The sequence below is a fragment of the Papio anubis genome, chromosome 13 (assembly GCF_008728515.1).
Source record: "Papio anubis isolate 15944 chromosome 13, Panubis1.0, whole genome shotgun sequence".
Lineage (NCBI taxonomy): Eukaryota > Metazoa > Chordata > Mammalia > Primates > Cercopithecidae > Papio > Papio anubis.
Window position 1 is genome coordinate 48,627,164 of NC_044988.1, and position 72,089 is coordinate 48,699,252.

A 72,089-nucleotide genomic window follows, 5' to 3' on the forward strand; every position below is an offset into this window, starting at 1 on the left:
GCATCCTTTCATCATTATCTTACTCATTTGTAATTAATCTTCACAGTAGCCCTGTGTACCAGGAAACTGAGGTAAAGATAGACCAAGTAGATTGCAGAAGTTCACATAGCTGGCAGGTGGCAGAGCTAGGATTAGAATGGTGATCTGCCTGGCTCCAGGTGAGCTGCTATTTCCACTGCAACAGGCTGCTGCACCTGCTTCTAGCGGAAAAGAACACATTAAAGGGAGTGACCACAATCTCCTTCATCAGGGAAAGATACTGCAATGTCTCATTATCTCAGCAGTCCTCCGCTGCCAATTGCTAAATTTTAAGGCAATAACAAACTGTGACCATTGGCAAAAAACTATGGAAAGACAGCCTTAGCATGAATAACCAGGGTAATTACCCATGCACACAATAAATTCTGTGGGCAAGAGCCTTGACCAAGCTCTCACCCTACATTCTGAGTCATACAAATTCCCGAGTAGAACATGGCCAATTGGTTTATGTCCCAGGGTGTTGGGCACCTGTGGGTCTAGCAGCTGCAAGGTTTTTCATGTTGGTTCATTCACAGTAGTTTAACAAGTCATGCCCAAGAGGAATTGAGGACCAGGCCCTTGATTCTATTGAAGCCTCACCACTCTCATATTGAGAGGCAGGAGTTGGCATGCTATGAGGGATATGAGGGAATGTCCAAGATAGCAAGCAGAGTGGCTTCCCAAGGACCTCTGCATATGTGAGGATGGGACATGGGCTGCCATCTACTTCCCTGAAGATAGTGTGGCTTCATGCACCGGGCCTCAACAACTCTCTACAGCACCCTGAGCCCCTTCCTTTAGTCTGCCCTGGAACTAGTTTATGTTGTTGAAGCCTTTGCACAATCTGCAGAGACATACTTCACTGAGAAGTCCCTTCCAATATACCAGTATACAGAGTGAGGGGGTGGGATTTGAGAAGTCTGTTTTCCAGAGAATGGAGATATCACTAATTAAAAATGACTGAAACAACACCCTTTACCTTAAAATATCATGGACATTGAATTTCAGTAGAAGGAAATGCCATGGTGATTTAATTTGTTGGATGGTGAGGGGATTTAACCCCTGGGATAGTTAATATTTCAGGCCTTTTTTTTTTTCTCCATAGAAGGATAATTATTTCCCTTAAGTAGGACTATTAGAGGGATTGAGGATTGAAAACTGGTACGTAAACGTGCAACAAATATTGGCTCCTTTCTTCCTCTTTCTTCTTTTATGCATATCTTTTAGACTTAAAAATCTATCTCAATTTAAAAATTAAAATACTAATCAATTCAACATTAAACTTTTCCCTCATGACTTCTGTTTTAGAAATATGTTCATCTTTCAGTCTCTTTTTTAACAGACATGCCACAGAGGTAAAGAGAGTGTGGAGGTTATGCGTGGGTGCCTCAGAATGTCCTGGCTCTGGGTAAGGAAAGAAAAACAGAAAGAGCTGAATTTTATTCCCAGAGTACACTCATCCTATAAGCCACAGGACTCAGGCTGCGATGGGGCCGTGTGAGAATGCCTGGGGACCAGGATCTTTTTCATAAGGACACTAGATATTTTGAGCCAACTCCCTCCTACTAGCAAGGAGAGGTTAAGAATGATCATAACTAATGTTCATTTAGGTACCAGACATTCTTTGAAGCATTTAACACATTTAAACTCCTTGATCTTCTTTACAGAATTATTATTCTGCTATAATCTTTATTGTAGATGTGAGGAATTTGAGGCACAGAGCAGTTAGCTAGTTAGTTCAAGATCAATCTAGTTGACAAGTGAGGGAGCCCATATGCAAATCTAGGCAGTGTACCCCAGCATCTAGCCCTCAATCACTCACCATTTCCTGATGTTCAACAGATGGGGTAGGCACCATGTGCTTAGTCAAGGCAGCCTGGCCTAGGCCCCTCTCCTCTTTAGAGATGAACAAGCACACACACTGCTGAACTAACTTCTTAGAGGCTATCTGGGGAGAAAGGTAGACTGGATTCTTTGGGTGAAGTAAAGGGAAGGTTGGAAGAGAACCACTACTTTCAATCTTTTTAAGAAGATGCATGCTTCAAGACACGTGTTTCAGAGACACAGAGCTAGAAGAGTAAAATTAGCAAAGATGCTTGTAACTGTGCATGAACTATGCAAGTAGCATGGGGTGTTGGATAGGGTAAAGTTGGGAAAGAAATATGGTGCTGTGAAGAAAAGGCTGGCTTCAGATTTGAGAGAATTTTCTTTGCATCAAAGGGTTCGATTTTACTGTTCAGGGCAATGCTTCACCAACTTTTCTATTCTGCAGTTTTAGGAGAGTGATTGCATATTTTCATAAGTCCTGGGGCATGGTCAGAAGCCAGTGACTCCTGTGAACTGCCTCTGAAATCCCATACTTAGTCTCTAATATTTGAATCGATTATGTGTTCCACTCCATAACATATTTATATTTGTTAATATATGAATACATTACATTCATCACTCTTGGCATTATAGAAGATCCATCATGGCCAGGTGTGGTGGCTCATGCCTGTAATCCCAACACTTTGGGAGGCTGAGGTGGGTGGATCACCTGAGGTCAGGAGTTCAAGACCAGCCTGGCCAACATGGAAAAATCCAGTCTCTACTAAAAAAATACAAAACTTAGCCGGGCGTGCTGGCAGGCTCCTGGAATCCCAGCTACTCAGGAGGTTGAGGCAGGAGAATTGCTTGTACCTAGGAGGTGGAGATTGCAGTGAGCTGAGATAGCACCACTGCACTCCAGCCTGGGTGACAAGAGTGAGACTCTGTCTCAAAAAAAACAAAAACAAAAACAAAAAAAAAAAACAAAACAAAACAAAACAAAAAAAAAGAGATCCATCATGATTATCCTATGCCTTCACACCCTCCATGACGAGTAACACCTGACCCCAAGTGGTACCTTTCCCTGGTTTAAGAACTGTAGCTCTAGTTATGAGGAGTCATTGGAAGGTATTAAACTCAGTAGCGACATTATTGGATTTGAATTTTAGAAAGCTCTCAGTAGTAACAGCATGGAGAATGAAGTAAAGGAGAGCAAGGCAAGAGAGACGGAGACAACCAGTTGGGAGACTGTCCATTATTGCAGGCAAAAGATGGTGAAAAAGAAAGGCAAAAAAAAAGCAAACAATTTGCTGAGCTCTTCAGCTAGGCATGCTTCTTGAGAATAATTATGAGAGAGAGCACAGGGCATTTTCCTCAAGACAAGAAGAGAGATTTAGAACTTAGTCATCTCAATTTTACGTTTCTTCTTAATAATTTTTGGAATCTGATCTTGGTGCTAGATATGCAATAGTCAGACTAGGTATGAGTTTAGGGAACCAGCAAAGCAGCGGCACAGAAAGAAAGAGAAAGAGCAAGAGAGAAATTAGAATAAAGATAATTCCAGTACCCATTTAAGCTTTATGTCACCTCGAAAGGTAAGTTTACTTTACAGTTTGATACAACTTTGATTTTGACTTTCATATGGAAGTTGACATACCATATTAGTTTAGGTCATGATACCTTTTAAATTCTTAAGCTATTCCTTGGAGTGAGGAACTGAGGTCCTCATTTGTGAGCCTGAGAAGATCAGAGAAGGTGGTCAGGATCATTCAGCATACTCACACCAAGCATCAGACTCACCCAACAACAGAAAGGGAAACCCCAGTCACAGATCCACTATTACAGATGGGGAGAGGCAAAGAGAGAGAATTTACTGAGTGGCTAGAAATGATTCCACTTAAGAAAAAACAGGCATACAACAGCAGCTAGGAGTGAGCAAGACAAACTCCAGTCTTCAGAATTACACACAGATTCAGCTCTGTTTAGATCCTACTTGATGACATGGTTGGACTCAGGTAACACATTTTATTTGCCAATGAAACACTATTCGGATAAACAGTTAATTTGCCTGTGTCCCTCACTGCAAGAGAGCAGCTCTTATTTTCCTTCTCAGTTTGAATCAGATTTGAATCTGAATTTTATCAACAGAAGATTCAGCATTAATTTTCTCTGACTCTTTTCAATAGGTCCTCCTAGTTACTATCCCTTAGTTCATATCTGGCATCCTTATATTTTTGGGAAAAAAGTCAATAATATTAAGGATAATCCATACAATAAAAAATATATTAATAATAATGCATCTCTCACTATTTAGCACTTACTCTGTAAGTGATTTACATTCATTGTCTCAATTGGTCTTCACAATGAAACAACAAAATCTGTAATTATCATTTTCTCTATTTTAGAGATGGGGAGATTGAGATTTAGAGATGGCAGGGTTGGGATTCAAACCCTGGCAGATTAACTCTGAGTCTGCCCCTCTTCAGAAATGGGTGTTCCATTCAGACCCATTCAGGGATTAACTCAGCCTGAACTCACCTACACATACCCTGTTTTGAGCTCAACTTCCTCCTGGCAGCAGTACTTCCTGAAGACTGTCAATGATTCACTTCCGGGTCACCTCTACCCTCTGTGAGCCTTGTGAGACATTTTAAATGCCAGAGCCACATTCATTCATTGTAGCTCCAGCATTTCTTTTCCTAGGAACATGCTATTTTCATTAGGATTAAAACAGCCCTCAGCAATAAATATTAAAAACCTGCCCAGTGAAAAGAGCAGCTTCCTCAGAAGCTTATGAGGATTTGAATTTTTAAGCAGGCCCTGCTTCCTATGACCACCCCTCTTCTCCATCCCTTTGTGTGCTCCCACATGGGTGTGCTTTCAGCATCAATCAGATTTGCTGTTTTGCTCAAATCCGTTCGTACTAATTGTCTGCCCATATTGCTGTGTGCTCTGGACAGAATGGTCTGGGAGAAATAGAAACTCACTCCTTCTCCCACCCCTGGGGGGATTCAGATTTTGTGTGCTTGATCTTTGTTGGTGGCAAGATAAAAATGCTTGCTATACATAGCAGCTTTCCTCCTTCATGTTCAACGGCAGCCCTGATGATGGGGGACCTCAGCCATCCTATTTGTTCTGAAGCCACCCACAGAAGAATCAGAGCAGCAGAAGCCAGAAATAAGCTAGCTGGGGCTGCAAGTCTCTTTGTGTGTGGTGATATAGCAGAGAGACTTGGGAAAGTCAATTATTTTCAGTATGAATTTTGGTTCCACTGCTTCATGGTGTAAGATGGGGATCCCCAATTTGTTCATCTGTAAAATGAAGATGCTAATTCCTACCCACTGGGGCTATTGGGAGAATTAAAGACCTATATAAAGCATTTAGTGCAAGACTTGGAACAGGGAGACACTCTGCTTTGCCTGTCACTCCCTCCCCTCTCTGGCTGGAAGCCTGAGTAGTAGGTGAGGCATTTATTATCCATGTTCATAAACATCCCCAAAGACTTGTGGTTCCTGTATTAAAAACCACATTGAGTGTCCCCAGTTATTGGGTGTCCTTGGGCCTGAGTTTCTCTACACAAATATATGAGCTTTGGATTTTTAAAAAGTATATAGTAATTATATTCTTGGACAAATGGTACATTTTCTAGAAAAGCACAGAGAATTCTTTCAGCACTCGGGGCCAGGTAGGAATTGCTTGATGTATGGGTAGCAACTCATAGTAACTAATGATTTACAATAAATACTTCAACAAAGAAAAGTCTTGGCAAACTCTATATTTCACCCTCATGGCAATGAGCTACAAAGGGTTTGCATTTTAAATCAACTGGTGGTCATACCCCAGAAGGATGTGGTCGAAATAGATTTGTGTGACAGGGTAATTACTCATCATGGAAAGGATCCCAGCTGTCATCATGGCTTCTCACTAAGCAGTCAGCAAGTGAGCAGTTATGGAATTACAGGGCTGACCTCCTGTATACTGCCTCACAATGATCCTGAGCCGGAGTCACAGAGTTTCATCAGGCGGACCCAGGAGGCACAAAGCAGTCAACACCCCGTGGCTGAGAATCAAACTCTGGAAGGGGCCTGTTTTCAACCTCTTCATTCTGGTCACTGGTGGCAATTTTGCCAAGTGACAAAAGAGCTACACTAGGAGTTCCCAGTTCAGGATCTTAATGGCCTGAATATTCAAGACAGTGTGGAGAGGTCCAGAGACTGCAGTCCTTGGGGTTACACAGATCTGTGCTGGAGTCTCAGCCCTGCTGCTCACTGTGTGATTGATCTGGAACTTAAAAAAAAAAACATTTCTCTGATTTCCTAGCTGTATTTTCCTAGCTGATTTCCCAGTTGATTTTTCTAGCTGTAAAATGGTGGCAATAATTCCTACTTTAAAGGCTTTTAAACTAGTATGTATGAAAATGGTTGGCACTTAATGAACATTATTATTTCACCTTTTGAAGTACCATTAGGTGCCAGGAACTGTGCTAAGCATATTACATGGACTTTGCTCATAACAGCTTCCTATTTTATGGATAAGAAGTTGGAGGAATCCTGCCCAAGTAGCTAGTATGCAGCTAGTTAGTAGCAGAGACAGAATTTGATCTAGGCAGGTTGGATCCAGACTGCCCTATAATCATCAGAGTGAGAAAACATACCTTCAACTGGAGCTTTAGAGACTTTCGTGCCAGTTCTCAATAAACATTGTATAGGGTCTCTATCTTCAAAGAGTTTATCCAGTCTTATTGGAGGACAAGGGAGAAATATCAGAACACAAACAGCCCTGAGAACAGACCACCTGGCAACTAACAATAATTGCTGTGGGAGCTCAGTGAAGATCAGGAACTGACTCCAGGACACATGGATCCCTTCTCCTGTAGTCTCCACATCTGCCACCTTTTTTTGCACTGGGGTTTCTTATGTGTCAGTGTTACACAATTTTAAGGCTCTGATTTTAAACTAAAGAATGGACCCCAGCTTTGGCTTAAGCATAAAGGCAGGAAATATACATGCCCTAGAGACTAAGTTAACAGTAAAATGTTACTCTTCCTCCTCTATACGCAGAGAAATCTTTCATGGAAAAAACAGGATCACTGTTGAGACAGGAAAGTTATGTATGAGAGGGTGTGGAGGATAGAAAGAGGCAGGAAGCATAACTTGGAATTATTGCTTCTTAAGTTTAGAAGGGTCACCTGACCCCAGTGGATAATAAGATGAGTATTATCTTGGTATCCAAGAACAAAGATCACGTTTTGAGGCCCTTTTTCTCCCTATCTATTGCTCTAATGGGCCTACCCTCACTTTAAAAATAAACAATCAAATGCAAAGGTGGCAGTTGCATTTTGTGGGCCACAAAGGAGAGTCAAAGGCTGGAGTATCAGCACTTTGTTTCTGATGGCAGAGCCTGCATTGTCCCTAGTGCACTAGACATCCTGTCCTCTTAGATCGCAGCAATGAGTTGGCTGAGGATAGGAGGGAGTGTGCATCCACCTTCCTGCAAAGCTGCAGGTTTACCTGTGGAGAGTGCTCTGCATGCCTCACAATGCACCCTCTCACCCTCCTGGCACTCTATATTGGCTGAGATCTGCATGGGGAGAGGGGAACTGTCCTGCAGAAGAAATCTGGAAGGGGGTTAAGCCTAGCAGGAAGGGGAAGAAGCCAAAGCAGCCAATTAATTTTCCTCTGCTGCTTAAATCATTCTCGCCCAATCTGCTGAGCTGAGAATAAGCATAACTGTCCCCAAGGTGTCAAGGCCCTGCCTTTTTTTGGTAAATCACATGGGAATCAAAAATAGATCCACTGTGAAAAAAGGCATCTCAGTCCACCCTCCACTGGCAATGGCTGAGTTTGGTGGATATTCATCTCTATTCCATGTCACCTGCCAACTTTGAGGCCTGCTTGCCACATCACTAAAGAGGTTGCTAAGCATCTTTCTACTGAGTCTTTAAGATTTATTACCTGGATTTGGGCATTATACAGACATGTCTTTTGTTCATGATGCCTCTGGTTAAAGCTTGCCCCTCCCAAAGAAATAAAGCTTCACAAAGCAACATCTACTTTGATCCAGCGCTTAAATATTTAGTAGAGTGGTATCTCCCAAAATGTGTTTCTTGAAACATTGCTTCTGTGATATATTCCCAGAAAAATGTACTTCGTGGAAAATATGAAAGTCCCTTCTTAGATACTTACAATATACATCAGAATACTAAAGGTAAAGATACCGTTTATATGAGCTTAATACAGCATTTCTAAAATTTATTTGTTCATAGAATTCTTTTGATTTTCAAAAGTTTGAGGCAGTCCTCAGCCCTGCTTTAGTGGAACATACTTAGGTAAATGCTGATGAATCTACAAGGATTGTTTTAGTACCACCATCTCTGGTACAGAGGCAAGCATTCTGCTTTTCACCACAAGATTTCAACATTGGAAGAGTAATAGTAATATCAACGGCACTACCATTTCACCCCAACTCTCTGTCTATGCAGGCTGTTGAGCCAGCACTGATGCACCAGTAGTTGAAAGGTGTCTCTGAGCAATGTACAAGGCTGCCATGTTAGAAAAACGATCAGCATTTTATTCTACCAAAAGGCTTATCACAAGCTACCAACCTTTTTTTTTTTTTTTTCACTAAAAATTATTAGTTTGGTACCCTTTAAAGAGATAATAGCATAACACCAGGAAAATCTACTCAGGGTATATTCAGGCATAAGCACAAAAGGATTGTCGCTGCACTTACTGTTAAAATAAACTCTATGAGTCAGGTACCCTTATTAGACCCATTTTGCAGATGAGTAAACTAACGGTAACGTACCTCAATGTCCCACTGCTGGCACATCATAGAGTTAGGACTTGAACTCAGGCAGTCAGAATTGAGAGCTCACTCTCTTAACCACAGATGGGACAGGTAAATGATGGAAACTCCAGACTGGTGCACTCACAGTGACTGTCACCAAGGAAGTCACAGAAGTTTCTGGCCCATCTTCTTCCATAGGTAGAACAGGCGAACACTTCTGGATTTTTCCTCCTTCCTTGCCCACTGCCCATGTCTGGTGGTTTCAGGAGGGGACAACAGCAGCGCTGGCTGTATTCCACATAACAGGGCTTTTCTTAGCTGTGGCCTTCACACACATCCTCCACCTACCTGTAGGGCTGACTCTATGGATGTACAACCAATACATTCACAAAAGGCTCCACGTTTAGTTGGCTCTGTGCTTGGTTTAATGGTCTGTTGTCAGCATCCTGAAATTTTTAATAACTTTTGAAAAGGGGAACTGTACTAGCCCCATAAATGACAAATCTGGTTCTGCTGGCCTATTTGGTATTCATTTTGTTTGTTGAATTAGATACTGTGGTAAGGGAAGGACTTTGTGTAGCAAATCTATATGAGAGGATTCCCTCAAAATGAAGAATGGTCACTGCAGATAATACATGGCAACTAACCAAACACTTCAACACATAACACACTTATCATAGAAAACTATGCCCATGACTACAGGCAAAATGATGCTTGTAAGACTCTAATCCAGCAATTAGCCACATATCCACATATCCACAGGTCAGCCAAAATCCATGCTTGTTTTCTCTGTCAATATGGTGAGCATGCTGTTGTCAGAGAGAAATGCACCACTGTAGGATAAACTACTTTGTTTTACGAGATTTTATTTAGAAATTTCAAGCTATCAAAATGTTCATACACTTTGGTACAGTAGTCCTACTTTGGGGAATTTAGACTCAGGAAATCCTCTTTTTAAAGTATGAACCCTCATATTCCTTGAGGTATTAGTAAGAAGACAAGAGAAAACCACTCACATGTTCAAAAAAGCTGGTAGGTTAAATAAATTATAGATTCCACTTGATAGAATGAATGTCAGGGGTTGGCATGTAAAGGGCCAGGCAGTAAATATTTTATGCTTGTGGGTCATAGGGTTTTCTGTCACAACTACTAGCTCTGCTGTTATAGCATGAAAGCAGCCATGGGCAATGCAACAATGAATGGATGTAGCTGTGTTCCAATAAAACTTTATTTATAAAAACAGGTAGTGGACCAGATTTGACTGGCAAGAAGTAGCTTGCCAATGCCTAGTACTATCATTTAAATGATGATTATGAAAACTGCCTGAATGTGTGATGTTTAATGGAAAAAAAAAAAAAACAGGTCAAAAACTTGCATGACCATAATGATTACAATGGCATATATGTATATGTCTATGTGTTGTGTATAGAAAAATCTGGGGTAAAAAAACTTACATATATGCAATTAGTTGGGCTAGAGTGCTAGGATTCTCAGTGATTTTCTTTTCTTTGCCCTGAGAGAGATTTTCTCAGCCTTGATATTCTTTCACATACAGAATACTGAATATGTATAAAACAGATATAGATACAGACCCCTTCTAACCAGTACTAGCTAACAAGCAGCTAATAGATGATAAGGGAGCACGCGCTGCACTCATGCAATTGCCATTTGCTTCATAACCACTGCTTCCCAAATACTTAGCCCCCTACCTTTGGAGGTTTCCTTCCATTGGCCTAGCACCAGACATGGGCAGGACATTTTTGTTGACCAGTGTTCAGCTGGGCCTATGACCACTCTGTTGGTCAGACTTTTCCAGGGAAGCTGGGCATACAACTGAGCAGCTGAGAACCTGCAGAGGGAAGAGTGGGGAAACAGAAGTGACATTGTAACGTTCTTTAAGAGGAAAAAGTATAGTCCTAACTCTATCTTATCATGAATCCATCCAGTTAAGAACACAATACAGGCTACCATAAATTTGTGTATGAGACTATCTGCCTAAAAGACTCTCATTTTGTTTTACTGAGCTATGGGATGATCTCCATTAGTGGATTTCACCATATACAGATGTAGTAAAAGCCATTAATATTTAAATTTGTTGAGCTGGAGCTTTGCAAGGGATTTTTTTCCTTGAGGAAATTGATTTGGTTTTGTATATGTGTTCATGGCAATATGGTATATCTTGTCTCATTAAATTCAAAGAATGAAGGATTATAACAAAACAAGTAGGTACTGCTTTTATGAAGCATGCCCAACAATGTGCTGTGAAGATCATGAGGTTTTTTTTTTCTTCCTTTGGGATTTCATGACTGAACCTGAATTGATGTAAAGAGGAGATTTCTGAAGGAGACAAACTTGAAAACAGTATCACTTTTTTTGAAAGAAAAAGAAGCATCTTTTTTCTTTCCCCTTGAAGTATCTGATACTAAATAAGAGATTTTCTCTTTATTGTTCCAGTCTGTTGGTTATCACCATGAAATAATTTCTTAAACCATAGCTTTGTTACTAGTTGTCAGGGAAATAGTTATGCTCTGCCGAAATATGGGCATTAAAACTTTACAATAAAATCCATAGAAAAGAGGGTGTCTAGAGAAAAGTGTCTTTAATTGTAATCTACATGCACCTGATAATCACCTCAAAAATTAATAATTACCATTCACTTTATCCATAATTAATCACAAAGTCAAGCAAATTGGAAAGTCCTCTTTCATTTGAACAAATTTTTGGACTTGGGAAATTATCCCATAGCAAGAACTGGGGCAAAGATGATTAACCTCCTGGACATCCTAAAAGTATTTAAGAAATCAAAATAATTAAAAAAACAAATATTGAGGCTTACTCTGTGTCTAATATTGTGCTGAGGACTTTACATATGTTAGCTTGTTTAATCTTCACAGTGGCCTAAGGAATAGATGCGGATATGGTACCCATTTTACAGATGAAGAAATACATAATAAGATTAAGTATCTTGCTTAAGATCACAAAGTTATTACATTGCTGAGCAAAGACTTGAACTCAACTCTCTGAGACTCTAAAATTTCATTTTTACCTAGTTCATTATACTGCCAAATCAAAGGGAAGGTTCTAAAGGATGAGGTGGGGTGGGGCGGGAGAGGGTATTTCTTAAGCATATCAAGGGAGGGTTCTCCCAGGAAGTTCTATTAGATGTAAATGGAGAAAAATAATTTTACATTGTTTGTAGAATGTGAAATTATTCTGAAACCAAAGGCCAGTGATTTAACCAGGTGCTAAAGAGAGCATGGAAATGGGAAAATCATGAATAGTCAAAAATAATTAAGAACTCCAAGATCCCATTCCCTGCTCCATTAAAAAAAAAAAAAAACAGAAAAGAAACAAGTCTATTTGTTATATGAAAATAACCCAAAGTTGAGGGTAGGGCATAGGGTCAGCTGACAGTTAGCATTTCAATACCTCCTTTGAGGAAATTTGTATATATATTCTGTCATACCACATATATGTGCTTATGTACACAAACATAGTAACATATTAAAATACCCCATTTAGGGCGCACCCAAGATGGCTGAATACGAACAGCTCTAGCCTACAGCTCCCAGTGTGAGTGACACAGAAGACGGGTGATTTCTGCATTTTCAACTGAGGTACCGGGTTCATCTCACTGGGGCGTGTCAGACAGTTGTCACTGGTCTGCGGGTGTAGCCCGACCAGTGAGAGCTGAAGCAGGGCAAGGCATCACCTCACCTGGGAAGTGCAAGGGGAAAGGGAATTCCTTTTCCCAGCCAAAGGAAATTGAGACAAACAACACCTGGAAAATCGGGTAACTCCTACCCTAATACTACAATTTACCAAGGGTCTTAGCAAACGGCACACCAGGAGATTATATCCCACACCTGGCCCAGAGGGTCCCACACCCATGGAGCCTCCCTCATTGCTAGCACAGCAGTCTGAGATCTAACTGCAAGGTGGCAGCAAGGCTGGGGGTGGGGTGCCTACCATTGCTGAGGCTTAAGTAAGTAAACAAAGCCACTGGGAAGCTTGAATTGGGTGGAGCCCACCACAGCTCAAGGAGACCTGTCTGCCTCTGTAGACTCCTCCTCTGGGGACAGGGCATAGCTAAACAAAAAGCAGCAGAAACCTCGGCAGAGGTAAATGCCCCTGTCTGACAGCTTTGAAGAGAGCAGTGGATCTCCCAGCACGGAGGTTGAGATCTGAGAATGGAAAGACTGTCTGCTCAAGTGGGTCCCTGACCCCTGAGTAGCCTAACTGGGAGACATCTCCCATTAAGTGCACACCGACACCTCACACCTCACATGGCGGGGTACACCCCTGAGACGAAGCTTCCAGAGCAAGAATCAGACAGCAACTCTTGCTGTTCAGCAATATTCTATCTTCTGCAGCCTCCGCTGCTGATACCCAGGCAAACAGGGTCTGGAGTGGACCTCAAGCAAACTCCAACAGACCTGCAGCTGAGGGTCCTGACTGTTAGAAGGAAAACTGACAAATAGGAAGGACACCCACACCAAAACCCCACCAGTACGTCAGCATCATCAAAGACCAAAGGCAGATAAAACCAAAAAGATGAGGAAAAAGCAGTGCAGAAAAGCTGGAAATTCAAAAAATCAGAGTGCATCTCCCCCTCCAAAGGAACGCAGCTCATTACCAGCAGTGGAACAAAGTTGGATGGAGAATGACTTTGATGAGTCAGAAACATGAAGGGTAGTGGGTGAGGGGAGGGGGGATGGTTTAGTGGGCACAAAATATAACTGGATAGAATGAATAAGATCTACTATTTGAAAGCACAACAAGGTGACTACAGTCAACAATAATTTATTGTACATTTTTAAAGAACTAAGAGTATAATTGGATGTTTGTTACACAAAAAAGGATAAATGCTTGTGGGGATGAATAGCCATTTACCTGGCTGTGATTATTAAGCATTTCATGCCTGTATCAAAATATCTCATACACCCCATAAATATATATACCTACTATATACCCACAAAAATTGAAAAATTAAAATAAAAACATTCTGTTCTAAAATTCATGCCTTTAGACCTCATCAAGGCCTAGGGAATTCTCTGTTTCTCCATTACATGACACCAGACTACCATGCTCTTTGAAATCTAAAGCCTGAAATTTTCGGGTCAGTCTATATGGTGTCAAGAAAATAGTATATGCCTTGGTACTACAAATACCTGGAATTGATTCCCAACTGTGTGTTCCTGTGTAAGTTGCTTAAGTTCGGCAAGCCTACCTTTTTTTATTTATAAAATGAGTATACAGTGCTTGCCTTCCTAAGACCATTACTGTGAGGATAAAAGAAAACACTTATCAAGGACCTGTAACAAAAGTGAGTGCTCAGTTAAGTAGAAATTATTTTTACTACGTCACTGCTTGTGTCAACATCCTTGCTTTCTACTGTGGCTGTTGTTTTCTCTAGCAAAATCGCAACTCTTAATTAGCTGACTGTATCATGCTAAGGACTGGTAAATCAGATGACAGCTGATAAGGTTTACTAGAATTGTGCCCATAGTAAGAATAAATGGGCTCTGAGCAAATAAAAAACAGTTTTTGGAAGATCAATTTTGACTGTTGAAAATCAGACTCCCTGCTGCAGTGCTCTGTTCTAGAATCTTGAAAAGAGATGTAATAGGTTTCATCTTGTGTGCCAATAGTGATCTCTTGGAAGTGGCTGCCAGTAATTCTGGGTTGAAAACAATTCTGCACCTGAGTCCTACTTTAGTGTGAAAAGGTGCATTGATTAATTGATAATGTCTGCCTTGGGCAAGGGAAGGGGGTGGGATAATTTGTGTGACACATGTGCCATATATTTGCTAAGTCTAATCTAGGTTCTCAAGCTCTCCAAATCAGTTACTTTTATATAAATGGTGTATACATGGGTGACTATATATGTATATAAATTCATATACATAAATCCATATATGTGTTTATAAATCCATTTATAAGTATATAAAGTAACTACTTTATAGAAAAATCTGAATGCAATGGGGATTTCAACATGAAACAATTTTATGTTTCACTAATCACTCTTCTCAACAGTTACATCAGAAGTCTCTTTGGGCATATTCCATTAGTTTCTGTTAAAACTTAGTTATTCAAAATAGAATTAGTTCAGCACAGTTTGAAAGTCTAATCCCAAAACTATTATAAATCTCCTGTCCTCTTCTGCAGCACAAGCTTGATGTGTATTTTAAGAGACTTGCACAGGTGAGGGCAAGTGGGCTTCTCTTTTAATTCCTCTTCCTCTTCCCTTGTTTTTTTTCTTTCTTTTTTTTTTTTTTTACGGAGCCTCACTCTGTCGCCCAGGCTGGAGTGCAGTGGCATGATCTCAGTTCACTGCAATATCCGCCTCCTGGGTTCAACCGATTCTCCTGCCTCAGTCCCCCGAGTAGCTGGGATTACAAGTGCTCACCACCACGCCCAGGTAATTTTTGCATTTTTAATAGAGATGGGGCTTTGTCACATTGACCAGGCTGGTCTTGAACTCCTGACCTCAAGTGATCCACCCACCTCAGCCTCCCAAAGTGCTGAGATTACAGGCGTGAGCCACTGCGCCTGGCCCCTCTTCCCTCTCTTAAGTCTGACTCTGGGCTCTGTCCTCTCCCCAGTCGTATCCACTGTGGGTCTCTGTATCCTTTGGGAAGAGGAGCTGGGAAGGGGAACAAGGGAGAGGATGAGGTCTCTCACTGGCTGTCTACAGAGGTGTCTTTGGACTCATTCTGTCTTGGCCTGGCTCTGTCTGCCACTGGTGACTTCTGTACGTGGATATTCTCTATTTGGTTTTAGAGGATGGTGGTGAACTTCACTCTACTTCTTCATTGCTGAAGGGTAATTGTATCTACATTTGTCTCCTACCACAGTTCCACATTTCCAACCCCCTTTCCAGATGAGGCAACTCTCACTAGATATCCACCTTGGCAGCTCCATGACTTCTGCTTCCTGTACCAGAGCCCCGGAGAAGTCCTCTTATATCCCCTAAAAGGTAGCGTTTGCTCCATCTTCTTCCCAAGCATATGACATCATTGTAGTCCAGCCTGCTATCTTCAGAGACTTTAGGAAAGATGCAGGCTCTAGACTCTATGTTCACTCATGCCCCAAATTCCAGAGGTTGCATTGAGTTCTCCCACTTACTCTGCTTCCATCCTCTGCTCTACCCCACTGGCAGCACCCAGGGCCTTCAGTTTCCCAGTTCAGAAGAACATGCAGAGAGTGAAGTTGGCAGGAAGGGAATAGGAGTTCTCTGACTTCACTCTCTCCTACAGAAATCCAGCTGGCAACTGTCCACAGGCAAGAATACCATCCTGAATATCCAAGAACTCAGGAGTAAGGCTGAGACACCCCCTTAGACTGTGGAACTGAAAAAAGCCATGATTGAATGGTAAGAGAAATGGTTCTCATTAAGCATGCTCATCCTTCCCCAAGCTAGCACAGTGCCATGCACAAAGAATTCTGGACTTGTGGTTTCTACAGTGAGAAAAGTGAGTTGGAGGTGGACATTCAGCCTACCCACCATTCTGGGACCCTGTGAAAGAGGCTCACTTCAGTCTCATCCTATGGGAAACACTGAGAGTAACAGCAGGGCTATACCACCTGGGGTCAGTTAGAAATAAAGAACAGGGGTGTTTAGCTACTCGGGAGGTTGAGGCATGAGAATCACTTGAACACAGGAGGCAGAGGTTTTAGTGAGCTGAGATTGTTGGCTGCTGCATTCCAGCCTGGGTGACAGAGTGAACTTTGCCTCAAAAAACCAAGAAACAAACAAACAAAAAGGGTGGGGGGTAGAGTTCACAGCAACCATCAAACAAATCTTGGTAGTTGTTCTGAACTTTAGCCAATGGATCTATGGAGGTGCCACATCAGAGAAACTACCCAATATTATCACACTACAGAAAACATGGTCCACAGGTCCTTTAGGATTGAATCCCTAGTGAGCGTCTCCACATAGCCCAAGTGCTCTCCCTAAGTCTTCCCTGGGTCGAGAGGCAACTGTAGGTCAGTGATTACCTGAGGAAGAAACATCTGTCCCTGTCCAATGCTAGTAGTGAAGAGGTAACCCAACTAAGCTCTGGTTCTCACATTAAGCCTTTCCCAAGTCAGGAGACAACTGCAGGTCAGCAATTACCTGGGGAGGGAGCATCTGGCCCTGCCCAACTCCAGCTGCAGCATGGTTACTCAACCAAACCTCGGTGCTCTGCGTAAGTTACCTCTAGGTCAGCAGGCAAGCCCATATCCACACGTATCTGTGGAGCAGAGCCTGTGGTCCTGCCCACCTTGTGCAGCCAAACAACAAGCCCAGAGACCTCACTCAGACTTGGAGTCCATTGCATGGCCATGCTGAAAAATTCCAAACAATAGTACTGTCTAGCCAGGGAAGACAACCTGCAACCCTGCCTGAACAGATATAATTTCAGTGCCCAGCCAGCGGTGCTCCACCTGATTTCAGAGTCCAGCCAGTGGTCTCACTGAATCACAGAACACAATCAGCAATACCATTCTCCCTCAGAACACAAGAAGCAACCCAGCCCAACTTGAGAAACTGACAGCAAAGTCTGCACGCTCAGTGTTGCCGCCAGCCAACTCATCCACAATCCCAGGCTAGACTAAATAATAAAGGTGTATCACCATCAAAGAACACCTGCAAAAGCCAGAAGAGGTAGCCTTCTCCTCAAATAAGCAAGCATCAACGTAAGAACACAAACAATATGAAAAATTAGGGAATCATTGCACCACCAAAAGAAACTAATAAAGCTCTGCTAATGGGCCCAGAAGAAATGAAGATCTATAAAATGGCTGACATATAATTTAGAATAATCCTCTTAAAGAAGTTCAGGGAACCATAAAATATATGGATACAAAATTAAGTAAAATTTGGAAAACAATTCATGAACAAAATGAAAAGTTAGACACTACATCAATAAAAAAAGAAATTATAGAGATAAAGAATACAAAAACTGAACTGAAAAATTCCATAGACATTTTCAGCAGCAGACTTGACCTAGGAGAAGAAAAGATGAGGGTATTTGAAGACAGGACATTTGAAATTATCCCTTAGAGAAAGATAAAGAAGAATGAAAAAGAACAAATAAGGACTACAGGAATTATGGGACACCATTAAGCAAACTAACATCTGTGTAATAGAAATTCCTAAAGGAGAGAGAAAAGGGACTAGAAAGCATATTTAAGCAAATAATGGCTGAAAATTTCCCAATCTGGGGAATTATAATAACATTTAGGTACAGGAAGCTCAGAGGTCATCAATCAAATTTAACCTAAAAAGAAGTTTACCAAGACATATCATAATCAAATTATTGAAAAATCAAAGAAAAAGAATACCAAAAACAGCAAGAGAATTTAAGAACACATCAAAAGAATTATTTACCATGATCAAGAGGGATTTATCCCTGGAATTCAAAGATGGCTCAACATACGCAAACCAGCAAATGTGATATACCATATTAACAAACTGAGGGATAAAAATCAGATGATCATCTCAATAGACGCATAAAAACTGACAAAATTCAACAACTTCTCATGATAAAACCTTTTAACAGATTAGGTATAGAGGGAATTTAATTCAACATAAACAATAAAAGCCATATGTGACAAACCCATAACTAACATCATTCTCAGTGGTGAAAAGTTGAAAGGTTTTCCTCTAAGATCAGAGACAAGGCAGAGATACCCCCTGTATTAGTCCATTTTCATGCTGCTGATAAAGACATACCTGAGACTCAGCAATTTACAAAAGAAAGAGGTTTATTGGATTTACAGTTCCAGGTGGCTGGGGAAGCCTCACAATCATGGCAGAAGGTGAAAGGTATGTCTCACATGGCAGCAGACAAGATATGAGAGCTTGTGCAGGGAAACTCTCCTTTTTAAACCATCAGATCTCATGAGTCTTATTCACTATCATGAGAACAGCACAGGAAAGACCTGCCCCTATGATTCAATTACCTCCCACTGGTTCCCTCCCACAACATGTGGGAATTCAAAATGAAATGTGGGTGGGGACACAGTAAACCATATCACCCACTCTTACCACTTCTTTTCAACATAGTACAGAAAGTCCTAGCCAGAGGAATTAAAAAAGAGAGACAATAAAAGACATCATCATAGAAAAGAAAGAAGTGAAATTATCTCTATTGGATGATGACATGATCTTATACATAAAAGACCCAAAGATCCCCCCATAAAACTATTGGAACTGGTAAACAAATTCAGTAAAGTTGTAGGATACAAAATCAGTAGCATTTCTACATACTAATAATGAACTACTCAAAAAGGAAAGAAACAACAAACAATACATTTATTCTTTATACTTAATTTCCATTTACAATAGCAACAAAAAATTAAATACTTAGGTGTAAATTTAACCAAAGTGGTAAAAGACTTGTGTATTGAAAACTGTAAAAGACTTACAAAGAGACTTAGACTCCCATACAATAATAATGGGAGACTTCAACACTCCACTGTCAACATTAGACAGATCAACGAGACAGAAAGTTAACAAGGATATCCAGGAATTGAACTCATCTCTGCAGCAAGCAGACCTAATAGACATCTATAGAACTCTCCACCCCAAATCAACAGAATATACATTCTTCTCAGCACCACATCGTACTTACTCCAAAATTGACCACGTAATTGGAAGTAAAGCACTCCTCAGCAAATGTACAAGAACAGAAATTATAACAAACTGTCTCTCAGACCACAGTGCAATCAAACTAGAACTCACGACTAAGAAACTCAATCAAAACCGCTCAACTACATGGAAACTGAACAACCTGCTCCTGAATGACTACTGGGTACATAACGAAATGAAAGCAGAAATAAAGATGTTCTTTGAAACCAATGAGAACAAAGATACAACATACCAGAATCTCTGGGACACATTTAAAGCAGTGTGTAGAGGGAAATTTATAGCACTAAATGCCCACAAGAGAAAGCAGGAAAGATCTAAAATTGACACTCTAACAACGCAATTAAAAGAACTAGAGAAGCAAGAGCAAACACATTTGAAAGCTAGCAGAAGGCAAGAAATAACTAAGATCAGAGCAGAACTGAAGGAGATAGAGACACAAAAACCCTCCAAAAAATCAATGAATCCAGGAGTTGGTTTTTTGAAAAGATCAACAAAATTGACAGACCACTAGCAAGACTAATAAAGAAGAAAAGAGAGAAGAATCAAATCGATGCAATTAAAAATGATAAAGGGGATATCACCACCGACCCCACAGAAATACAAACTACCATCAGAGAATACTATAAACACCTCTACGCAAATAAACTGGAAAATCTAGAAGAAATGGATAATTTCCTGGACACTTACACTCTTCCAAGACTAAACCAGGAAGAAGTTGAATCCCTGAATAGACCAATAGTAGGCTCTGAAATTGAGGCAATAATTAATAGCCTACCAACCAAAAAAAAGTCCAGGACCAGATGGATTCACAGCTGAATTCTACCAGAGGTATAAGGAGGAGTTGGTACCATTCCTTCTGAAACTATTCCAATCAATAGAAAAAGAGGGAATCCTCCCTAACTCATTTTATGAGGCCAACATCATCCTGATACCAAAGCCTGGCAGAGACACAACAAAAAAAGAGAATTTTAGATCAATATCCCTGATGAACATCGATGCAAAAATCCTCAATAAAATACTGGCAAACTGGATTCAGCAACACATCAAAAAGCTTATCCACCATGATCAAGTGGGCTTCATCCCTGGGATGCAAGGCTGGTTCAACATTCGCAAATCAATAAACATAATCCAGCATATAAACAGAACCAAAGACAAGAACCACACGATTATCTCAATAGATGCAGAAAAGGCTTTTGACAAAATTCAACAGCCTTCATGCTAAAAATGCTCAATAAATTCGGTATTGATGGAACGTACCTGAAAATAATAAGAGCTATTTATGACAGACCCACAGCCAATATCATACTGAATGGGCAAAAACTGGAAAAATTCCCTTTGAAAACTGGCACAAGACAGGGATGCCCTCTCTCACCACTCCTATTCAACATAGTGTTGGAAGTTCTGGCTAGGGCAATTAGGCAAGAGAAAGAAATCAAGGATATTCAGTTAGGAAAAGAAGAAATCAAATTGTCTCTCTTTGCAGATGACATGATTGTATATTTAGAAAACCCCATTGTCTCAGCTCAAAATCTCCTTAAGCTGATAAGCAACTTCAGCAAAGTCTCAGGATACAAAATTAATGTGCAAAAATCACAAGCATTCTTATACACCAGTAACAGACAAACAGAGAGCCAAATCAGGAATGAACTTCCATTCACAATTGCTTCAAAGAGAATAAAATACCTAGGAATCCAACTTACAAGGGATGTAAAGGACCTCTTCAAGGAGAACTACAAACCACTGCTCAGTGAAATAAAAGAGGACACAAACAAATGGAAGAACATACCATGCTCATGGATAGGAAGAATTAATATCGTGAAAATGGCCACACTGCCCAAGGTAATTTATAGATTCAATGCCATCCCCATCAAGCTACCAATGAGTTTCTTCACAGAATTGGAAAAAACTGCTTTAAAGTTCATATGGAACCAAAAAAGAGCCTGCATCTCCAAGACAATCCTAAGTCAAAAGAACAAAGCTGGAGGCATCACGCTACCTGACTTCAAACTATCCTACAAGGCTACAGTAACCAAAACAGCATGGTACTGGTACCAAAACAGAGATATAGACCAATGGAACAGAACAGAGTCCTCAGAAATAATACCACACATCTACAGCCATCTGATCTTTGACAAACCTGAGAGAAACAAGAAATGGGGAAAGGATTCCCTATTTAATAAATGGTGCTGGGAAAATTGGCTAGCCATAAGTAGAAAGCTGAAACTGGATCCTTTACTTACTCCTTATACGAAAATTAACTCAAGATGGATTAGAGACTTAAATGTTAGACCTAATACCATAAAAATCCTAGAGGAAAACCTAGGTAGTACCATTCAGGACATAGGCATGGGCAAAGACTTCATGTCTAAAACACCAAAAGCAACAGCAGCAAAAGCCAAAATTGACAAATGGGATCTCATTAAACTAAAGAGCTTCTGCACAGCAAAAGAAACTACCATCAGAGTGAACAGGCAATCTACAGAATGGGAGAAAATTTTTTCCATCTACTCATCTGACAAAGGGCTAATATCCAGAACCTACAAAGAACTCAAACAAATTTACAAGAAAAAAACAAACAACCCCATCAAAAAGTGGGCAAAGGATATGAACAGACATTTCTCAAAAGAAGACATGCATACAGCCAACAGACACATGAAAAAATGCTCAGCATCACTGGCCATCAGAGAAATGCAAATCAAAACCACAATGAGATACCATCTCACACCAGTTAGAATGGCGATCATTAAAAAGTCAGGAAACAACAGGTGCTGGAGAGGATGTGGAGAAATAGGAACATTTTTACACTGTTGGTGGGATTGTAAACTAGTTCAACCATTATGGAAAACAGTATGGCGATTCCTCAAGGATCTAGAACTAGATGTACCATACGACCCAGCCATCCCATTACTGGGTATATACCCAAAGGATTATAAATTATGCCGCTATAAAGACACATGCACACATATGTTTATTGCAGCACTATTTACAATAGCAAAGACTTGGAATCAACCCAAATGTCCATCAGTGACAGATTGGATTAAGAAAATGTGGCACATATACACCATGGAATACTATGCAGCCATAAAAAAGGATGAGTTTGTGTCCTTTGTAGGGACATGGATGCAGCTGGAAACCATCATTCTTAGCAAACTATCACAAGAACAGAAAACCAAACACCGCATGTTCTCACTCATAGGTGGGAACTGAATAATGAGATCACTTGGACTCGGGAAGGGGAACATCACACACCGGGGCCTATCATGGGGAGGGGGGAGGGGGGAGGGATTGCATTGGGAGTTATACCTGATGTAAATGACGAGTTGATGGGTGCAGCACAGCAACATGGCACAAGTATACATATGTAACAAACCTGCACGTTATGCACATGTACCCTACAACTTAAAGTATAATAATAAATAAATAAATAAATAAATAAATAAATAAAAGAAAACTGTAATCACTGATGACAGAACTTGAAAAAAAACCACAAATAAATGGATAGACACCCCATACTCATGGATTAGAAAAATCATTATTGTTAATATGTTCATACTATCCAAAGTGGTCTATAAGTTTAATATAATCTCCATTAAAATTCCAATGCCATTTTTCACAGAAATGGAAAAAACAATTCTAAATCCATATGAAACCACAAAAGACTCTGAATAGCCAAAACAGTCTTGAGCAAAAAGAACAAAGCTGGAGGCATTACACTTTCAGATTTCAAAACATTATAATGTGATTGTAATGAAGCCAGCATGGTAGTGGCATAAAAGTAGGCACATCTACCAATGAAACAGGACTTAAAAAAAAACAAAATCAGATAAAAACCCAGGAAATTATAGTCAACTAATTTTTGACAAAGTTTCCAAGGACACACAATGGAGAAAGGATGGTCTCTTCAATAAATGGTGTTGGAGAAACCAAATATGTACATTCATCAGAGTAAAATTAGAGCTTTAGAGCCTACACTATACACAAAAATCAACTTAAGATAGATTAAAGACTTAAATATAAGACCTGAAGCTATGAAACTACCAGAAGAAAACATAAGGGAAAAGCTTCCTGACATTAGTGTGGGCAATATTTTGATAGGACTTCAAAAGTACAGGTAACAAAGCAAAAATTGACAAATGAGATGGTATCAAACTACAAAGCTTTTGCATAGTAAAGGAAACAACTAACAAAATAAACAGACAACTCACAGAATGGAAGAAAATAGTTGAATACCATAAGAAAATAGTTGAATACGATGTGTCTGACAAAAAGTTAATATCCAAAATATATAAGGAAATCAAACAACTGTGTAGTAAGAAAATAACCTGATTGAAAAATGGGCAAAGAACCAGAATAGAAAATTTTCAAAAGAAAACATTCAAATGGCCAATAGGTAGATGAAAAAATGGTCAGCATCACTAATTATTAGGGAATTGCAAATTAAAACCACAAGGAAATATCACCTCACCTCTGTTCAAATGGTATTTATCAAAAAGATAAAAGATGGCTGGGCATAGTGATTCATGCCTATAATCCTAGCACTTTGGGAGGCAGAGGTAGGAGGATCACTTCAGCTCAGGATTTGAGACCAGCCTCAGTAACAAAGTGAGACTCTGTCTCTATAAAAAATTTAAAAATTAGCAGGGTGTGGTGGTGCATGGCTACAGTCTCAGCTACTCAGAAGGCTGAGGCCAGAAGATCTCTAGATTCTGGGAGGTCAAGGCTGCACTGAGCTATGATCATGTCACCCACTGCATGCCAGCCTGGGTGACAGAGCAAGACCCTGTCTCAGGGAAAAAAAAAGAAAGATAACAAGTGTTGGAGTAGATGCAGAGAAAAGGGAATTCTTATACACTGTTGGTGGCAATTTAAGTACAGTCATTGTGAAAAGCAGTAGGGATAGTCCTCAAAAACTAAAAACAGAACTACTGTATGACCCAGTAACCCCACTTCTGGGTACACACTCAGAGGAAATGAGATCAGGATGTTGAAGGGATGTCTGCACTGCCACGATTACTGCAGCATTCACCACAGTCAAGATATGGAACAGATGAATGGATAAAGAAAAATATGACATATGTATACACACAATGGAATACTATTCAGCCTCAAAGAGAGGAAAAATTCTGTCACTTGCAACACCATGGATTAATTTGGCAAATATTATGGTAAGTGAAATAAGCAAGGCACAAAAGGACAGGTACTGCATGATCTCACTTGTATGTGGAATCTAATGAAGTTGAATTCATAGAAGTAGAGAAGTGAATAATGGTTACCAGAGGCTGGGGAGAAAGGGTATAGAGAGGCAGGAAAAGTTGTTGTCCAAAGGGTACAAAGTTTCAGATAGACAGAAGGAATTGCTTTTTAGATCTATTGCACAGTAGAGTGACTATAGTCAATAGCTATGTATTAGATATTTCAAAATAATAGAGGCTTATTTCAAATGTCTCACCATAAGAAATGATACGTAAGTATGGTGATAGAAATGTCAATTAGTTTGATTTAATCATAATACATTGTATACATTTGCCAAAACATCACATTGTATCCTATAAATGTACAGAATTATAGTTTGTCAATCAAAATATTGATAATATATTTTAAAAAGAAATAAACAAAAAAGAAATAAAAAGAACATGCAGGTGGGGTAGGGAGATTCTTGTCTCCCCCCTTCACTGGGGAACCCTCAATCTCTTAATGATTCTCTTGTGTCCCATCTTTATGTATATAATACAGCTGTTGCTTCTACATATCTGGTGCTGGCCTAACCTCAGCAGGTCAGAGCATCAGAAAGGAAAGATGTACATAAAGTGGAGGAGAGCAAGGTTGAGCTGGAACCTGCATCAGTCTCACACTTCTGAATCTCCAACTTCAAGGATGGGTAGCCTTGTAGATGCAGATGAACTGTGCCAGGACGCTAAACATACATCTGACCCAGAAGTTAGTTGAAGGAGGAAATATGAGAGTTAGAAGAGCTGTGGGCTGGATTGTTGAGTTATGTAAAATCAACTCAACATGCTTGAGCTGCTACAGCCTCTGACCTTCTGAGAGTAAATATGTCTGCTGCTTCACTTCCGCCTTCCAATTCTCATGTGAATGTCACTATGGCCAACCCCATCCCTGATCATACAGAGAAGAAAATTCTGGGAAACACAGTTCTAAGTTAGCTAGGTTGACTTAGTACAAAAATATTACAAGGCCTGACTTCTAACTCCAGTGATTCCCTCGTTCCCACCCGCTTTCTGTCTTCTCATACAGATTCAAAGGAGATAGGAACTGGGTGGTGGATAATGATAGCAGAGCTAACTTCTCTATAGTTCTGGATGGCATCTAGCCCAGTTATCAAGTATCTTTTTAAAATATGGGCTTCTTGATTCTTCCTGTTCTAAGCTTTGGACCCAAGTCACCAATTCCAAGGTGATAGGAAATGTCCCACTTAACATCCCATTACATAAGATTGCATGTAAATAAATCTTCTGAAAGAGAAGAGATCAGTACTAGATTACCCACGTACAGCTTTAGTTATTTAAGCATTTCTTTCTATTATTGCATGAACATGTTCACAAGTGTAATAACAAATTTTAAAGTGTACATCACAATTTTGCTAATTCAGATCTATACCATAGATTGGAAAATATAGGCCAGTGCTTTTTGAACTATAAAAGGAGTGTATAAATTGATATCAAGTAGATCATTGTGATCTTAGCTATATAATACTTCCCCTTTCTGAGAAACATATTTCCATGGGACCAAAATATTAGTTTTTAGCTTGATTATACTGTGTTATTATAGATCTCAGAGTCCTTTCATGAGATATTGCTACTAGGAAAAACATGAAATGTAATAGATATTTTATTGATTTATACATACAATACCAATTCTAAGGCTTAGATTAGGAAGACATCTACTCAGGATATAAATGTGGATGTATAATAAACTTATTTAAAAGTTTGTGAGGTTAAATGAACTGCATTTGTAAAATGTCCTACATTGACTCCTAAGTGATTTCCTGAGTATGTTTTGCTTATGATTTATGTTCCATTCACCCATATCCATTCACTACCAAAAAGGATTTGAGGTGACTGATTTTCTAGATTTAACCTAATTCTGTGCATAATTCAAGATAAATAAACTGTGAACTATGTATGATTTATTTTACTCTTCAACTAAAGCTGTGTAAATATTTTCTCTGAGCACTAAATATTTCTAAATCATGGAGAATATATTTAAATTCAGCGACTCATTTGTTGATAGCAAGTATAATAAAAACCTACAACTCCACACACACACAAACACATACACACAAATGTAGGAAAAGATAGGGGAGGATACACTCCCAGCTGTGAAAAGCAGTTCTCTCTGAAGAGGAGAGTGGAACCACAGAAGGCAGGAAGGAGGGGCATACTTGGGTATCAGGAGAGATAAAGGAGGGCTTCCACTTTTACAATGACTATAAACTGTATGAATATGCATTTAAGGAAACAAACACCATTTTAATTAAAAGAAACCATAAATTTAAACTTAAAAGGGCATAGTTGCTGAATAAAAATAAGTCCTATTTTTAAACTTTAATTAATTTTAATTTTTTTGAGACAGAGTCTCACTCTGTGGCCCAGACTGGAGTGCAATGGCATGATCTTGGCTCACTGCAACCTCTTCCTCCTGACTTCAAGCAATTTGTGTGCCTCAGCCTCCTGAGTAGCTGGGATTACAGGTGTGCACCACCACTCCTAGCTAATTTTTGTATTTTTAGTAGAAACAGGGTTTCACCACGTTGGCCAGGCTGGTCTTGAACTTCTGGCCTCAAGTGATCCGCCTGCCTCAGCCTCCCAAAGTGCTGGGATTGCAGGCGTGAGCCACCATGCCTGGCCCCAAAATAAATTATTCTAAACATAACGCTATGCATATTAATAATGATGATAAAATTTTCTATTTTTTGGCACAAAAATATCTTTATCATGTATTATTAAGTTTAACAAAACAAGGATATTAGAAAGCATGTTTAGAGTGTATATTAGTCAGGGTTCTCTAAAGGGACAGAACTAATAGGATAGATGTATATATGAAATGGTGTTTATTAGGAGAATTGACTGATACGATCACAAGATGAAGTCCTACAATAGGTAATCTGCAAACGGAGGAGCAAGGAAGCCAGTGCGAGTCCCAAAACCTCAAAAGTAGGAAAGCCAACAATGCAGCCTTCAGTCTGTGGCCAAAGGCCCAAGAGCCCCTGGCAAATCACTGGTGTATGTCCAAGAGTCCAAAAGCTGAAGAACTTGGAGTCTGATGTTTGAGGACAGGAAGTATCCAGCACGGGAGAAATTGGAGGCCAGAAGACTCAGCAACTCTGCTCTTTCTATGACTGATTTCATGCTGGCAGCTGATTAGATGGTGCCCACCCAGATTTCCAGATTGATGGTGGGTCTGCCTTTCCCAATCCACAGATTCAAATGTTAATCTCCTTTGGCAACACCCTCACATACATATCCAGGAACAATACGTTGCACCCTTTTTTCTTTTTTTGACACAGAGTCTCGCTCTGTCGTCCAGGCTGAAGTGCGGTGGCGCAATCTCAGCTCACTGCAAACTCCACCTCCTGGGTTCACGCCATTCTCCTGCCTCACCCTCCCGAGTAGCTGGACTACAGGTGCCTGCCACCATTCCTGGCTAATTTTTTTGTATTTTTAGTAGAGACAGGGTTTCACCGTGTTAGCCAGGATGATCTCGATCTCCTGACCTCGTGATCTGCCCGCCTCAGCCTCCCAAAGTGCTGGGATTACAGGTGTGAGCCACTTCACCCTGCCTGCTTTGCATCCTTAAATCCAATCAAGTTGACACTCAATATTAACCATCACAGAGTGACTGCAATTTTATAAAAATGTTATCTATCTCAATCTTTCTTCCTCTATCTATCTGTTTATCAAGAGTGTATGTGTGTGTTTTTGCATGTGTGCAGAGGATTTGCCATGAGGATAATGTATACACTGAAACATTAGAGTAATCATCTCTAGGTGGAGATCACAGGTAATCTTTCTTCACCTCCCATGCTGTTGCTTCTTCTTCTCCTCCTCCACCTCTTCATTCTCCTTTTCCTCCATTTTCTCCTTCTTCTTCATTCTCATTTGTCTATATTTTCCTACCTTAAATATGTGTTACTTTTATAGCTTAAAAATTGTAAACATAAAAAGTAAATGTCAGATAACAGTAACCATAATCATAATAGGGTTTTGAGAACCCACTACACACCAGGCACTATGTAAACTCAGTCGGTCCTTACCATCCCCTGATTGAGGTAGGTATTATTATTATTACCATTTTATACACGAAAAAAAAAAATGTCTTAAAAAGTAGGCTTGGCATACCTATAATCCCAACACTTTGGGAGGCCAAGACTGGAGGATTGCTTGAGGTGAGGAGTTCAAGACAAGCCTGGGCAACATGGTGAAACCTTGTCTCTACAAAACATGCAAAAATTAGCCAGGCATGGTGATGTGCACCTGTCATCCCAGTTCCTCAGGAGGCTGAGGTAGGAGGATCACTTGAGCTCTAGATGCAAAGGTTGAGTGAGCTGAGATTATGCCACAACACAACACTCCCAGAGGGAAAGTCTGTCCAAAAAAAAAAAAAAAAGGAAGAAAGAGAAAGAAGGAAGGAAGGAAGAAAGGAAGAAAGGAAGGAAAGAAAGAGAGAGAAAGAAAAGAAAGAAAGAGAAAGAAAGAAAGAAAAAGAAAGAAAGAAAGAAGGAAAGAAAGAAAGAAAGGGAGTGAGTGACTTGTTCAAGTTCTTACAGCTAGAAAGATACATTTAGGTGTAAGGAAGGGGTCTAGTTTCAGTTTTCTGCATATGCTTAGCCAGTTTTTCCAATCCCATTTATTAAACATGGAATCATTTTCTCATTGTTTGTTTTTGTCAGGTTTGTCAAAGATCAGATGGTTGTAGATGTATGGCATTATTTCTGAGGCCTCTGTTCTGTATATCTGTTTTCGTACCATACAAAAACTAACTCAGGATGGATTAAAGATTTAAACGTAAGACCTAAAACCATAAAAACCCTAGAAGAAAACCTAGGCAGTAATATTCAGGACATAGGCATGGGCAAAGACTTCACGACTAAAACACCAAAAGCAATGGCAATGAAAGCCAAAATTGACAAATGGGATCTAATTAAACTAAAGAGCTTCTGCATGGCAAAAGAAACTATCATCAGAGTGAACAGGCAACCTATAGAATGGGAGAAAATTTCTGCAATCTATCCATCTGACAAAGGGCTAATATCCAGAATCTACACAGCACTGAAACAAATTTACAAGAAAAACAAAACAAAACAAAAAAACGAACCATCAAAAACTGGGTGAAGGATATGAACAGACACTTCTCAAGAGAAGACATTTAAGTGGCCAACAAACATATGAAAAAAAGCTCATCATCACTGGTCATTAGAGAAATGCAAATCAAAACCACAATGAGATACCATCTCACACCAGTTAGAATGGGGTTCATCAAAAAGTCAGGAAACAACAGATGCTGGAGAGGATGTGGAGAAATAGGAATGCTCTTACACTGTTGGTGGGAGTGTAAATTAGTTCAACCATTGTGGAAGACGGTGTAGCAATTCCTCAAGGATCTAGAACCAGAAATACCATTTGACCCAGCAATCCCATTACTGGGTGTATACCCAAAGGATTATAAATCAATCTACTATAAAGACACATGCACACATATGTTTATTGCAGCACTGTTCACAACAGCAAAGACTTGGAACCAACCCAAATGCCTATCAATGATGGACTGGATAAAGAAAATGTGGCACATATATACAATGGAATATTATGCAGCCATAAAAAAGGAGGAGTTCATGTCCTTTGCAAGGACATGGATGAAGCTGGAAACTATCATTCTCAGCAAACTAACACAAGAACAGAAAACCAAACACCACGTGTTCTCACTCATAAATGTGAGTGGAACAATGAGAACACATGGACACAGGGAAGGGAACATCACACATTGGGGCCTGTCAGTGGGTGGGGGGCTAGGGGAGGGATAGCATTAGGAGAAATACCTAATGTAGAGGGTGTGTTGATGCATGCAGCAAACCACCATGGCACGTGTATACCTATGTAACAAACCTGCACATTCTGCACATGTATCCCAGAACTTAGAGTATAATAAATAAATAAAAATAAAAAAGAAAGATAAATTTAAATCTATTGGCTTTCAAAGCTCAGGCTCTTTCCTCTACATCACTAAGTAGAGCCATGAACACTTTTACCTTTACTAATTGAAATTTAGGAAAGTCAAATGAAAACTTGGAAATCAAAGGTTTCATTATATTCAACATCATTTAAATAAGGATATACGAAAGAGTTCCCATGTGGCTCTTTTCTACTAGACTTTACGTTTCATTTGTCCAGTTGGAGAATAACAAATCAGAAGTTTACCCATCATATACACTCATATACTTCTGAGATCATGTACTGTATATATAGACATAATATACAAATGTACATATATATTCACATAAATTATACATGTGTACACACATATCCAAATATACAAGATTAGTAAATTAAAAATTAACACCTTCACATTAAAATAAGTAACTGTTTTCATACAAATAATAGAATAATTTTTATTTTTTAAAGTTACAAAAGGCAAGGAAGGTAAAATTGGAAGGTAAAATTAACATGCATGTTAGTGTGTGTACAATCCATGTCTTCTTAAAAGTAGTGAGTTGTGCTAATTTTTCCTTCTTTACATATTAAGATTTTTATGAAGAATTGTGGGAAAGATTTATATATATATTTATATTTATATATACACATACATGTATATAATCTAAGGCAGCTATTCCAATTGCTATTAATATTGGATTATTAATAGTAATCCAAATAGATCCACAAAAGCCACAGCACCGGGACAATGAGTTCTGGATTTTCTTGCCCTGGAATACTTTCCATGGGAGAAAGCCCATTAGGTCAAAGAGATGAGGCAACATAGGTTCACGCAAAATCATCACAGTACCAAAAAAGTTTCCAAGCACACAGGTTCAGTATAATCTCCTATATGGACAATTCTGCCCGTTTGCCTTGTGCCGTCTTCCTTTGTCTGCTTTCCAACTCCCCTCCCAAACTTCAGCTCAGATGTCTCCCTATGTGTTGGGCTATGCCTAATAATCATTTACTTGTTTTACATCTAGTATTTTCAGTATATTATTCGCAGGAGAAGCTACTGGTCCCCAAGCAGCCAGCATCACCTTCTCCTACACCTTGCAGGTGCTGGACAGAGAAGCCCATGCCCAGCTCTTCAGTTTCTGCCAACTCTGCCTCAGTTGATTAAATTCCTACCATGATCTACAGTCACCTTATTCTAGAGAATCCCTGAATGTTAATGGTCTACACTCTTGCCTTACCTGTTTCTCCCAATGCCTCCCCTAAAATCCTGACTTAATTTTTTCTATGCCTACTGCCTAAACCATATACATTTTTCCTTTTTCAATGTTGACTACATTTAAGGTTTCTTTTCTTATCAAAACCATGCAACACTCTAACTACTGCTTATGTCTTTCTGAAATGTCCTCTCTCTCCCTCTCTCTCTAAAATCAAATGTATCTTGTATTTTTAAAATTTTCTTCTCTATACTACCCACGAAATCTGTTTCCACCATATACCACAAACAGGTAATTTTTGAATGATAAAAATACCAAAAACTTATTCAATCCTTATCATATAATAGGTGTTTTTAAGCCAATCCATAGATACTTATTTAAATCATGTAACAATCCTTGGGGGTAAGTACATTACTAACCACAGTTGATAAATGAAAGGAGTAAGGCACAGAACAATTAGGCAACTTGCCCAAGCTTTTACATCCTGCAAGTGGTAGAGGCAGGATTTAAGCCAAGTCAATCAGGGTCACAGGCCATGTGCTCAGTAACTGCACCCCCTCCCTCTTGCAATTCCTGTTGCTAAGGTCTATGCAGTGTGGTCCCTCATCCACGTGCTTACTGTCTCACCCACAAAGGAATCATGATGACTAAGTTATATGACTAAAGAAAAAATCTCTGCTGCTTCTCTCTCACCAATTCCATTCTGGGTCCTTAGTGCAAGAACCTGATGGCAAAGAATGTTGGTTGACTGTTACTAAAAACAAAAACAGTCAAACAAACAAACTGAAGCCTTTGCTATTATCCTGCTTTGAATGGTATATGTTCCCTGGAACAACCATCTATTTGCTAATAAGGAATATCATATTACAGATATGATAAAAAAGCATGTATTGGAATATCTGCTATGTGGCAGGCATTATTCTATGCATGTTCACCACATTAATGTATTTGACTAAAGAAGATGAGCAGAGAGAGGTATGGCCATGAAGAAGGTGGGGATCTGGAGCCAAGAGCAGACATAATATGGAAAAGGAATTAAATTGAAGTTGGAATAAATGCTTCAGTTACTAACATAAGAGAAAATAAAATGACACTGTGCATCTATTGCCATTTAGACACTGAGCAATCCGAAAAATTGGTCCACTCAGTTATAAAAAGCCACGACAGACTGACTCTGAAATCATATCAAATATATATTTTCATAATAGATGTGAGTGAGGACATGGAAATAAAATGTATGGTCCCAAGGTTTGAAATTATTCATTTGACCTGGTATTAAAGTGTTACAACAGAATGTAGTTAATAAGATCAATACACAAAGGATAGGTTTCCCATGCTTGATTTTGAAGAATATTTCAGTAAACTGCTCTGTATTTCCATGGAAACACAAAGGGAACTCCATAGTGCAGTGAGCAGGAGGTAATAGAGAAAACAGAGAGAGAATTAGCAGCCTTGGTTACTGTTAATAATTACCTGGGTAGCAATTATTGCTTTTGGAAATTGCACAATCTTTGTAGCTGTCACTCATTGGTGACCTCAGATTTCACAGTCTGGAAGCCAAAGGATCTAGTTCATTTCATTTGCATTCAGAAAGCCCCCCACCTATAACCACCAATCCCAAGATATGTCAAAGTACCTTTTCTCAGATCTTGCTTAGAAAGAGCACTCACATGTGGGAGAAAAGGCACAATCTGTTTAGCCTTAAGGTACCAACTTTTTCATTACCAGGAGCTCTTGGCTCCTAGTGATTTTGTTCAGAATTAGAGAAGAGTTAGCCAAATGCCCAGAGAAGCAGCTGTTCCTCTAAAACAAACTGGAAAGGAAAACAATCGCTCCTCCTACCCCCGACTAGAGGAAGGCAAATGGTTCCAAAACTGATGGTTTTAAGGACTGTCTACCACTCTACTTAGGAATATGGTTTCCAAAGAATTAAGACCCTGTGGACATCCTAGCATGAGGAACCTTTCTGCTATAAAGCAATATGGTGCTCAGGCATAAGAAAGAGTGAAAAGAAGATAGAGCTGGTTAATCTAGCCTTTAATTAGCTGCATTTCCACGGAAACGCTTTCCCATTTTCCCAGTTGTCTCTGTAAATCAATTTAGAGCTGCTTTGCTTAGGCTCCAGGCAGACAGAGTGGAATCACAGTCCTTCAAAGAGGTGTGAGTTTTTCTCATTTATCATCCTGGGGTGCTTGCTTCAAAGCCTAGTTGGAGGACTACTTAAAGGAAAACAAATCTAAACAAAACGGAACTGTGCCGTCTGGATTTGGTTGAAAATCTTGAGAATGTGCGGCAGAAAATTCCAAGCACAGACCTGGAAAGTGATTTGCAAGAGACCTCACAAAGGGCTTAGAAAAAATAAACAATCAATGAACTCACATCCACAAACACAGACGCACATAGGCTGTGGGACTGGAATAGAAATGTGAACTTTATTGGAACCCGCATTTGGCACAGGAATTGGCTTTCCCGGCTTTGGCCTTCAGCAAGTAGGTTACTACTGAATTTTTGACAAGGCTGCCAAGCTTGACAGCCTTTCTACATTCATTGGTTCTCACTCAGCCCTGTAAATATTTAAGCTATCTGTGGCATTGGGAATGTGATTAGATTATGTGATTAGGATTAGTAGATTCTCTGATAAGGAAAGACTTAAAGTTTACAAATTTAGAAAGAGTATGAAAATACATGTGTGTGTTCACTTGTGTGTGTGTGTGTGTGTGTGTGTGTGTATCCAGCTCTAAAGAAGATCAGGTCACAGGTCACTGATTTTAGTTACTACAAAGTGGGGGTGGGGTGAGGTGGGGAGAACGTTTTAAGGCCATGGAAGAGGACTAGTCTTAAAGCATGAAGCATCTGAGCCCACAGAGATTTTGGACTAGGGTTTTCAAGTGTTTTTCAGTCTGTGGACATCTGTTGACTTACTGAGAAACACCTGAGGGGCAAAGAAAACCATTGTAATTCAGCCATCTGGTCATCTTCTTGTTCAAGCATCTGTCCTCTGTACCCTCTTCCCTAGACCACCAGGCCAGTGGTGTTCAATGCTTTTTGATCTCAGCCTATTGTAAGAAATATATTTTACAATGCAGCCCAGGATATTCACAATACTTCCATAGATATTATGGAAATAAATGTTCATGAATAATACTTAACCAAAGTTCACTTTGGTATTTTCTAGTCTATTCTATTCTGTATTATTTTCTTTTGTGCTTGTCATGACTCACTAAATTAATTTTATGTCTCACTAATGAATTGTGTCCTGCTGTTTGAAAACACTACACTAGAATGTATTAACCTTAGGGACAAGTATTCTAATCACTCTGTATCAAAGCTCCTAACACTTGGTCACTCAATAAGTATTTACTGAATAAATGAGTGGTAAATCAATAAATGAATAAGTTGAAGCTAATACTCTATATTCAGTATACAAAACAAGAATATTGATTAGCCTAGAAATAATATTTAAACTGCAAATTAATCAGGAAAAATATAAAATAAAAGGTAAATATCACCCTTCAGGTGGTGGTTTTAGGTATTTGGGTGAACATTATTACCTGCTCCCTGGTAGTAATAATAATAATAGTTATGACCATAATAATGATGATTGTCCACACTTATTAATCAGTTACCACATACCAGCTATTTCTGTGCTAGGAGAGGATGTACTATGAAGATGAATGCCACTAATTCCAGTTCTTAAAAAGGTTCTGCTATAGAACTCTTCCAAGGTATCTCCCAATGACCTGGAATGACCAAGTGACCTGGAATTCAAATTCCGGGTGAGATCATAACCTTTGGCTGGTATGGAAAAGTGGAAATGACATCTATAAGAGAGATGGAGATGAGAGCGACAACATCTGCATGCCAACAGTTTTTATAGACATCTGCTCAGTGAACAGAGGAGTAGGGAGAGAGAAAAGAGGTAGAAGATGCATCACTGCTATTAAAGAATTATTCAGGACAACTTTTCTTGCCCCTGATAAAAGACACTATGCCATCCTGTGGAAACATCACCATGATAGTAAGGATTATTATGTATTGATTAAAAGCTTGTTCTCTAGTCAGAAGAACTTGTTTCAAATCCTAATCTGCTACTTCCTATCTAGGTGGCATTGGTCAAATTGCATATTTTTTCTTTGCCTCAGCAATAAGATGGGGATTCTTTAAGATCTATTCCATCAGGCTGTTTTAAGACAGAGGTTAAAAATGCAACTGTCTACGGGGGGCTGATTATAATTAAATGAATTAAGGTGGTAAAAAGTAGGGAATGGTGTTGATTGTAGAAAACTGGAGAGCACAGGCCCCATTTAAAGCCATTCAAATTTATCTTTTGAAAACACAGTTCCAGCCTACAGGCCAGATTTGTCTGCATACCATCAGTCTGCAACTAAGTAAGACAATGATCATAAAATGCTTCCCACAGTGCCTAGCACATAGTAAGCACTCTATAAATTGGAGCTATTATTAGCTATTATTTTATCACATTAAAAAAATCCCTAGGACCATTTGCAGATTCTCTTTAAGAGGAAATAAATGGCCTCAGAATTACTCCATTGCATGCCCCAGTTAATGGCATCATTAAAAATAAACAGGCCTTGAAGAACACACAATAGGGACAGGACAGCCTCTTCAATACATGATGTTGGTAAAACTGGATATCCACATGCAGAATAATGAAATTAGACTTATCTTATTCTTCACATATTAAAAAAACCTCAAAATGAATGAAAGACTTAAATGTAAGACCTGAAACTATGAAACTACTAGAAGAAAACATAGGGAAAAGCTCCATAACATTGGTCTGGGCAATGACTTTTTGGATAAGACCTTAAAAGCACAGGCAACAAAAGCAAAAAACAGACAAACGGGATTATGTCAACCTAAAAAGCTTCTGCACAGCAAACGAACAATCAACAGAAGAGATAATTTACAGAAGGAGAGAAAATATTTGCAAACTATCTATCTGACAAAGGGTTGATGTCCAAAATATATAAGGAATTCAAACAACTATATAGTAGAAAAAATAAGTTAAAACATGCAAAATATCTGAACACAAATTTCTCAAAAGAAGACATACACATGGCCAACAAGTGTATTTAAAAAGTGCTCAAACATCACTAATCATCAGAGAAATGCAAATCAGAACCACAATGAGCTATTATCTCATCCCAGTTACAATGACTATTATCAAAAAGACAAAGATAGCATGGAGAAAAGAGAACTCTTGTACACTGTTGGTGGGAATGTAAATTAGTACAGCTATTATGGAAAACAGTAGGGAAGTTTCCCCAATATTAAAAATAGAATTACCATATGATCCAGCAATCCCACTACTATGTATATATGCAAAGGAAATGCAATCACTATGTCAAAAAGATATGTACATTCCCATGTTTACTGCAGCATTATTCACAATAGCCAAAATATGAAATCAATCAGTGTCAATCAACAGATGAATGGATAAAGAAAATGTGATCTATATACACAATGAAATACTATTTAACCACTAAAAGGAATGAAATCCTGCTGTTTGTGACAACATGGATGAATGTGGAGGACATTATGTTAAGTAAAATAAGCCAAACCCAGAAAGACAGATACTGCATGATCTCCCTCATGTGAAATCTAAAAAAGCTGATCTCATAGAAGTAGAGAGTACAATGGTGGTTATTAGAGACTGGGGTTTCTGAAGGGAGGAAGGGATGGGGAGGTGTTTGTCAAGGGATGCATGAATTCAATTAGACAGGAGGGATAAATTTTAAGATATATATCATAGCAAAGTGACTACAGATAATGACAATATATGGTATTCTTGAAAATATGCTCTCACCACAGAAATGATAACTATGTGAGGTAATATATTTGTTGATTGGTTGGATATAACCACTCCTCAATGTATATATACTTCAAAACATCATGCTCTACATGATAAAAACATACAAACATACAATGTCAATTTTTAAAAATGGGCTTTAGGCCAATCCAGTGATACAATAAGTAAAGAAGCCTGCAGTCAGTTGTTTTTAAATAAGAGAATGTGAATGATCTCATGTTTAGGAAGCCAGAACCATCCATGGTGTGCAGAGAAACTGTGCAGTGGAGACCCCTGGAACACACATTTTGGATTCTGATACCATTGCAATGATGAGTAGCAAGGCAGTTGCTTAAGGAAGCAAAGAAGAAGGGATTCCTGCCAGCTAGTATTCAACTCCACCTGCCCATCCCTTCCAAGGTAACATCATAGAAGGCTTTGGGGTTGGACAGACTTTGGGATACAGCCCTCATTTCCCCCACTTGCAACACACAAGAGGATTTTATCAGTCTAAGCTTTGCTTGTCTCCTCTGTTACATCAAGGATGGTAATGGATTAGCACTGATGGTTCAGCCAGCACTCTGCTGCATAAGAGGGGTTCAATACTTTTAACCTTCCTTCCTCCTCATTTCCTGTGAATAGTTTTACATTGTTCAGGCTATTTATTTTTTGCTTGAACACCTCCTCAATTTCCATCTCTCTAAAAATGAGGGCAGGAAAGTGCCCAAAATCTTATTAGTCCCGCTTGCTCTCACCCTGCCACTCCCTTCCCTAATTGACATCCATGGGTTCCAAATGACCCAAATGGTTCCCCACCCTTCCCTCACTTCTTCCGCCTTCCACAGAAATGTGCCATTCTGCTCGGGCTTCTGCCCCTGCCTTGCAGAGCCCATCAGGCTTACTAGAAAGCTCCCCAAAGGGTAATAAAAAGTTATGTCAATCTCAGGCCCACCTGCGGCATCTCTCAAGTACACATCCCCCTGTCCGTCCTCCTCCTTTGATTCCGGGCTTTGTAAATCTTTTACCACATGTTGTCAAAAGCCTGGCAGATCCCCCAAATCCTTCCCTGATAACACTCATTCTCTTTAAACAACCTGGCAGTACTTCTAAGTGAGAAAAAGCCCTAAAATAAAATACACCATGTTTAGTTTCTAAGGTCATTTCCTGGCTTTGTCTGGCCGTTTCTGTTTCCTTTAACTAATCACCAAGTGACAGTCCTGGATTTATTGTGGAGGCTACTTGAAAGTTTGGGTGAACCTCTCAAGCCAGACTACCCACACCCTCCATCACCCTTCCTCCCACTTCCCAGCAATTTCTCACTCACTGTGATTTAGTGTAGGGGCTTGAGTTGCAATTGTGGCAGGAGCTATATCTTTGTCACCAAAGCTATTTGGAAGGCAAAGGGGCCAAACCAGCATGGTCTATACAGCTGAGCACCGTGGTCACGATAGAGCCCATGAGTCCATGCCTGGCTAGGGGACAGAAGCCTTCCACGTCCCAGGCAGTAAGTGGCAGGAGAGCTGTGTGTCACCCTTGGCATGCTCATCATTAATTTCCAACTTTCAGTAGGTGCTCTTTAATAATAATACCTAATATTTTAAAAGGATTTTCATGGGCAAGGTGAATTGCTTTACTTCATTTACTATCACAACAACCATGTGAGGTAAGAACTCTTCCTAAAGAATTTTTAGAGACACCACAGTTCCAACTTCAGTCCATCTGACTGCAGCATCCATACTCTTATGAGTCTCTCTTAGGCTGTGATATCCTCACCCCACAGTACTGATCCAAAGGTTGGATACTGCCTGATCTCAAGGGAAAACACCCATAGTCAAATACACCTACACTCATGAAATGTCAGGCAGTTTTTGAGATACTACATAGATTATTGCATTTAACCTTCACAACAACCCAAGAAGTGGTTATATTTTTGAGCTCCACTTCACAAAGGTGGAAATGGGATTCCATGTTAGAAGCAGCATTTGAACTCAGGCAATATGAGCTTTAACCCTGATATTACCTAGAGTTCCTGGGATATGGGCGAGTGTGTGTGTGTGTGCGTGTGTGTATGTGTGTGTGGCGGAGGAACGAGGTGAAACAAGCAGTTATATGATGGTGTGGCAAGCCCCATGTTAGTGTTACACGAAGGGTGCTGTGGCAGCACAGAAAATGGGCCTGTGTTAAACTTGAGGGTTTTTTGAAGTGGTATCACAAAATAGGTGACATTGGAGGTGAACTTTGATGGAGTAGAAAAGTTTACCACATTAGAAAGTTTAACAGGAGCTCTCTGGAGAGCACCTTTTAGACCTAGGGAAGAGCATATGCAAAGGCACACAGCGCCACAGGCAGGATTGAGACCCTGCACTGGTTCCCCAGGGCTGGAGGGAAGAGGCAGGGCATGAAGTGACTTGGCAATGGAGCAGAGGCCAGATGGGAAGATACTTTTAAATTATTCTATCACGTTTGAAATTATTTCTGAAAGTTATGGGGAACCTTGAAGGGTTTCAGGAGAGCAGTTCTGTGATCACCTGGGTGTTTTAGATAAATTGCTACCTCAAGGGTGTACCAAAGGGGAAGTCATATCCGAGGTATGGAGAGAGCTGCTACGGTAACCGAGCTCCTCCTATACAACCACGCAGAAAGGCAGTGTGAGAGTGCAATTGCACCACACAGAAAGCCTCCAAGTGCCGTATTATGAGGAGGAAGGGGACCGACTGGCTGCACCAATAGGGTAAGCCAGTCATCTGGTCACTCATCACATTTCCTATGCACCTATAATCTTCCGGGACTATACTCACAACAAACCCCACCCTTTTCAGCTCCATGTCTTTCTCTACCACTGCAGCATCACTTACAGAGTTCTCAGTATGTGCCAGTTGCTGTTGTAAGAGCTCTGTAAATACTACCTCATTTAATTTGCTTATATAAGGGAGGTATGAAGTGGGTATAACCATAATCACAGTTTTACAGATAAGAAAACTATTAGTAACTATTTGGTGAAATGAGCCCTTTTAGGAAACTACCAGGAGAGTGGAGAGAGATGGGGAAGCTGCAAATGTAGTATCCCTTAATATGTGATGCTATGTAGCTAAGTGATGACTCCACCCGATGGTCACCCCCACCCTACTCTCACCTCACATGGTCACAGGCACTTCCTACTGGGGGAAAGAAACCCTTTTGGTGAGGAAAAGATTTGCTAGACTTCTTTTTTATTCCTTGGCCCCTCCAAAGACATCATCTATGCTGTGAGAATGCCAGTCTGCTTTCAATATTTAGACTATATAGAGAGATAGATATGGATATAGATATATATGTATACACACATATATATTCACAAGCACACATGTATGTGTATACACACACATATACTAAGATACATATATATGTATAGGTGAAGAGAATTGCTTTACTTTGCACATACACATATATCCTGTGTGTGTGCATATATATATGAGATTTTTCTCTACTTATAAAATGTGTGTGCATATATATATACACATGTATAATATATATATATATTTCTCTACTTTTAAAATGTGTGTGTCCATATATAAAGGCACACACACACTTTATTTATATATATTTTTTTCTCTACTTATAAAGTGTGTGTGTGTATATATACATACACACACAGTGTATATATACATACACACACACTTTACAAGTACAGAAAAATCTCATGGTGCATTGAAATGCTAAGAATTTATTAAATTTTTATAAATTAAAGAGTAAGCCACTAATGAATGGATTATAAATAAGTTTAAAATTAATGGACCATAATTGTGAGACAAGGATGTACTTTATAAAAATCAAAAGATCACTAGGAATAACACCAATGTCTATCACAGAGTTACGTGAGGATTCACTGAGATGAGCTGTACAAGGTGCCACCACAAAACTTGTTATAGAGCACAGCTTCCATATATATCATTCCATTCCCAGGTCCACAGGGATAGAACTCCAGGCTGCTGGTCAGCCCCAATCCTGACTCTAGGATTTTGGCACTTGTATCCAGACAACCTAGGACTCAGCCACAAGTCACCTTTGTTGCTGTAGGGGCAGTGGTGGACTGGTAAATGTTTAACAACCAGCACTAGAGAAAGAAAGAAAGGAAGGAAGGAAGGAAGAAAGAGAGAGAGAGAGAGAGAGAAAGAAAGAAGGAAAGAAAGAAAAGAGCCCCAATTTGTAGTGTGTACCAATTCTAATTGTGTAAATACTCCCATAATCACTGATATCAAGATACCAATATGATGTCAGAGAACCTAGAGCTGAGAGGGACACAATCCACATCTTATGAGTCAGTGTCTGCGTTTCAAGCTCGTGACTGCCCCAAGGGACTCTGACTATGCATCTAGTCTGATGGGCTCCTATGTGTTTCCTAAGGCCTGATCTATACCTTGAACAGCCTTCTATTAACCAACAATCTTATTAGGTTCTTCGGTTTGAGTTACTCTGGACCATTTTAACTGATTAAAGCATTGGGTGGGAATTGAGGACAGGAGATGCTCTTGTCTCTTTCAAATGGGAGATACTTAAATCTAAATTCCTTAATTCTCTCTGTTACAATGATTGCACGTCTTTTCACTGTTTAATTAACAGAGAAGGAGAGCTCTCTTGTATATTTGACCCAGAGCAATTAAGCCACCAGCAAAGTTTGCAAGGAAAAGAAGGATGATGATTTAATTAGAGGTTAAATAATGAATTATTAATTATTGAATTGAATTAGTATTCATTAATTAGTTTGTAAAGTGCAATAATTACATCTTTTGTGTTTTAGGATGGGACTGTGTTTTATAATTATCTGCTAAATCAATTATGTAGCCATTAGCATTTTGCCCAAGGGTCGGGTTACCATTGTTTTTTGTTCTCTGCAGACTGTAGATGACAGAGAAGTACGGTAACTATGTTCCTTCACATAAATTGTATCCTGTTTACAGTAAAATGTTAGACAACTTAGGTCACTGAGTGCTCAGTTCTGCAATTAATGTGGACAAGGGGATGAACAATTCTGCATCATTTGTCGTAGAAAGCATTTTGCCCTTTGAGTTTCTTGCCATGAATGAGGTGGTGGTGGGAGCTGGTTCTAGTAAGGAACAGGAAGGACCCAACCCAGGGAGGAGTAGGGTAAAGGTGAAGCAGGGTAGGGACAGGAGTAGGGATGGGAAAACACACAGCATATTGCAAGCTGACTTAACTGTTCCTCATTCCCAGCGGCTGACCGGAAACTAGAAAATGGCAAGGCGTAACTCCGATTTGTTTTTTTACAGCTGGTATGCTTTGCCTTTTGGGGTCAAAAATATCTTGGCGAATCAGATATTCAACATTGCACAAAATGTTGAATATAATTTTAGAGTTCATGGGAGCCCTGGAGTTCATTCATGAACTCACAGATTTAGATTTTCGGGGTTTAGAAATCTGCATCTTAAATAAGCCATTAAAGGAGGTTTTATGTGTCTGAGAAACACGACTGTGTGGCTTTCTAGGTTAAAAATCCCTCCTACCTGGTGTTTTCAAAAAGGCCTTGAGCAGCATAATAGTGAAAGAATAACAGCATTAGATTCAGACAGACCTGAATCCAAATTCAAGCTTCTCTACTTAATTGCTGGGTGTGTCATTTAATGGTTCTAAGCCTCAATTCCTTCACCACAAAAAAGTGGAGACTTGCAATGAAAATACCTGATATGGTACCTAACAGGGATGTAATACCTAATGTACAGGGCCACTAGGAGAAATAAATGAAAAAATGAATTGGAAAATACTGGTCTTAAGAAATGTTTGTGACTCCCTTTTAATTTTTAGTAGACAGGTGGAGGGTAGAGAGTTGATAGAAATAATTGGTGACAATGGACAGGATTCTCATTACAGAGTGTGGAGAACTGAATAATTGCTAAATAAATGCATTATAATTTACTAAATCAAGGTTACAATGATATGCCCAGACAGCAGGATCTGCTAATACATTAGCTTGCTAAAAGAAACTCCCACCAGTGCCATGACAGTTTACAGATGCCACAGCAACTTGCAGAAGTTACCCTATATGGTCTAAAAAGGGGAGGAACCCTCACTTCTGAGAATTTCCCGCCTCTTTCCTAGAAAACTCATGAATAATCCACCCCCTTTTTAGCATATGATCAGGAAATAACCATTAAAAATAGCCTATCAGCAGCCCTTAGGGCTGCTCTGCCTAGGGCATAGCCACCCTTTTATTCCTTTAATAAACTTGTTTTCACTTTACTCTGTTGGCTCACTCTTGAATTCTTTCCTGCAAAAAGCCGAGAACTCATGTGGCCTCCTAGGCTGAACTTCAAAATTACAGCAGTAGCACCATAGATATTTTTCCAAACTGGACTGTAACAGTGAGGACAAAATTGACCAAAGAGAGAAAGTTAAAGATAACGGAGGAAGTTTTGCCAAACATCTAAAAAGGATTGAAAATGCCTCAAAAGCACTGTCAGCTCTCACTGGCTATCTTCCTGCTTGGTTATCTACACGACCCCTTCATTACAAAATGGTTTCAACCCGGATAAAATATTCTTTTTGTTACAGAAATATTCTTCAGGTTTTATAGCAGAAGTTGAGGTAAAACCATAAGATTTGCTCTATGCAAATTATCTTTGTAGAAATCAAAGATGCCTAAATTGATTTGGAACACCTCTGTCTTTGTGGTACTGCATTACTTTTGCCTTCACTTCATTCTTTCAAATATTTTACAAATGGATTCAGCTGCTGGGGAAAATGTACTTATTGCTAAACATTTTGGCCTTTTAAGATTTAAGAACCAGTAGATACTGTTTAAAATAGAACTAGCACTGATTATACAATTGTCAGTGAATGTTCAATAGGAAAAACAGATTCCATTTTAAGGGAGCTTATATTACAAAATTACATTGGTGAACATGCATGTTTGAAATTCATACTCCATTTCCTCTATATGAATGTCATAAATGGTAAATTGTGATACTTCCCAGGTTTTCCCAAGAAAAAACATAGTTAAAATGTGCTGTATAATGAAATGAAAAAAATATATTTATATACTAGAAAAAAGTACCATACTATTATACTTACAGAAATTGAGAAAAAAATAAGAGCAATGAATGTGGTAGAATATTGAAGACTAGGGCTGAGTCCTAGTTCTAATTTTTACTGACTTTGGGAAAACGATTTAATGTCCCTGAACATCCACAACAGTTAGGTATGAAAACCCTTGATTTTATACCTGGAATGAAGTAAGTTCTAAAAACATTTGGTAAGTTAAATGTGATGATTAAATAAGACAATACTTGTAAAGCACTATAGTGTCCATTATATAGCAAACACTCAATAAATATTAGCTATCATTACCAGTATTAATCATTTTGGATTGTTGGAAACTTAATTAAGATGTATAAATTTGCAAGTATATGCCAGTTCCTGAAAAAATGTGGAGACTTGCAATGAAAAGTGAGGCTGCAGAAGAAAACGTCTCAAGATTTTGAAAGAGTCTGTGCATGGTGGTTCACACCTGTAATCCCAGCATTTTGGGAGGCCAAGAAAGGAGGATTGCTTGAGCCCAGGAGTTCAACACCAACTTGGGCAACATAGTGAGACCTCATCTCTACAAAAAGTAAAAAAGTTAGCTGGGTGTGGTGGTGCACCTGTGTAGTCCCAGCTATTCGGGAGGCTGAGGCTTAGGTGAGAGGATCACTTGAGCTCAGGACGTCAAGGCTACAGTGAGCCAGGATAGCGCTACACTCCAACCTGGGTGACAGAGTGAGAACCTGTCTCAATAAATAAATAAATAAATAAATAAATAAATTGAAATGGACATCTGTCTGTCTGTACCTTTGAAAGGTTTAAAAGCTGATGATGCTAGGTTTTCTTCTCATCCAATTTCATGTCAAAACCACTGCCTTGCCGTTCCCTAGAAAGTTATCAACAGCAGAACAGTTATTCTTTGCCTGAAATCGCTAGGGGTATAATTTGGCTGAGATAGAAGTCCTGAGGAAGAATAAAAGGCAAGAGAAAGAGAGAATGAACATGAATCATAAGATAATTGGAAAGGAAGAGAGAAAAAGAGAAAGGATGTGGGGAGAGAATGAATGTCTAAGAACTGAGTGATTCTCTCTGAGCAGAAGTTTTGAAAAGAAACAGAAGTAGATTCAAAGAACTCTCCATACTACTTCCCAAGTGGCAATAACATTTTAATTTTATTTGCTAATTCAGATTTTATTTTATATATTGACAAATTTTAGTTGTATATATTTATGAGGCACAAAGTGATGCTATGATTTTTTAATATAATATAGAATAATTAAATCAAGCTAATTAACCTATACATTACCTCAAATATTTGACACTTGTAATGGGAACATTTGAGATTTATTCTCTTAGCAATATTGAATATTGAATATTCTCTTAGCAATATTGAAATGTACAGTACCGAATTATTAGCTATAGTTACCACATTGTGCAATAGAACTTAGAAAAAAATAAAATTTATTCCTCCTGTCTAATTGAAGCTCTGTACCCTCTGATTATCATCTCCTCATTCCCCCGACTACCCAGTCTCTGGTAACTACCATTCTGTTCTCTGCTTCTATGAGTTCAATTGTTTTAGATTCTACATGTAAGTGAGAACATGCAGTATCTGACTTTCTGCGTCTGTCTTATTTCACTTAGCAACACATCCTCCAGTTTCATCCATGTTGTCACAAATGACAAAATTTCTTCCTTTTTAAAGGCCGGATAGAATTCCATTGTGTATATACAGTCATTACTCAGTATCCCTGGGGGATCAGTTCTAGGACCCCGGAGGATACCACAATGCAGGATGCTTGATTCCCTTATGTTAAATGGTGTAGTATTTGCATATAACCTATGCACATATGTGTGTGTGTGTGTGTGTATGGAGTTTTACTCTTGTTGCCCAGGCTGAAGTGCAATGGCATGATTTCAGCTCACTGCAATCTCTGCCTCCCAGGTCCAAGCAATTCTCCTGCCTCAGCCTCCCAAGTAGCTGGGATTACAGGTGCCCACCACCACGCCCAGCTAATTTTTGTACTTGTAGTAGAGATGGGGTTTCACCATGTTGGTCAGGCTGGTCTTGAACTCCTGACCTCAGGTTATCCACCCACCTCGGCCTCCCAAAGTGTTGGGATTACAGGCGTGAGCCACCACATTGGGCCTATATTTTAAATCATCTCTAGATTACTTACATGCCCAATACAATGTAAAGACTATGTAAATATTGGTTGTACTTTATGGTTTGGGGAATAACGACAAGAGAGAAAAGTCTGTACATGTACAGACTCAACCATCCACTTTTTTTGCCTGAATATTTTTGATTCGAAGTTGGTTGATTCCACAGATGCAAAACTAACAGATACTGAGGGCTGATTGTATATGACATTTGCTCTATTTATCTGTTGATGCACAATTAAGTTGATTCTATAACTCAGCTATTGTGAATAGAGCTGCGATATATATGGGTGTGCAGATATCTCCTTCACGTTAATCTATGGGGTAAATACTCAGAAGTGAGATTACTGAATTGACAGTAACATTTTGGTGTGGTTCTAGGGCAAGGGTAAGTGAGTCAAATGTAAAACATGGTCCCATATAGACTATGGACAAGTCAGGTGCTTATGATTTGGGCAATGTCTAACACAGTGGTTCTCAACTAGGGGGCGTTTTTGCCTCCCAGGGAATATTTGGTTATGTCTGGAGACATTTTGGATTGTCTTGACTTTATGACTCGGAAAAAGGAAAAGACAAGGGATGGGGTATGTAAATGGCCTCTAGTAGGTGGGGACCAGGGATGCTGCAAAACATTCTACAAGGAACAGCCCAGCTCTTCAACTAAGAGCCAGCCCCAAATGTCAAAAATGCTGAGGTCTAAAAAACCTGACCAAATGCAATATCACAAAATTATTTTTAGGATCATGATTACAATATTACCACTTCAAAAGTTTTGATCAAAAAACATCAGAATTGGGAGAGTTCGGAGAAAATGAGCTTATTCTCCACTATCTGACAATATAAATGTTGAATGTTTCAGGTTTTCAGCTCTTTGGGGTCATCTTAATTCCAAAGTATGGCAAACTGTTTTAAAATTGAATCTCCCAAAAATATTCCCATATAATTAGAGACACTGACTCCAGAGTTAAGTTTCTTGCACTTAAATTCCACCTCTGCCATTTCCTAGCTGTGTAAGCTTGAACAAGTTAACCTCTAAGCTTCAATTTCTTTGTCTGTTAAGTGAAGATAATAAGACAGCCCTCACAAGAGATGAGAGATGAATGAGCTAACTAACAATAATAGCTACTGCCCAATAGCTAAGCAGCTATTGCCCACTGCTTCCCCTCAGGTGAGTGGGGTCTTTTGCCCAATACCCCAGTAAGGACCTTGATTACCTCTTAGGCTGGAATTATATATCCAGTGGAAGAGGTGGAAGGCCTAAGCCTGGAAGCCTGGCTTAATGCAGTGCTCTCTGCAGGTGACCCTGCAAATAAAAACTCAACACACTGCAGAAATGCTGAGTATGAGGCACTTTTACTTGCAGTGCTTTCTCTTCTCCCATCCTCTCCCTTTCTATGATATTTTTTTTCAGCAGAGTCAGTAAAAGAACTAAAAAAAAAAAAAAAAAAAGGCTTTTCTTGCAAGATAAAATCAGGAATTAAACTAAAACTCTCAGTCTCCTCATTTGCATTTTAAAACTACTAGTTTCACAAATAATAAGCAAAAATAGATTGCTGTAGATTGTTAGATTACAGGCCTGATATTACAGTGGCACAGATAATAGAAGGAGTAAAACCACATGGAGGCAGAAAGTAATTTCTGCTGCTAAGGAGGCAGGAAAGATAAGTCAAGAAAGGTCTTAGAAAGAGAAAATCAAACTGAATTTATTTTTTAAGTTATGTAAAATTTTTTAAAAAGCAGGTTTAAAATGTGTTTTTTAAGTAAGAAAATGGATGGGTCTTAAATAGAAATGGAATTCAACATAATATAAAATGTCACAGAAGTAGTGGACTAAGAGAGAACAGATGTTAAAACTTAAATTAAAAAGGTGTGGGTGAAGGAGAAAAAGAAAGCAAGAGGAAAATATAGACAGAATGGGGAAAGGAGGCGGCATGGTGTGGTGGAAAGATGCTGAGCCAGACGGGCTGGCCCTGAGTTTTAGCCTTGGTGTGTCTCTTCTGTGACCTTGACAAAATCTCAAACTTCTTTGTGTCTCAAATGACCCAAAGGGACTACCTGTGTTCTGCTATGTTTAGAGCCACCCTGGGCCTGTCCTGGTGCACTGCAGGAGTGTGGGGCAGATGAAGAGGACCTGGAAGCTGGAATTAGGGATGCCAACTGGGATGCAGCAGCTGGCAGCAAGACTGAGGGCAAGGCTGGGAGGGAAACCCAGTCCAGGGCAGAAGGAAATTTCTGAAAGGTGCAAGAACAATGGTGGACATTAGGGAGCAGAAGTTGTGATAACAATGTTGTTCCTACGGGTGACCCACCTATAGTGGGAAGAATTTAGGAGCAGGTGAGACAAGCAGGAAGGCAGGAGGTTGGCATTGTGGAAATCGGCAGCAAGGCTCCAGTTCCTGGGCTTAGGTTTGGGGACATGTTTCCACTCCCCAGGGGTGGCTCACTGTCAGGGCAACTTGGAGCCCAGTGCTGGAGACTTGGAGGTACTGGGCACAGGGGAAGAAAATGGGGATTCAGTTGTAAGAACTGGAGAATGAGGTAGGAACCAAGTCACAGAAACAAGGATAAAAAGTCTCTCCTATATCAGGAAAGAGGCAGAGCTGGAAATATAGGGAAGGGATACCAAGGACCAAGGATACCAGATATGGGTATGTTGAGAAAGTTCTCTGTAGCTTTAATATTCCTTCATTTATTCATCCATTCACTCAGTTTAGGCAGAGGTCAAATGATAGGTTCTAAACATGTGCTAAGTTGTGTGGTCAAGTCTCGTCTTTTCCATTTCCCAGCTCTGTGTCATTGGGTAACTTAACACTTCTAACTTTTGATTACCAAATAAGATTGAAATTATTTCATAAATTGATTGTTGTGAAGTATGTAAACATGTGCATGGCACAGTCCCAAGAACAAGGTACGTGCTCAACAAATGGAAGCTATCATCTTTCATTCATTCAACATGTAACCAACACTTACCATCTTGAGTCTAAGTCAGGAGAGATGGAACAATTTTTTGTTGGTGGTGGTGTTTAAAGATTTTGGTGCTATTAAAAATTCTTGGTGCTATATTTTGTTGTAATAAATAGAACAAAAACAGGTATATGGGAGAAGTTTGAGAGACATTTTGCTCTAAGGAATGTGAAAAGCAGCCAGAGAAGCTCATGCTAATGCTAATATGGTTCAGAATGATTCCAGGTTTAGGGTGGGAAAGAGGGCTGGTTAAGATGGAATAATGAATCAAATGGTGGCTATGCTATTGCTAGGACTTCTGCTGGCTCTATCCCAATGTGCGTCACCCAGTTCTTTTGAACCCCCACCAAATGACCGAGGCAAAAATGCCTTCAAGCGCAGGAATCTGAGTTCCCATTGGCTCTACTTTTCCAAGATCCTCTACTTCTAGACTTATTCTTTGTGGCTGCATGAAAATACATGAATTAAGTTCTGAAGTTCTAAGTGGTTGCAGAACTAGTTGGGATTGCCCACAGTCATTCATCAGTGAAGATGCATCATGGCTATTTACAATTATTTTTCCTTCTGGAAAGCTGACCCAGGGGAGGGAAAGGACAGCACAGCCCAAGAGCCTACACAAGCTGCTTTCCACATGTATTTTGTAGTTTTAATCCTCACAACAAACCTAGGAATTGAGCCGTTTGTCCACCTGTGGCAGACAAGGGTTAGAAGCTTAATAATTTTCTATGGGTCACACAACCTATATGAAGGGGAGACAGGACCTGTGCACAGATCTGTTTAAGTTCTAAGGTAATGCTTTTATTCTCTCCTACAAAGGGCAGCTCTGCTAATTATAGGCTCTGAATTTTTTTAGGACATCTACTTTCTTTTAAAGAAGAAATGTCTAAAAAATAAAGCAGATTAACCTGTGTGCTTGCATATGAGAATGAGGAGAGAGTGTGTGTGGGTGTGCACACACACACACAAACATGCATAAGAGAAAGACAGAGAGAAACAGGGAGGTATTTCTTCTTTCATGTATAAAGCAGCAGCCCCTCCTCTGTCTTTTTCATTCCAGTGTAATCTATGCACATGCAAAATAATTACTTCTTCCTGTAGGAAGTGTCAGTCCTCCAAGCAAAGAAGAAAAGGCTACAGCATATGTTACCGACACATGTTTTTGCTAGTCTTGTCTCTGTTCCGCCTGCTGTGGCAATCAGCTTTTGCAAATACTGTCACTTACCAAATACAAAAAGCATGTGCATGCCCAGCCAATGGCCTGGGATAAACACAACCAGGCTTTCTGACTTGGAACATCCACCCAGAACAGGGGTTTTGTTTCAAAAGAACAAAACCAGCCTTGTATCATCAAAATCAGTGGTGGGGAGGGAGAGAGGGCAGTTAGGATAGAGCAAAGACATGGACCCAACCCAACAAACTGCTTCAGGGTCTGCCTCATATATATGAAGGAAAATTGATAGTGTTTGATAGTGGGTCTGCTCAATCCAGCCAAAGGAAAGATGGGCAGGGCTCAAAAACACTGCTGGAGAAGTTGGTATCTGGCCAAATGACTAAGTAGCCAGTTGGGGGTCTGAGAAGCACATGCACAGAAGGGCTTTGAGCTCTGCCTCTTGGCAGGATGCCCACCCATCAAGTTCTTCCAGAGGGGGGAGTTGGCAATGTGCACTCCTAATCCCAGAAGCACTTGACAGGTAGGCTTGCTGCCGAGAGCCCCCCTCTCCATCCCCCCAGGTGCCAGACTCTGCACTGTGGCCACGGCAGCTCCAAGCGCTACCATGAGACAAAGGAGAAGAGTCTGGCACCTGTGGTGGGGAGCCTGTCATCTTGTGGTGGGACATTTGCCTGGTACTTCCTGGCCTGGCAAATGTGCCACTGAGGGGGGCACTGTCCCTGGTGGGCAGACTGTGGCAGGAATTGGCGGGGGTCAAGAGGACACAGCTCAGGAGATCTCCAACCTGCCACGAGTCCAGCACTTTCCAGAAGGCAGCCTCTAAGTATATTTAAATAATAAGCAGGAAGAGATGGTGGACATTTGTGTTGTCTAGGGAAAGGAAAAGAACAGCTTCACTTAAAGATACAGTCACAAGAGGGAAATCTGAACTGAGTGTATGCCCCTGAGGAACTCTGGAATATCTGAGAAGGCACCAAGGATTTCATTTGCATAAGGACATCTGAGCCTTCTGGAAGAAATGGTATAGAGGACTTTTAGAGCTGACACCTAGATTCTGCAATCCTAGATCTAAGATTTCTGAAGTAAGAATGAAAACCAAAGTTACCTAACCCTAAGGGACTGAGTCATGGGAGGAAGCACCCACCAAGGTAGGAATGAGAGGACATGGCCTTCCTTCTGGGTCTTAGGCCTTATTGCTAAGGGACATGCTCATGTATTCTTCCAATATTCTCTTTTTCAGTAACAGAGAATGGAGGCGTACCTCCTTTTATTGTGCTTTGCTTTACTGCACTTTGCAGGGAGTGTGTTTTTTACAAATTGAAGGCTTGTGGCAACAATATCTATGTGCCATTTTTCCAACAGCATGTGCTCCCTTCATGTCTCTGTGTCATGCTTTGGTAATTCTTGTAAGATTTCAAACTTTTTCATTAGTATTATATCTGTTATGGTGATCTGTGACCAGTAATCTTTGATGTCACTATTCTAATTGCTTTGAGGTACCATAAGCCATGCCCATGTAAGATGGAAAACTTAATTGATAAATGTTATGTGTATTTTAATGGCTCCAATGACTGGCTTTTCCCCATTTCTCTCCTTCTCCTTGGGTCTCCCTATTTCCTAGACACAATATGGAAATTGGACCAATTAATAACCCTGCAATGGCCTGTAGGTGTTCAGGTGAAAGAAAGAGTCACACATCTTTCACTTTAAATGATTAAGCTTAGTGAGGAAGGCATGTTGAAAGCCGAGACAGGCCAAAAGCTAGGCCTCTTGCCACAGTTAGCAAAGGTGTAAATGTAAAGGAAATGTTCTTGAAGGAAATTAAAAGTGCTACTCCAGTGAGCAAAAGAACGAAAAGAAAGTGAAACAAACTTACTACCTATATGGAGATGTACAAAGAGATGAATGTTGTGTTCTTGCCTGCTAACACAACACTCATTCTGCAGCCCATGTATCAAGCAGTAATTTTGACTTCCAAGTCTTATTATTTAAAAACTACATTTTGTAAGGTGATCGCTGACATAGATAGTGATTCCCTCTGATGGATCTGGGCAAAGTAAACTGAAAAGCTTCTGGAAAGGATTCACTATTCTGAATGCCATTAAGGGCATTTGTGATTCATGGCAGGAGGTCAAAATATCAACATTAATGGGAGTTTGGGAGAGGTTGATTCCAGCCTTCATAGATGACATTGAGAGGTTTAAGACTTTAGTGAGAAAGTCACTGCAGATGTGGTAGGAATAGTAAGAGAACTTGAATTAGAAGTAAAGCCTGAAGATGGCACCGAATGGCCACAATCTCATGACAAAACTTGAACTGATGAGGAATTGCTTCTTATGGAGGAGCAAAGAAAGTGGTGTATTGAGATGGAATATGCTTCTGATGAAGCTGCTGTGTTGAAATGATGACGAGGATTTAGAATAAACTTAGTTGATAAAGCAGTGGCAGGGTTTTGAGAGGATTGAGCAATTTTGAAAGAATTTCTACTGTGGGTAAAATGCTATCAAACAGTATCACATGCTACAGAAAAAATCTTTCATGAAAGGAAAAATCAATCAATGCAGCAAATTTCAATGTTGTCTCATTTTAAGACATTGCCAGAGCCATCCCAACCATCAGCAACCACTACCCTGGTCAGCAGCCATCAACATCAAGACAAGACCCTCTACCAGCAAAACATTATAACTCACTGAAGGCTTAAATGATCACTAGCATTTTTTTTTTAGCAGTAAAGTATTTTTATTATGGGTATTTTTAAACATAATGCAAACTTTTTATACATAATGCTATTCCACACTTAATAGACTATAGTGTAAATGTAACTTTTATATGTATGAGGAAACCAAAAATTGTTGGTGACTTGCTTTATTGTGATGGTCTGGAACCTGAACCTGAAATATCTCTGAGGTATTCCTGTATATGCTAAGCCTTAAAGCCTAAAGGTCTGCAATCACAAAAGACAGAACCTACCATTTCTGCTCTGAAAAGAGCAGTATTTGTGAGCATAGGACCCCGAACCACCATGAACCCATGGGGTGGGCAGGGAGGATGTTTAGTTTCACTTAACATTGGGAGGCAGGGATGTGCTCATTCCATTCCTTGTGCTGGTCAAGGAAGCCAGGGTATCTAGGTCAAAGAATCTGGGCTTGGGTCCTCACTGGGTTCTTGGGATAATGCATATTTTATCTCCTCTAATAAACTGGGGATAAAAATTATGCAATGACCCAGAAGATCATAAAAGAAAACTGATGTGGAGCTATAACGCTCCAAAGAAACGCAAATTGTTATTTTCTGCTACAGTGTTAGGATTCTGATATCCTATTTTTTGTTTGTTTCTTTGTATATAGGCCCTAATGCTACCATGCATACATTTATTACTAAGTCATTAAGCTTCCATAATACTCAGTGAAGCAAAAATTACCCCCAACTACTCAACTACTCATACATGGTTGTTTTTAGAGTGACTCAGCACAGGGTGAGCACATGACTTACACAGGCTACATCTTCGAGTGCTACGATTTATCTGGTATGTGGCTGTCAACAATACTGGGGACCTTTTGAGAGCAGGAACCATCTTTTCTATCTTTGCCTGACTAACTTCTAGCACAGGGTCTGGTATGAAGTTAGTGCTCAGTATATTTTTGTTGAATGAAATAAAATGTATCAATGTAGGTGCTTTAAACATTTCTATACATGGATCATAGAGATATATAATGCATTTAGCAAAAATTTATTGAGAACTTACTATATGTTAGATCCTATGCCAGGCACTGGGTATATAATGTAAAAAAGGATGCTTGCAGCCTAGTGGGGAAGACAGACCTCACCAAATGATCACATGAATAAACACAGGATTGCAAAAGAAGCGCAGATTTCTCAGAGAGCATGTACAAAGCAACTGATCTTCCAGGTGGGGAGGTTCCCTAAGGAAGTGATACTTAAGACTTGAAAGAAGGGTGAGAATTAATATGGTTATGTAGAACACAAAAAAGGAACACTTACATATTATTATTATTATTATTATTATCATTATTATTATTTTTTGAAACAGAGTCCCACTCTGTTGCCCAGGCTGGAGGGCAGTGGTGCAATCTCAGCTTACCGCAACCTCTGCCTCCCGGGTTCAGGTGATTCTCCTGCCTCAGCTTCCTAAGTAGCTAGGATTACAGACACCTGCCACCATGCCCGGCTAATTTTTTGTATTTTTAGTAGAGGCAGGGTTTCACTATGTTGGCCAGACTGCTCTTGAATTCCTGACATCGTGATCTACCCGCCTCCGCCTCCCAAAGAGCTGGAATTACAGGCATGAGCCACTGCACCAGGCCACATGTTATTATTAATACTATGTGCCACACACTGTTCTGCTGGCCTTCCATGCATGCTTATATCTTTCTCACAATGATCCCATTTGGAACTACTATGAATGTGCCTAATCCTACAGTGAGAAAATCAAGGTGTGAGTGGTCAAGTATCTTGCCCAAGAGCCAGTGTGCGATGGGGTTTAAACCTGGTAGGCTGGTTCTAGAGCCATGCTCCCCACCTATGGAGAGAACAACTTGTGCAAAGGACATGTGCCTTAGCAAGCAACAAAGAACAGGTCTACTCACCCCCAGGCTGGCTAAGCTCCTAGCTGCTCTCATATCAAAAGTTCCAACACTGATGGCTCTCCTTTCTGAAGAAGAATTCTGGTGAGCGCGGTGTCCTCATCTTGTTTCATTTGTAAGTCATCTTTTATGGTGCTAACACACGCATGCTTGCAGAGCCAGGGCACTATGGCTGAATGGCCCAAAATAAAGACAAGTGCCCACCGTGCTGGGTGGCCAGCAAATATCTCAACACAGAGGCTGGTCAGCATCCATCTTCATGCTGTCTAATTGCTTCTGAAGTAAGTGAGGAAAGAAAAAGAAAGGGACAGGCAGACCCAGAAGGTTTCTCTGTGCATCTGGTGACTGGAACTCACAGAGTAAGGAAGCACTTAGGCAGACAATGCCCAACTTTCCTCCAGATTGGCAACACCAAAGGCTTTTTCATGGGCCCTTAAAATTGGTTGTCAACGGAAATGCAAATTGAGTTCATCTTTGTCTTGAAGCCATATGTCCTCTGGGATAAAAACATCTTTTTTTTTTTTTTTTTCTGTTGATATGCTGTTCAGGGTTTACTTAGTAACTACAGCTTAAGTGTGCACAATGTGATCGGGGGGGCAGTAAAAGGAGAAAGTGAACACTCAGAGTTGCAAATGAACCTCTGAGTCTTTAGAATGAGAGAAAAACAGTTTGCAAACTGAGAAGTAGAGATGGAAAGGAAAGCTACTCTGTGGTGGGACACTGCCCATTTTTTCACAGTGGCCCTTACTCATCTCCCTTTATCCCCAGAGAATCTCATTAGATATTTGATATAACTTACAGACTTTCAATTTTTTAAGCAAAGTTTTTCTCTCCTCTTAAAACAGTTTTCTTCCCAGTGACCCTCCAGGTACTGCTTCTTTCTATCTACTTGCCAATAAGACCCAGAATTCTTTATTTACCTTTTCTAAATTCTTCTTTCCAGTGCCCACATGGAACAACCAGGAAGACCACTTACGGAGCCCTTATTTTTATGGGACTACTATTCCTTTCCCTAATTATATAACTCTCTAGCTCTTTACACTAGAGTTTGGAAGGGGCCAGGTTCAGCAAGAGCCTATCAGGACCAGAGACTCAGAACAGCATCTGTTCAGCCTGAGGTTACAACAGGTGAGGTTGACATGAAGGCCCAAGGGAACTGGCAACAGGACCTAGCATTTGAGAACACAAGCTTTGGAGTCAAGTTGCCTGGACTTAAATTCTAGTTCTGCCACTTTCTAGCTCTGCAGACTGTTTGCTCAATCTTTCTAAGCTTCAGTTACTAAATCTTTCTAAGCTTCAGGGCTATAGGGTCTACCGCATAAGATTCAATAAGATAATACTTATAAAGCATTTAGCACCATGCCTGATAAAAGTCAGAGTCAGGTTAGATGTCAGCTATTTTCATTATTAAGATAAGGGGATGAAAAGCAGTATCTTAGTCAGTTTGGGGTGCTATAACAAAATGCAAAGACTGGGTGCCTTCTGAACAATGGAAATTTGTTTCTTATGTTTCTGAAGGCTGGAAAGTCCAAGATCTGCAATGGAAGATGGCCCTCCATGAAGAAATGGGCTCTCACCAGACACTGAATCTTCACTGTGTCTGGTGAAAATCCACTTCCTCATGGAGGGCCACCTTCTCATTGTAACTGTACATAGAGGAAATGGAAAGCTAGCCCTCTGGGGTCTGTTTAATAAAGAAACTAATCCCAATCACGAGGGCCCTTCCCTCATGACCTAATCACTTCCCCAAAGCCCCACCTCCTAATACCATCACCTTGGGGGTTAGGATTTTAACATGAGTTTTAGGGAGACACAAACATTCAGACCATAGCAGGATGAAGGTTAAAGCAGGTATGTTTGTTAGTGATAGATAAATAACAGTTAGTAACAGATAGATAATAGTAGTAGTAAGCAGATAATGTAGATAGGTTAGTAGTTAGGTTAAAGTTAATATGGGAGGCCAATAGAAGCATGGTCAGGATCACATGGCATATACACATATCCTATCCTACCTTGATTCTTTAGAGCAGGGAAAACCCAGGATTGGGATGCAAGACACCAGATTATTAATAACAGCTACCACTTACTGAGCATTACTACATGCCAGGACCAGTGCTAAGTGCTTTAAATAACTTGTTTAAATACGGTCCCCTTAGTACTATAAGTGTCATTGTTAAATCCTTGTAATGCTTAGCACACTGCCTAGCACATAGTAAGTATATAGTAAATAGTTGTTGACATTAAAACATTTTTCAGCACTCCTAGGTTATCCCTTTTCAATATACATAATTTTCTTGGTAAGTCAAATGAGAAGGTAATATTATTGGCATTTGACTTTTAAGCACCTGAAGCACAGTAGAACATAAGTATGTGATCAAATCTATTACTAGGATATTTCTACACTGGTGAAAAAACTTTTCTACATTGGTCTAGATTGAAATAAATCAGCACAAGCCAATGATGTAATAAATGGGATATTATTTAGAAAAATTGCTTCATGTTTTACAGGCTCACAAAGCTAGACTGAAAAATATTCTTCTTGGCAAATGTGTAACAAAGTAATTAAAGGAGTCAACATTCAAAACAGGGAAGTGAAAATCTGAAACCAGCACTGAGACAAATAAAATAAAAGTATAGCTTCAGCTGGGTGGGGAAATGCCAATTCATTCAGCAGTCCCTAAGAGGGAAAAATGGAATGCCGTCAAGTAATTCCTTTTAGTACATTAAAAAAAGATCTCAATATTTCTAGTGTGAAAAGATTTTATAAGTAGCAAATACAAAGTTTAAAAAAAGTTTAAAAATCTTCCCAGAATAATTTAGATCCAGGCCTTCCCCTACCCCCACGCTATTTTTAACTATTAGGTATTTTATCAGCAATCCAAAGTGTTGGGTGACTTTAGAGGACAGGTATCATTAAAGAGCAACTATATATGGAAGGGGCTTCCCTTGGCTTATCTAGCAACAGACAAGGTATTAAGATGGCAGCAAACTCTATTTTCTCTCAGAATGAGGAAGTAGCCCAAACAGGAAAGGGATTCTTTTCTATTTTGTAATGGTTATTGTACCAGAACCATCACATCAATCCATCAATGACTCTATGTTTGAACAACTATGAAAGTGTCCATATAATTCATAGTGTAACACTCCACTAGGTGAGTGCATTAAGTTATTGGGTGACTCCAACGAACTTTTTTTTTTCTTGGACTATCTAGCTAGCTCATAGTTACCATTTTTGGATGTTCATAGGAAACCACAGTCACTAAAGTAGGTGACACCCTACTTTAATTCACCCCTAAGTACAAACACTGACACACTCACACACAACCAATCACTCACATTGTTTCAGTCATGGTCAAACTAGAAAAAGCTACTCTAAGTATTTACAAAAGAAAACACTTAACCCAGGTGACTGGTAACAAAGATGATAAAATACTTAAGAAATCACATAGAGGGGACATAGAGGCAACCCAAAGGTTTAGCAACATCAGGAAGCTATTGTCACCCATAAACTAGAGGGATTAAGGGAGTTTTGGCAGAAATCACTAGGTATAAGCTAGAAATGCACTACATCTGTTACAGAGGAAGTTAGCGCAATGGAACAGACACAGCCACTCAGGAAGATGGGCCCAGATGTGAAGTGAAAAGGGAAAAACAACTCACTTCTTCCTTCCCTCTGCCCATAAGCTTGCTGATGTGTCCCATTGGTTAAACCTAGCAAGAAACTAGGACACAGGGAAATACAGCTTTCAGGTGTTAGTCACCCTATGGACTGGAGCAGAGCAGGAAAAGGGTATGAAATGTATCTGTTATCAACAAGCCAAGAACTGCTCCCCACTGCCCCACCAAACATACATGCACAGAGATAACTTGGTTTCAACATCAGAATTACCACTTTCTGAATTTGAAGCTAATTGAATCAATGTAAAATAAATAAAACCAACCAGCCTGGCCGACATGATGAAATCTCATCTCTACTAAAATAAATAAATAAATAAATAAATAAAAATTAATTAGCCAGGTATGGTGGTGCGTGCTTATAATCCCAGCTACTTGGGAGGCTGAAGCATGAGCATCGCTTGAACCCGGGAGGTGGAGGTTGCAGTGAGCCCAGATCGTGCCACTGCACTCTAGCCTGGATGACAGAGCAAGACAGTGTCTCAAATAAATAAATAAAGCCATCCATTAGCAAGACAATTTAACTTTCCAAGTCTACTTGACTCTAAGAATCTATAATGTCTTTCAATATGGCGAAGCTTAGAAAAACAGGAATAGAGACCTCATGCTTATTACATGTTAGGATCAGTGTTTGATGCTTTTTGAACATCATATGACTATCCTCACATCAACTCCGTAAGTTTATTATAGGGTTCAAGGTTATAAAGATATATCAACTCTATTTGGTAGGTGAAGAAACTCAGTGACATGAATACACTACCCAGCATAGTACAATAAGTAAATATTGGAGCCTGGTTTTACATAATGTTGGGTCTGACTTAAAATTTTCACTAACAACACACAATTGGGGATGCAACTAATATAAAGCTGTAGCCTAATCAATTGCTTTGTGTTTTACTGTCTGTTGTAATGATGTCATGATTGGAAAAAGGGGAAGAACAACCTGAATTAAAAAATAATTAAAGGGTATATGACTTTCAAATTAATAGAAAAAAACTAGAAAAAATGGTAAATAACCAAAATAAGGGAATAAAATAAAAAGTATGTAAAAGAAGAAACATTAGAAGGTACATAGTGAGATGGTATATCTAAGCCCAAATATATCACTAATTATATTAAGTGAACTAAATGTACCAGCTAAAAGACAAAGATTGTCAGACTAGATAAAAACACAAGATTCAACAATATTTTGTTAACAAGTAACACAATGAAAACAGGATATAGTTTAAATATAAAAGAATAGGAAAAGATATATCATGCAAACACTAATCAAAACAATAATATTAATATCAAGCAAAAAGTTTACTGAAAACAAAGAGGGTCATTTCATAATTATAATGCTTTAAATTATATTAAAGATTTAATCTTTTGGTAAACCTAACATAAAATCTTTAGAATATATAAAGGAAAATTGACAGAAGTACAAGAAGAAACAGATAATAATCATGATACTGGGACATTTTCTATATCTTAGTATTTGATAGAACAGAGAAAAAGTCAGCGTGGATAGAGAAGATGTTAATAACATGATTAGCAAACTTGATATCATGGACATACAGAGAACAGTACGCCCAACAATTACAATAGTATATTCTAGTTGAGCATACATTGAAATTTTCTAAAAGTTACCATACAGTGAGCCATAAATTAAGACAAACGCATTCTCCCTCTCTGTTACTGTGTTACTGTGAGGTGTTTGTGTGTGTGTGTGTGTGTTCGCGCGCGCGTACGTGCTTGCTCCCAACTCCACCTTCCATTTGCCTGTCTTGGTCTGTGCATATCATTTCAAAGGTTTTCTGAAATGTGTGGTGATCCTTGGTAAGCTGTTAATATTTAGGACTCAAACACTAGAGAGCTGGTTTCAAGCTCCAAGTATAGGAGGCAGGGCTTTCATGGTTCCCAAGGGACCCCTAATGTCATTGTCAATGGTCTTTTCTCTGGGCTGGTTTAGTTTTACTGAGAAGAATCCTTTAATCCCCTGTTTTCTCATATGTAAACTCTGGATAATAATTGTTTCTAGCTCACAGGACAGTTTAATTATGGATTATCTCACAGATTAATGAGATAATCCATATCAAGTGCTTAAAATAGTTCCTGGAACATTGAAACATTCAATATATATTAGCTTTATTATTCAGAGTATTCAACTACCCTCAAGGTTTCAATATTGCAGATTAGATATGTTGGTGATGCCCAAATGTATATATTCAATTGCTTCCTTAACATTTCCACTTGGATATAGCTCAGCCATCTCACACTTAACACATCCACTCTTCTCTCATCTCAGTAAACAGCATTGTCACTTTTGCATTTGCTGAAACCAGAATCCCAACTCCCCTTTTATGAGTTCATGGCCTTTCTCCTTCAACTAAGATGGAAGCTACTAGATGGCAAAGACATTCTCTGTCATCTTCTCCTTTGGGGTTATGGACAGTGTGTCTCTGCACTGACTGTGACTGAACCAGTGTATAAAATACAATGAGGCACTGAAATAAGGAACAATTGCACCCAATTAACACTGTAGTTGTAAAACTTTATTCTTTGCAGGTTCGGTTTGTTTCTAACTCCTTGATCTTCTCTGTTCCCATTTTCTCCATGGGTTTTCTTTTTCTTGCTTCAGTCCATCTTCAGTTATTTTCAGATAGAGCCTCATTGTCTCCTCCATTTGGATTTTGTTTCATTTCATTTTATTTCCATTTCCTCACAACATTGCTGGTGAGGACTCTACCCATTCTCCAATTGTCAAGCCCTGACTGCTATTTCCTGGGATCCTGGGCATCATAAGATATCCTTGGATTCTTCACAGCAGACTGTTAAATTTGGAAATGTAGACCCTTATTCAGATATTTTTGGTTTTTTTCTTTCAGACTGCACTCTTAGGCCTTTGGGACTTGATGTTGTTTATTCTTAGAGACTTCCTGGGGCATCAAAAATGACTTAAAACAATTACTATGTGTGCATTGGCATATATGACATCTAATCGCCCTATGCTAAGCTGAATTTCAATGAGTTTTGTGTAAACGAATCAGAAACATATGTATTTCATCCTCTCTATCTCCACTTTTTTAAAAGCAGGAACTCAGTATTTGGGTTTCATTGAATATAAAGTATTTGAAACTGACTGACATATGACAAATCAGGGAAGAGAGGCTTTCCTAATTCTTGATAGCATCTTGTCTCTAATATTCTGGTTAGTAATGATGTGTTTGTTGATTTCTTGTCAACTTCACTTTCCTCTGCTTGCTTCTATGTTTTCCTTTGTTATTCTAAATCCCTATTTATCCTTCTGCTTCATCCAGTTATTCTATAAATAGCTATCTGTTGACCACTACTCTGCCCTGCCTGTGCTACCTCCCTGGAGGGCTATATAACCAGAGATTTCCAACACATTGTGGAAGTGCCACAATAGAGGGGCATAAAACAAGCTTTGAGGCGAGGGCAACTTTTTGTCCATTTGCATTTTCCTCCCTTTTGTTTGCCTTGCTTTTCACTCTCTTCACAAAGATGCTCTCCGTTTTACTTTATTTCCTTGCTCTGATCTTCGTTTGTAGTTGTTTTTTTTTTTTTTTTTTTTGAGACGGAGTCTCGCTCTGTCGCCCAGGCTGGAGTGCAGTGGCCGGATCTCAGCTCACTGCAAGCTCCGCCTCCCGGGTTCACGCCATTCTCCTGCCTCAGCCTCCCGAGTAGCTGGGACTACAGGCACCCGCCACCTCGCCCGGCTAGTTTTTTGTATTTTTTAGTAGAGACGGGGTTTCACCGTGTTAGCCAGGATGGTCTCAATCTCCTGACCTTGTGATCCGCCCTTCTTGGCCTCCCAAAGTGCTGGGATTACAGGCTTGAGCCACTGCGCCCGGCCGTTTCTAGTCTTTTCTCTCCTTCCTACCATGAATATTTGTTTCCACTCTCCCTCTCCCACCCCCGAAAATTCATATGTTGAAGCCGAAATCTCAATGTGATGGTATTTGGAGGTGGAGTCTTTGGGGATGATGAGGTCATGAGGGTGGAGCCCTGATGAATGAGATTATGACCTTATAAAAGAGACCCCAGAGACCTCCCTTACTCCTTCCATTATGGAGGTTTACAGCAAAAAGATGGCTGTTTATGAACCAGGAAGCAGGCCCTCACCAAATAACGAATCTGCCGGGGTCTAGATCTTGCACTTTCCAGCCTCCAGAAATATGAGAAATAAATTTCTGTCGCTTAGAAGCCACCCCGTGAATGGTATTTTGTAATAGCTGTCCAAACAGACCAAGATACTCCTATCTGAGTTTTCTACAGCCACATTAGCTGCTTTCCAATTCCCCAGTGTATACATGTTTAGGTCCATCTGGCACTGCATGTGCACGAGCAGTTTAATGCTTTCCTCTACTTGACTCTTACCCGTTGTCCTGAATGGAATCCCCCTAGTCTGCGCCTTTTGCTGCTTAGTCTGCGTCAGTTTGGTAGGGGTCTTTATTTAATTTTAATTTTAATTTTTATTTCAATAGTTTTGGGGGAACAGGTGGTGTTTGGTTGCCTGGAAAAGTTCTCTAATGGTGATTTCTGGTTTTCTTTTCTTTTTCTTTTCTTTCTTTCTTTCTTTCTTTCTTTCTTTCTTTTTTTTTTTTTTGAGATGGAGTCTCACTCTGTCACCCAGGCTGGAATGCAGTGGCGTGATCTTGGCTCACTGCAACCTCTGCCTCCCGGGTTCAAGTGATTCTCCTGCCTCAGCCTCCCAAGTAGCTGGGATTGCAGGCACCCACTAACACACCTAGCTAATTTTTGTAGTTTTAGTAGAAACAGGGTTTCACCATGTTGGCCGTGGTCTCAGACTCCTGACCTCAAGTGATCCACCCGCCTTGGTCTCCCAAAGTGCCGGAGTTACAGGCATGAGCCATTATGCCTGGTCGCTTAGTGATGATTTCTGAGATTTTGGTGCACCCATCACCCAAGCAGTGTACACTGGTACCCAAAGTGTAGTTTTTTTATACCTCACCCCCCTCCCATGTTTCCTTCCTGAGTTTTCACAGTCCATTATATAATTCTTATGCCTTTGCATTCTTATAGCTTAGATCCCTCAGTTTAGTAGAGATCTTGAGAGAGCAAAGCCAGTGCCTAATAGGGTAAAGCTGTGTGAATGCACTGAAATCTCCAATTGCACTGCACAAAATATGTGACCAAGACTAATACAATTCTAACATGGTGAGGAATTAGTATGATGCATTAAATTACATAAGTAAATAGATACCCAGTAGATAGAACAGTCAGCCACTCTGATTAATGTTGCCTCCTCCACCTTCATAATTGCATTAACTTAGTAATGATGCCCTCAATCATAAAAAAACAAGTGAAGACATAATCCTTTAAATAGTTTTCCTTTAGCTACTTTGGTGAATTAGTGTCATTCTGTTTACCTATACCACATTTTGAAGCATTCTGCTAAAGACAATATAATTATATCAGTTGCGAGTATGGCAAACAAAAAAGGAGATATTTGAGGGGCAGGAATGTATAGATACGAACATTCAGACAGGCTCGAGTGCTCATAAAACTCCTTTCCATCCATCTACACATCTCCTTGCTGCGTGAAGACCTTTACCATCCCAGAATGAACCAGTTAAATAAATAGCTACAGATCTAGTGCTCTCACGGGAGCACAAAAAAGTCTTTACTTCTGCAAAATGTTTCATTAGGTAATTCACAAAATTAAAATTTGGGCAAAATTGAAGAGAAATCCTTGGTATAAGGGAGAAATTAAATTATGTCTTATTTTATTTTATTTTATTTTATTTTATTTTATTTTATTTATTTATTTTGAGACAGAGTCTCGCTTTGTCGCCCAGGCTGGAGTGCAGTGGCCGGATCTCAGCTCACTGCAAGCTCTGCCTCCCAGGTTCATGCCTGTCTCCTGCCTCAGCCTCCCGAGTAGCTGGGACTACAGGCGCCCGCCACCTCGCCTGGCTAGTTTTTTGTATTTTTTAGTAGAGACGGGGTTTCACCGGGTTAGCCAGGATGGTCTCAATCTCCTGACCTCGTGATCCACCCGTCTCGGCCTCCCAAAGTGCTGGGATTACAGGCTTGAGCCACCGCGCCCAGCCGTCTTATTTTATTTTTAACATTTTATCTAGTAATCATAAATATAGTGCTTAACTACTTGACAGGCACTGTCCAAAGCATCTCACAAATATTAAGTATAATTTTCATGACAACTGTTTAGTAGGGGGTGTAAATTTCATAACAACTCTTCAATAGGGGTAACTACTATTATCCATAACTTTTAGATGAGAAAACCGGGGCACAGTAAGATTAAGTGATTTGCACATGGTCACACATGTTAAGGGGTAGTGTCAGGATTTGAACTTAGACATAACAGGCCAGGCGCGGTGGTTCACGCCTAAATCCTAGCACTTTGGGAGGCCGAGGTGGGAGCATTGCCTGAGCTCAGGAGTTCAAGACCACCCTGGGCAACATGGTGAAACCCCATCTCTACTAAAAATACAAATAGTAGCCAGGCGTGGTGGTGGGCCCCTGTAATCCCAGCTACTTAGGGAGGCTGAGGCAGGAGAATCACTTGAACCTGGGATGCAGAGGATGCAGTGAGCCAAGATGGCATCACTGTACTCCAGCCTGGGTGACAGAGCAAGACTCTGTCTCCAAAATATAAAAAATTAAATAAATAAATAAATAAATAAATAAACAAACATACCAGCTCCAAAGTTCATGTTCTTACTGCTCCACTATACAGCTATGCTATGGCAGAAATAGCAGATGTGTGGAGTATTTGAAACCTTAGAAACTGAAGTTTACCATACAAATTCTAATAAGAACCTAACATGTTCTAGAAGACATCTGCCTCACAAAGATCATATGTAAAATGGTAATAGTACCTATCACATGAGAAGTTGTGAGATTTAAATGAGCTTATATATTTAGCAGAGAGCCTGGCATTTGCTGATAGTGTCCATTTTCCCCAAGAAACAAAAGGCAAATTGAGCACTGCGTGTGTGTACACGTATATATTCATGAATAAATTGGTGAATGGCCGTATAGAAGACTATTATAAATAATAAAATACATAAATGACTATATTTTTCAGATTCAAAGGGAGTGGAAAGAAACTCCCCCATTGAGGAGGGGAAATCAAAGTCACATTGTTAGACAAAGATGTGGGATGGGAGATATTGTGACCATCTGCAAAATACAATCTACCACAAAAGGTTCTATTTTGAATCCTGTGAATGACCAACACATGTTTGGATTAATAATTCGAAGTTCTTACAGTGTTGATCATCTTCAGTACACAGCTTTTCTTAATGAATTAATTATGTAATAAGCAGTAGAATTTTTTTAGCTCCTCGGTATCAAAAAGTTTTCCTAATCTGTGTGAATTCCCTGTTGAATAAATCTCAGTGGAAATCAGATTCTTACCTTTCACTATTGCATCTGCTGGTAACCAAAGCAAGGGCATATGACCTGATCTCTGCCAACTCAACCCCCTTTTGGTCTCTGAAGCTTGATTGTATGGTATCAAGACCAACAGATACGCAGATGTGGTCATAGGGCTACAATCCAGCAATGTAATGTAGGGAAAGTGATATATGCATCTCCATGCTCTTGAATGACACTAATGAACAAAGGAGTTATATTTTTCTTTTGCTTCTCCTTTCTCAAAATAAAATTTTTAAAAACCCCTCTCTTTACACCATTGCATTCGCTCAATTATTTTAAATTGTTTGAAGAGAGATATTTTCCTTAACTCTTCTTGGGTAATAGTGGGAGAAATTCTCTCTCCCTAAAGCATTAGTTTTATTTCAAACCCAGAGTGGTAAGTGCAGACATAATTTTTAAATTCCCAAGTATTTTTTTTGTTCACTTGATTGAACCCCAAGTGTGTATATGTGTGTGTGAGTGCATGTGCACATGCACACATCACATATATATTCACAAATATTGGACCAGAGGTTCATATTCTCAGTGAAATTCTCTCTGAACTACTCATGCTATCCCTAAAGCTATCAATTTTTTTAAAAAAAACTAAATTTGAGCATGTGATGCTCATTATGTTATTAAATAATTCTTTCTAAATATTAGTAACCCATTCCCTACTCTTTTGATGTACCTGGACAAGTATTTTGTTTTACTGATGTAAACTAGGCACATCTGACCTATCAATAAAGGAGCGTGTGTCTTCAACTCCTTTTTCCTGTAGTAAGGGTAGATTTATCATATTTACTTAGTCTTTCCTAACCAGACACCAATTATTTGTGAGATGGCTGGTCAGAGTTGGAGCTGTGGCTAAAAAATGGAGAGAAAACTCCACTTGCTTACATGCAGATAAATAGAAACAAAGTGTTCACATTTGTCCCATCAGCCTCATGATCTAGATATTTGAAACCTCTCAAGCCCTTGGATGGAGTACTTGTTCTCATCAAACACATTCATTCTTAATGATGAAAATTTACCTATGTGCAAGTCTATTATTACTATTCAAGATGCAGAGGTTCCTCTTCTACTTAAAAGTAGTAGTAATCCCATTTCATTTGTTTAATATGTAACGCTTTTCAAAGCACATTCTAGTAACTCTTAAAACTGTGTGAGGTAGATATTATCTTCATTTTACAGGTGAGAAAACTGAGGCTCATAGAGATTATTTGACTTTTACAAGGTCAAGTTGTAAGTATCAGAACCATGATATGAAACTACAACATCTGACTACAGTTCAGTAGGCTATAAAAACTATTCCCATGTTATTTTCCACTGGATTTTGTGGTTATCCTTCAGAAGCCCTTTCTTTGGAAAACAAACGAACAAACAAAAAAACTTTAAAATAAAGTCTAACAAAGGAGCCTCAACATTTAACATTGAACTCACTGGTCAGAAACTTCCTGGCACTCAACTGGAGATTTCTAAATGATGGAAAGAGGGCAGTTAACATGTTGTGATGTTCTTTCTTTTAGCCATAACTTTTCTTGTAGGTTTATAGTTATGGTTTGGCTGTGGAGTACAAAGCCATAAAACTTAATTGAATAGAAGTCAGATCAAGGTCTTTCAAGCTAGACATAATATAAGTCACACAAATAAAGATGAACCAACAAATTTTTTAAAATTCATTACAAAGACCCCAGTGGAAAACATAACCCTAATTTATAAAATCTCCCCACTGTGAAGCATATTTTGTGTGACACACAGAGGAATAAACCCATAACTATTATTATTGGGGATGAAAACTATATCATAAAACTCATATCCGGAGGCTCAAAGTATGCTTCTGATACAAACCCATGCCCTTCACACACACACACACACACACACACAACAAAAACAAAAACACAAATATTTGGGAAAGACTCAAATTTTCTCTACATTGGAGCATAAGTAACAATGACTCCCCCATGTAAAACCTCTTGCCAAATCATATTAAATACAATAAATATATCAAGTACAGGCTGCATGTAGAGATTCACATCTGTAATCTTAGCACTTTGGGAGGATCACTTGACCCAGGAGTTCAAGGCTGCAGTGAGCTATGATTGAGCCATTATACTCTCTTCTGGGCAACAGAGTGAGATCCTGTCCCTAACAAAACACATACATACATACATATGTACAGTTTTCCACCCTGATTTCGATTGTGCTGTAAGTTGAGGCCCTCTTTTATTCTGATAGAATAACATCCATCATTCAGTTTTGGAATGCTTCAAAATGCTACTTTGATACTGTGTTTTGCCCCCATGCTATTGTAGTTGCACACTCTTCTCCCTATTTCTGAGTTAATCCTGTCCTACCCTGCAATTAGTGAGTGCATTGATGGAAGATAAGTATTTAAGACAAGACTATATAGTTAATGTGAGAGGCTGAATAATGGCATCCTAAAGATGTCCACTTCCTAATCCCTGGAATTTGTAAATATCTTCCCTTAAAAGGTAAAAAGGGACTTTGCAGATGTGATTAAGAATTCCAAGATGGGAAGATTATCCTGGATTATCCAGCTTGGCCCAGTGTATTCACAAGGGTCCTCATAAGAGGGAAACAAGAGAACATTTAGAGAGAAGATCAGCAAGGATACAGACAACTTGAGTAATACTATAAGCCAGCTAGACCTAATTGACATACATAGAAAACTCCATTTAACAACAGCAGAATATACATTCTTCTCATGTCTACATGGAATATTCTCCAGGATGGACCATATACTAAACCATTAAACAAGTCTCCATAAATTTTAAAAGATTGAAATCTTACAAAATATCTTTTTCAACCACAATGGAATAAAACAATTAGAAATCAATAACATAAGGAAAACTGGAAAATTCACAAATATTTAGAAATTAAACAATATACTCTTTAAATTGGGCAGAAAATAAGTTACAAGGCAATTAGAAAATACTTTGAGATAAATGAAAATGAAAACGTAGCATACCAAAACTTACAAGATGCAGTAACCACAGTGCTCAGAGTTAAATTTATAACAAGCTGTAAGTGCCTATATTAAAAAGAAGAAAGATCTCTCACAAATTGATAACCCTATTTTACACCTTAGAGAACTAGAAGAAGTTCAAACTAAAACCAAACCTAGCAGAGGGAAGGAAAGACTGAAAATTAGAGCAGAGATAAGTGAAATGGAGACTAGAAAAACAATAGAGAAAATCAATGAAATCAAAAGTTGGTTGTTTGAAAAGACTAACAACTTTGCCACACGTTTAGGTAAGTTCACTAAGAAAAAAGGGAGAGAAGGTGCAAATCACTAAAAGCAGAAATAAAGATGGAGACATGATTACTGACCTTACAGAAATAAAAAGGATTATAAGAGAATACTATGAATAACTGTAAGTGAACAAGTTGGATAACCTAGATGAAATGGACAAATTCCTGAAAACATACAAATGATCAAAATTTGCTCATGAAGAAATACAAAATCAGAACAGACTTATAACAAGTACAGAAATTGAACTAGTAATAAAAAAAAATCCATTCAACAAAAAAGAGCTCAGGACCAGATGGCTTTGCTGGTGAATTTTACCAAACATTTAAAGAAGAAAAACATCAATCTTTTTCAAACTCTCCCAAAAAATAGAAGAGAAGTGAACATTTTTTAACCCATTCCAAAAAGCCAGCTTTATTCCTGATACCAAAGTCAGACAGAGATATCACAGGAAAACTATAGTTCAATATTCCTCATAAACATAGATGCAAAAATCCTTAAAATATTAGCAAACCAAATTCAGAAACATATAAAAAGGATTATTATTAAGACCAAGTGGAACTCGTCCTAGGAATGTAACATTGCCTTAATATATGAAAATCAATTACTTTTATATACCATTGTAACGTAGTAAAGGACAAAACCCATATGGCCATCTAGGAGAGGCAGAAAAAACATTCAACAAAACTCAGCACTGATTCATGATGAAAATCTCTCAACAAACCAGGAATAGAAGGGAACTTTTCCAACTTGGTAAAGGGTATCCATGAAAAATTCTCGGCTAACATACTTAATGGTGAAAGAAAACTGTGCGCCTAAGAAATTGAAGACAACTAGATTAGAAAGAAAGAAGTAAACTATATTTGCAGGTGACATGTAGAAATTCTTAGAGAACACACACACACACACAATGTGGAGCTACTATAACGATTTTAGTAAGGTCACAAGTTACAAGATCAATTTGCAAAACTTAATTGTATTTCTATGAACTTATAGCAAATAACCAGAAAGTAAATTTAAAAAAATAATTTCATTTACAAAAATGAAACAGAATAAAATACTTAACTGTACATTTAAGAAAAGAAACTCAGGATTTGTATACTGAAAACTACAAAGCATTGCTGAAAGTAATTTAAAAATACATCCGTAAATGGAAAGACATTCCATGTTTATGGATTATAAAATTCAAGGATTTATTATAAAAATTGACAAGATAATTCTAATATTTAAATGGCAATGCAAAAGATCTAAAATAAAGCAATTTTGAAGAAAACCAAAGTGTACTTACTATAAAGCTACGGTATCAAGATAGTGTGGTATTCATATAAGGATAGACCTATATGGATCAGTGGAACAGAAGTCTAGAAATATGTCTTATGTTTATGGTCAATTTATTTATTTATTTATTTATTTTTGAGACAGAGTCTTGCTCTGTTGCCCGGGCTGGAATGCGGCGGTGCACAATCTCGGCTCACCATAACATCCACCTCCTTGGTTCAAGTGATTCTCCTGCCTCAGCCTCCCAAGTAGCTGGAATTACAGGCATGTGCCACCATACCCAGCTAATTTTTGTATTTTTAGCAGAGATGGGGTTTCAGCATATCGGCCAGGCTGGTCTTGAGCTCCTGACCTCAAGTGAGCCACCTGCCTCAGCCTCCCAAAGTGTTGGGATTACAGGCATGAGCCACTGCACTCAGCCGGTCAATTGATTTTTAACAAAAGCACCAAGACAATTCAATGAGAAAAGGATAGTCTTTTCAATAGATGGTTGTGCTAGCACCACATATAAACTTTAATTCAAAATGGATCATCAATATCAATGCAATAATTAAAAGCATAAAACATCTGGAAGAAAATACAGGAGAAGATTTTTATGGCCTTTGGTTAGTCAAGGAGTTCTTAGGTTAAAACCAAAGCAAAAGCCATTAAAAAATTACCTGATAAACTGGACTTCATAAAAATTAAGAGTGCTTCAAAAGACACCATTAAGGAAATGAAAGGGCAACCTACAGAGTGGATGAAAATATTTGCAAATCATATATCTGATAAAAGCCTTGTATCTAGGCTGAGCATGCTGGCTCACACCTGTAATCCCAGTGCTTTGGGAGGATAAGGCAGGAGGATTGCTTGAGGCCAGGAGTTCAACACCAGCCTGGGAAACATAGCATCTCTCCAAAAAGAAAAAAAAAAAAAATACCAAGGCGTGGTGGCACATGCCTGTAGTCTTACCTACTACGGGGGCTGAACTGGGAGGACCACTTGAGCCCAGAAGTTCAAGGTAGCAGTGAGCTATGATTGCACCACTGCACCTTAGCCTGCATGACAGAGAGACACCTTCTCTCAAAAAAATAAATAAAAATAAAAGACTTATATC

At 39.3% G+C, this 72,089-nt stretch overlaps 1 long non-coding RNA gene across 2 annotated transcripts; it reads left to right on the forward strand.

Moving 5' to 3' along the window:
• Positions 1–14,992: 14,992 nt before the first annotated feature.
• LOC103878301 lies at positions 14,993–59,309 on the forward strand. 2 transcript variants are annotated; one of them, XR_002517572.2, is made up of 5 exons: positions 14,993–15,034; positions 15,471–15,592; positions 15,873–15,988; positions 37,689–37,863; positions 56,303–59,309. It is a non-coding gene; the product is annotated as an uncharacterized LOC103878301 (long non-coding RNA). The 2 variants fall into 2 exon arrangements; XR_638442.4 differs by lacking the exon at positions 56,303–59,309 and having other exon boundaries at positions 37,689–40,865.
• The last annotated feature ends 12,780 nt before the right edge of the window (positions 59,310–72,089 follow it).